Raw genomic sequence first — 72,089 nt, 5'->3', positions numbered from 1 at the left:
GCAGATTCTATTCAAGAAAAGGAACACGACACCGGGTGGAAAAATAGTAATGTGAAAATGGATGGCGTTTCCGAAAGACAGACAAGCATGCCTGACTTCACTGTGTCACCTGGCTCCTGCTGAAAGCTGATGCCGACCCTGATTTTCACAGGGATAAACCCAAACCACAGAACACAGCTGATGCAAGCAAGTTACAGTAAGTTTTGCCAAAGCCCAGCTTAGACAGATGGTCCATACAGTCCCTGCCCCACAAAAAAAAAAAAAAAAAAAAAAGAAAAAAAAAAAAAAAAAGAAAAGCAGAGATCACTTCAATATCTTCAATATCTTACACGCTCAAAAAAAAAAAAAAAAAAATAAAAGGAGTGGCTTGTTAGTCGGGACAAAAATTGGTTTGGGCCTCTCAGGAAACAGCATGATTCTCCTTTTTTCCCTGTGGTACTCAGTTCCTTCAGCACGTGCCCACAGGGGCTGTGAGATCTCAGCTGTGGGAATTCCTTCACCAGAGAAGCTCTCCTGGGCACAGGAAATTTTCCAATTCCCCTCAGTTCCTGGTGTTTGAGGTCTTTATTTGTCAAGCCCTTGCTTTTGAGCAGGAGAACAGCACAGTCTGTGGGAATGTTGTGGGATGCCCATCCTTGTGGACAGGACTAGGGAGGGAGGGTGGTTTTTTTTTTCCCCCAATGCCTTTCAGATGCCCTCATTGAATGAGGGGGTGGGGAGGGGGAACATCCTGGAGATGTCAGAAATGCCAACAGTGAAGGGAAGAAAAGAAAGAGGAAAAAGCACAGTCAACATCTGCAGCTGATTTAACCACATAAATAAATGGTAGGTTCCTCTGGCACTGCCAGCACAAATAATTAAATGGTACATTTATGTTCCAGGACACCAAAATACAGAGGGATATCTGAGAGAGAATGACATGTATGTATTTGTCCCAAATCACATGTTTATCTTTTTTCCCTCTAGGCAATTAAAAGTTCATTAATAACCACATGGCTAAAATAAAAGCAGGGCAGGCAGCAGGGTTGGACTGGGCCATGCATCAGGACTGCAGGCACAGGGGGAGCTGGGGGCTGCTGTGCCTGCAGTGAGACCAGGGCTCTGGTTTTATTTAGGGCCACGCCTCGGCAGTTTTAGGACAACACAATGCAATTACTCTGACCACAAAATGTTCTGCTACAGCCTGATGGTCCCCGATGCCACCAGGAAGGAAGATGCTGGGAGCAGGCCAGCCTTGCCAAAGCCTCTGGGATGGGGCTCTCAGCAGCCATCTCCCTCCTCAGGCAGCCCCTAGGGGTTAAGGTGAGCTTAACTCCATATATGGCCTGCCAGACCCAGGAGTTCATTTACTGTAACCACCTGCTTTTTTCCTCTGTAGGTGTACAGCTGAGGATGTGTGAGACGGATGCTGGAGCCCAGGGCTTGAAAAATGTTCTTTCCTCCTCGTTAAAAACCTTTGCCAGCGCGGGGAATCTGCTGCCTTTGTTCAGGTGAGGCTCCCGTGGCACTTTTTCTTGGAAACAATGAAGACATCAAGCCTTTTATGGGTCCCATTATTATTTTGTTTTATTGTGTTGTCATTTTATGAGGGACTTGTGGCCCACAGGGAGCGGGAAGGCGCTACCAACTGAACCAGGGTGGGGAGCAGAGGAGGCACGTCGAGGCTGCCTGGTATTGGGGGATGATTTCATCCAGAGCCCTATTGTGGCAGGGAAACAATTCCACTTTACCAACGGGCCCACTTATTGTGCTGCTGGTGCCAGAGGAAATCTGTGGCTGAGCAGGGTTGCACAATTGCCAGTGTGGTCCCTGCCAGAGCCCTTGGCTCCACGGAGCTGGGACAGCAGGCAGGGCTCAGCACGGAGTGTGGGTACCAACAGACCTTGGTGAGGCAGCCTGAGCCTGCCCACACAGCCACAGGCTGTTAGAATTTTGTTGTGACGATCAGAGGGCTGATCCATGCTGGTGCACCCCCTCCTACATGCTTCCTGTCTTGGTTTGGAAAGACAGGTGTCTGCTAGGGAAAAGCTGGAGCTCCCCTTGGAAGGGAGAATGTAAACCCTCCTCCCTCCAAATTATTATAATTTTGAAATCAAGGGGCTTTCAGGCAAAGAGATGGGAATAGGAATAACAGTTCTTTACTAGGAATATTAAAAATACAAATGTAGTAGTACAAAAAAGAAGCAAACAAACAAATGAAAACCCTAGAAACCCTGACAGAGTCAGAAATACGACCTGACACCCCATTGGTCAGGGTGTTGGGAGCAGTCCAATTAAGTCTTCCTGGAGTGACAGATGTGGTTCTCTTGGAGCAGAGATGATCCTGTAGAAGGGTCCAGTGGTGGTGAGATGGGTCTGGTCTTCCTCTGGGAATCCAGTGGAAAACAGGCTGCCTTGGTATTCTGAATGTCAGGTTTTATCCAGGTAGGAATGCTGGGCTCCTCCCCCTGGGTGGAGCATGTCCCAATGGGATGATGTAATTGTATCAGCCCTGCAGTGAGCCTCGATGGCCCATTTACAGCAGATATCCCCCGGAGGGAGGAGGGTGCTGGAAGAGATAAAGAAACAATGCCTCACCTGCAGTGTTACAACAGCTGAGCCATTAACAGAAGGACACCTGCACCCTCCCCCTGGAGTTATGAGATAAAGAAAAACACCTCTTCAACTGATTTCAACAGATTAGGAATAGAATACCTGCTTTTGGTTATATATTGCAACCCAAGACACTTCCCTGCCCTCTTACATCAATTTGGGGGGTCCTTGGGCCAACCAGATGTGTGAAAAAACAAGTGGTGTCACAGCTACTGTGTGGGGTCCAAGCATGGGAAGGGCGAGTCAAGTCATACAATTCTTTTATTATTTTTATAGCTGGGCTCCATGTAGGTAATGTCAATAGCAAACCAAACTGGGATTTGTGAGTTGACAAGTGGTGTTGAAGTGTTTCAATCTCCTTATCTCTTTCCCAGACTTCTTTATCCAGAATTTAGATCATCTAAATGCAAACCCCTGTGCCTCTGGCTTCCTCTTCTTTCAGTTAATTTGCTTTTAAAATGGACATTCAATTTTAACCTGTCGGGGAGGGATGGAGCAGCTTTGAATGGAGTGAAAGAGACACAATGCTAATCTGATTTGCACATCCAAATTCCTCTGAACTGAACCCTCAAAACCCTCCAAGCCAGAAACACTGGACAAGGAATCCACAGTAAGCCAGTATCCATGACTGGGCACAATGTCTCTGGTAGTCAGAGAAGTTTGGAGGGTCAAAAACTCCTTGGTGGCTCTCTAGACAGCACACTGCACAGTTACACATTGGCTGTGGGACCATGGCAGCTCCTGAGATGTCTAGGCTGGGTTTTAAAGGATAGGTCGGTCATAACTTTTAGTTTTGCAGTTTGTGTTCATGTTCACATGGCCATGGCTCAGGCAGGTACATGGGCTAATTTTCATGAAGTGTTTTGGGGGCTGCCAGCAATGCAGATTCTGCATAGGACAAGCCATGGCAGAGATCTGGGATTCATCTGCATCTCAGGAGGGTTTCACTGCATGTCCTGAGTTCCAACAGCTCTGTCTATCCAGGCTTGAAGCTACTGCAGGTATGTCACTGACTGTACAGCAGGAACATTCTCCAATTCCTGCAGCACAGAGATCTGGTTGGTTGTTATCCTCCACTCTTGGAACTCTGGGCACTGAGGATTTCAGATTTTCTGTGCTCACAGGCACTGACCCCCAAGCAAACACTGCATTGGACATGAGGCCTTGGAAAAGGCTTCCAAAATTGAGTGACAGCACTGGGATTATGGGTGTGGAGTTTGAATGGAAGTGTGTGATATCACAGGGTGGAAAACTTAAAGTTTAAGGTTTTAGAATATAGTAATATATATATAAAGCAAGACGGAGCTTTTAGGGTGGAGGCTGAGTCCTCCTTTTTCACCTTCTTCTCCATGGGTCTGGGTGGTATTTTGTAATTGGATAGAAAAGTCCACATTGAGGACCACGGGTGGTTGGTTATTGGGTTAAAAGTAAAAATAATTGAGGTGTCATTTCTTAATTGGACAATTTATCCTTAAAAGGCCTTGTAGAGAGAGAGATGGTGCTCCATTTTTTAGTTGTTAGCTAGAAGTGCTGCAGAACTCACAGTTTGTGAGACTGTAATGTAGATAACAATTAATAAACATCTGAGTCTGAACAAGAAACACCGTCTTGAGCATTTAATCCCAACTCTGGCAAAAAGAAGATAAAACACAACACTCCACTTTCTTCAACTACCCTCTGTCCTCTTGGGGGCGTCCCTTAGAGTTATGATGGCTGGTCCTACCCCAAAAGTCGGTGCTGGGAGATAAGGAATGACCTGATTTTTCACTTCTCCTTTGAAAACTTGGAAACTGAGCCGCACACAAACTCAGCTGGGCTGCGGCAATGCTAACCAACCCCTTAGGAGTTCTCTGCATGAGAAGAGACTGAAATCCTGAGAGAATGAAACAGTCAAAAAATGGTTTTAATTTATTTTCCTGTATGCTGTGTGTTCACCAAGCCGGGATTGGGAGCAGCCTCCAAGCCTAATTTTTGTTTCTCTGTAAGGGCATATAGAGTGGAGGGACACATACTCCTGTGGTGCCATGTCAGAATTTCTACCAAACCATGTAATTTGTGCACGTGTGCAACCTTGTATTCTGTTTTTTGGGTTGGATTTTTTTTCTCTTTTATTTTCTGTCATAGGTTGCTGGCAGATAAAGCACTACTCCCTCAGCCTGTTATGATTGCACATTGAGCCATTCCCAGCCAATTGGAGCTTTTCCATAAGATGGTACTTAGCCCGGTCTGTAATTGAAACAGGGCATGGATCCTCCTGGGGAAGGCAAACGTCAGCCAAAAAACCAGGCCGAGATAGTCAAAGATATTTAGTATACAAATAAGAAGATGTTTCATAAATATCTTATAAAAACTGTAATTTACTTCCCAATATTTCAGCAGATTATCTTAATGCAAACAGCAGATGTATTTCGGAACGAGACAAATGTTTAGCAAAATTAAAGTTATTCATGTGCAGTCACACAGGGAATATTTGCATGATATTTTACTAATTGCTCTAAAATCTGAGTTTTAGCAAATAAACAAACGGGGAAAAAATGAACCAGCAGAAAGATTGGCCCCAGGCCTCTCTTTTTAAGTTCTCTGAGTCTATCTTCAACATAACCTTTTTTCTCCGGAGTCCTATCAGGGCTGTTACCTTTTTGTTTACCTCCCCTGGTCTGCAGTTCTGCCTGCTCCTGCTTCTTATGGCTTAAACGGAGTAAACAAGACTAATTTCCAATGGTCAAATTTTCATCATTTTGGGGAAGAACTTTGCTGCTGTATCAAGCTCAGGGCTTGCTCCAAATAGGATTAGCCATAGAGAAAAAACCCAACAGAAAAGGAGTAGATGCTCTTAGAGTGGCCAGGAACCCAGACTTTGGTTACTTTAACCTTCTCTTACAAGTTTCAAGTTACAGCAGGAAGGATCGAGTTGTAGTTGCTGATTGTTATGACATTATTTTTTGTCAAGTCTATTTATTTGCTCTCCCGGAAATGACAATGTATTTCGGGACGTCAAAATATTTTGTTCGCCTTCATTTGATTGTAAGAGGAGCCTTAGGTGAGGCAAGGAAAATGTATGTTTATCAAAATGTTGATGCACAGTAGACGGTTACATGCTTGTATATGTTTCATTCACCCAAAGGAACGCTGAGGGTTCCAAAAAAAAAAAAAAAATCAAGTAGTAGGGATTTAGCAAAGGTCAGAATTAAAACTGCTGTGTCTCACAGAGAAGTCACAGTGACTGCAGGAGCAAGTGGGCTGCAGTGCTGGAAAAAGAAGTCCTTGGTTTCACACTACAGCTGTGTTTTACCCAAGGTGTTGGAGTTTCTTACAGCAGTGAGTGTCTCTTTTCAATCTTCTGTCCAGCCACGTAGGAAATGCACCTCTTACACATGACTTCTATGGCAAAGGGAATTTTTTTAGCATCTGAGTCTTTATGATGCAAAATCACTTTGTAAGCCATGTCCCTAACACTGAAAAATTCTCCCTGTTCCATTCTGGATTCTGGAGGAGAGTCTGGGAGTCTTGGAGAGAGTCCAGCCTGATGTGGGGTGGACATCCTCTCTTAGCTCACATAACAAGCATTTTCAGGATCCCGCTCTTCATGCTGTCCAGTATTTTCATTTTCACTTTAAGTATTTTTCATTTGTTTTCAGGTTGTGAGGTGCAGGTGGATGGGGATGTTGAGCTAAATGCACAGGTAGGTGCTAAGAAATAATATAAGTTGTACTTCTCAGTTAAGCCTCTAAGGTTTTGTTAAAGTACTTCTGTAGGGTCAGCTGGTAATTATTCCTGTAAACTGATTTTTTTTTGGAACAACAAAATTAATACAAAAGTTGGTGAGTATATTATCTGACTCAATAGGGGAAACAAAGGGGAGAACAGGGCATTACTGTCAGTATTCTTTTGTCTTTAAGGGAGGAGGTTTCTGTTCATGAAGTTTACACTTTGAGCTCATTAAAGCCTTTCTTTAGCCTCTCCCATCCGCAGGTCATCGCAGGAATATGTAAAACGGAAATGTTTTATTTTAACAGAGTCAAAGAAAGTACATGAAACCCACATTTGCCACTGCATAACATTCCTTAAGTTAAATCACAGAACTAAGCAGAAGCTTTTTGTTTTTTTTTTTTTCCTGCCTCCCTTTTTTACTTCATTGAAAAGAGCTCAAAGTATAATATTCTTTCAGGAAGCCTCAATTGTATTAGTGGAAGTAATAGCAATCTCCTAAGCAAAATCCCATGGGGCTCATGCCACTCTGCTTTCTGAAAAGCTGCATTGGAGCACATGCAGAGTTGCCTCTTTCCTGAGCACTGCTGTCCTGGTTGTGGCGCAGGGAGTTTTGGATGATGCCAAAGCAACTGGATATTTTTGCATTGGGGTCTTCCCGGTATTTCAGCCTTTATGGCAGTCCTGAGTCTTGGGAGAAGCTGTGAGAGCCCTGCCCAACCATCCTGACTTTGGTCCTGCTTTGCTCTTTTTAATGTGCGAGTGTGACTTCCATGGACGTAAATAAAAGTTATGTACATGCATAGAGAGGGAAATAGATGCATTTATCTTGGCTCAAGACAAGCAGCATCTCCCCAGGGAGCTACTTAGGAGGTTATTGAGGAGACAACAGCAAAGTGGAGTGGGTTGTACCTTTCTACATATGCGCTGTAGGAATTATTGGCGTGTTGCTGATGCTCATGGCGAACAAATAGTTTATTTCTGGGCTAAGAAACATTCCAATGTAAATACTCAACTGGCAGCTAGCTGGAAGTTTGCCACTTGAAGTTAAAAGGCCCGTGACCAATGGTGTCAGATTAACATTTCCAAGTTGGACAATGTACAAATGGTGTTCTTGGACTGAAATAGAAATAGATGAAAGTGGTCTACTGCAGTGCAAATAACAAACTGGCAGCCAGCTGGTCATTGGAAAGAGAATATACTATGGGAATATGCTTTCTGCAGAAATACTTTATTTTGGAGATAAGTATCAACAATAGGAAGATGAGGCTTGTTTAACAAGAACCATATGGTCTCATCATGCTTTTATTTCACTCAGTGGCAAAGCCCTGATTGCCTTTTGTAGGTGCAGAATGGGGATTACTGCTAATAAACAAGAAGTGCAATAAGCTGTTGATCCGTTGTTGCCCTTCAAGAGTTATAAACAGGTTATTTTTAATGCACATGCTGATATTTGAGGAGACAATAACTGAAAGGAAGCAGGATTGAAGGTGCTTGCTGAAAAACAACTTCTTCTGGCTAAATAAGCCAAGACAAAGAGCCATTCAAGACGAAGTTATCAAACTGTGTGAAACTGATACAGCAATATTTCCAAACTGATAAGTGGAGAAGTAGTAGATGGGTTCATTCAAAAGAAAAAGTAGTTTGAATTTTTTGAGGAGAGGAAACAATAGCCTGTAAAAAGTGACTTATGAGCAAATGGGGATAAGGCAGGGACTTTGCTGAGGTTTAAGTAACTACACAATTTAGTCTGTTAGCAATGCAGTTAAAGATAACAGAATTTAGCATTGCAGTTTTGGTATAGTCACAAAATTGGTGTGTGCTACATAAAGGAAAAAAAAAAAAAAGGAAAATAAAGGAAAGAAAGGAAAATGAAACCCAAAGGAATTGCAGCCTCAGTGGAAAATCCTGTTTTGGGAACTTTTCAAGGATGTAAAGCATCATCTAGAATTGTTTACTTTTATGGGTAGGAAGTAAAAAATAAGTCAAGTAAGAGTGGAAATGGCATTCTTAACATAGCTAGAAGGTCACAGTAAAATCAATAAAAGTCAGCATTGCAAACTCATTTTTTAAACTGGTTGTGTTTCGTTGCTGGGTTTTTTTTCTGGTTTTTTGCTTGTTTGTTTGGTTTTGGTTTTGGTTTTTTTTTACAGTGGCCAAGAATTTTTATTTTGGTCTCAAAAAGACAGCAAGTAGGAAACTACCAATTATCAAGAAAATATCAAGATTTGAACATGAAAAATGCGTATCATGCATGCAGAGGCTCACTTCTCCCTCTGGGTGTAAGTACTCAATCCCATTGATTTCCATGTGTCTGAACACAGCTTATAACAATCAGGGATATCAAAACTCTGTTATGCTACATATTGAAATACATCATGTTACTAACTCCGCTGGTTTTTCTCGCTTACTTCCTTTTTCTTCTCTTCTTGCTTTAAAGTAGAGCAAATAGTGGAAGCACAAGGATATAACACAGAACCTGAAGCATGTGAGGATTCAGACGTTTGGTTTGTCTGTCTTAGTTAATCTTCACTATCAACTTTGAACACCCCTTCCCTAGGACTCCCTTGTCTTTACACTGATGTCAAAACAGCCTTAAACCATTCCTGTGGGTTTTTGGGCTCTTATGCCCTTTTCAACCCCTCCATCTGAAAAATGTCCCCAGCACAAATTACTGTAATTTGAAAGTACTTTCAAGGAAGCCCAACGATGAGGGTGATCCCACAATGTGGGATGTTTGGGATGGAAGTACATGACAAGTGCTGTCCTCATCCAAAGCTCTTGAAAAGGCTGGGATGTTTCTTCTGCATGACTTGGCAAGTTCTGTACAGGTGGGCCCTGCTGGAACAGGACTTCAGAGGAAGTTTCAGGATTTCTGATCACTTTCAGGGTGCCATTTTTCCAAGTTACCCAGCGGTCCACTAATAAAAGAGAATGAAGCAGAATTTAGGTTCAGCATCCATTTGTAGGACCAGCAGCAATTTGGCAATGTTACCAACAAATAAACACCCACACCTCCCTAAAAGAGTGGGACTGCACCACCTTCACTGCCCCCAAAGCTGAGAAGGACCCTCTGATTTTATCTCTGCCTTTCTTCTCTTCTCCCTGGAGCAGCAGGGATAGCTGGAGGAGCCCATCATCATTTTGTTGCTGCTTCTAATAAACACATATGGTGATGCCTATAACGAGAACAACAAGGAGTTGCTATTGTTCAGCACAAGGCCATATGTGGGCTGTCCAGAGGCTCAGCAGCTGCATCGTGAGTGCTCAGGAATGTCCACGGCCCAGAGAGAAAGGAATGATTTTTTTTTTAAGGGCTCTGAGCCTCACAAATGGTGCCTCTGCTTTACACGCTGCTGTTGCTAAAACAGCTCCTGGCCACGCAGTACCAAAAGCTTAGACGTGGTGTTAGTCACTACAGAAAAGTTTGTAAGGTGATTAAATTGTTAGTAATTTGCAGTGCAGGCTGAGAAATCAGCTGGGAGTGTGTTGAAGGGAGCTTTGCAAAGCAAAAAGGCCCGAATAAATATTTATATAAATATTTTTAATGTATATGCATATATATTTATATACATGTGTATTTATGCAGATGTGTATTTATACACTTAGCACCTTTTTTTTTTTTTTTTTTACATCAGAAACTCAGGCACTTGCACATCTAGTACTTCACATCATAAAAACTTTGACCCCAGCATTAATCCATATTTCTTTTATCCCATTGTCCAAGGTTGAAAGGCATTCAATTTGCCAATAGGTTTTTTTTTCCTCCATTAGCTACATTTTCTCTGGCCTCATATGGCTCTGCTTAGAATGGATAATCAACACTTCAGTGGTGCAGAGGCAGCCCAAACATAATGGTTGGGATGCCTCACGTACAACTGTGTTTCTAACACTCCTCCTTTCCTGATGCCATATCTAAACAGCAGCATGACTGAAAATGAGCAGCCCATCTGCACATCTTCATTTTTTCCATCAGTGTGTTTGAGGTGAGAGAGACTGTAACCAAAAAAAAAAAAAAAAAAAAAAAAAAAAAAAAAAAAGAAATAAGGCTTGATAGAAGGCAACATTTTTTTTTCAAATTTGGACAAACATAATCAGGCAACCAGTGCTTTATTGAATCCCCTGAATAATTTATGTGCATGTGTGTATATGTGTGTGTGTGTGTGAGAGAGAGAGAGAGAGAGAGAGAGAGAAATGCTTAGTACCTACTGAATATAAGAACAGAGAGAGAGAGAAAATTGTAAAGGATCCAAAAATCAACTACTTGCATATGTCTCTAACCAGGGATTTAAAAAGTCTGATTTAAATATCACAGTGCAAATGGTTTTGGCCAGTATTTCTAACACATGGCAGGAAGTCTCATTCTTGTACTTCTTTTGCATATGTACACACCATCTTTGTGGCACACAAATTACCTGTATAATGGGACAGGATTTGAGTAACCCATAATGCCCCAGGAAGAATCACATCCAGGCATTCACAGAAACCATAGACCAACACAGACTGCCAAGTCCCACAACTCTTTCTGCCCAGCAAATGAAACCACAAACATTTGCATGCTTAGATACCCCCGACAAAAAGCAAATATTCTGGATGATGAACTTTTCAATATCACACACAGTGGCATGAAAAAAAAACCCAAAACCAGAGGGGGGAAAAAATTAACTTCTGTTTATCTTAAGGAGTCCTTTCCAATGGGTGAAGCTGAAATGCCCACACTGATTTCCCTTGAAATTACAGAGGGCCTTATTTTCCCCAGGCAGGTGAACGTGGCTCTCAGTTCCTCCCTGGAGTAGTGGCAGAACTTGAAAAAACCCTGAGCCAAGGCCAGATTTTCAGAGGTCCCCAGCATCCCCCAGTTCCTGCTCATTTGTAAGCAACATGCAGCTTGAGGTTTTGTTCATTCCTCAGCTGAGACTTTCAAAAACTCGTGATTTCTCAGCGTGAGTCAGTGTTTTATGTAACACCAGCTTGCGTCTCTCCAAACCCCTCCCGAGCTCTGAGTGCTCCGACAGCCAACCTCAAATTCTTCATCCCTGCAGCTGACAGCTTCAGCCCCCTGATGGTGGCACATCAGATCCCTCCATGCTGCTCCTGGGGGGTTTTGGGGCCTCAAAACTCCAAAACTGGGGCTCTCCTGGTGCTATGGGGACAGAGGCTGGGAGAAATTTGGGTTGGAGTACGGAGCTCTTCTCCCAAGTGGGAAAGACATTGAGATTGCCTGCAACAGAAATGCCCAGTCATGGGTTTGGTTAGCTGATTTTTTTATGTATTTTTTTTCTTCAGTTGCCTGAAACAACATGAGTTTCATCCATGGCCCTGCCAGAAGAGAAGCCAAAAGAAAAAATTCTCATGTAAGAGATTTTTAGAAGAGGAGAATGCACTGATTTGGTGGATCCCACTCGCTTTCTGCAGGTACCTTGGATGGTGACTTCAGTTCACACCCTGGTACACTGCTTCACCCTGAAGGCATCAGGTGCCTAAACAAGCTGGAGAGATGGCTTATCACACCATAAGCATTTTTTAACCATTATTTGTAGATACACTGAAATATATAAAACCAGACAAAAAGAGTGGGAGAAGGTGGGAAGCTAAATCCCATTTTTAATTCCTATTTTGATTTGATTTTCCCTTGAGAGGTAGAAAATATCAACACGTGATTCTTCCCCTGGCAGCTTCCCATGTCCATTTTTGGGGGGAACTCATTGCTGGTGGGATAAACCCTTCCCTACCTCAGTGTCAGCACAGCTCTCTCATCAATCAGGGCAGTCAGGAACCCTCCTGCCACTCACAGGAAGAGGGATGCCCATTTTGGCTGGTCAGCCCACCCCCACCAGAGCCAGACAGGAGTCAGTGAGAATGTTTTATGTTCCTGATTCAGAAATTCTTCCTCCTCAGTCTTGGAGGAGAAAAGTGATGCCTCTCAGTTTCAGCTTTCATGTTTTTCAGATTCTGTGCTGCCCAGGGGTGAAGTTCTGAGCCTCATAGGAAGTGTTACTCAGCTCTCTTCACAGAGTAGGGACACAAAACAAATCCTTTTCCTGCTGAAGACCAAGGACAACTTTCAGCCCCAAAAGCACAAACAAGGGTGGGCTAAAGGGAGGAACAAGAAGGATGGGACCTCACAACCTGAAGCTGGAATTGGAAACTTCAACCCCAATATGCAAATGGAACAAAACTTATAAAAATGTAAGACCTTGTGATCGGTCAGCCATTTTGTGGCCATTCTTAGTCCACCTTGGGTGTAGCCCTGGTCAGGCTCTTGTCCTGCCCAAGGTGGATCCTTAAACGCCTTTCAATCAATCCCTACTTTATTCTCTATCTCTGTCCAGTCTCTATTTCAGGTCAGCCTTCCCAAGGCATCAGAAGTGCCATATTCCATTTGGCAGACACCTACCTTCCCTCTCCCTAAACGCAGCAGAAAGCACAAAATGGAGTTTTTTTCCCCTACAAAAACAAACCCCCAGTTTAGTGGAGTGGGGGTTTGTGGACACTGAGCTGGAGACACTGCTTTATTGGAAATGTTGATGATGTGTCAGAGTGAAGTGTGAGGAAACCAGGCCACCCAATGCAGTAGAGTGGGAAGCAGGTGGAAGAGCTGAAGAAGCCATGGAGATGGCTTGGGCTCCCCCCAGGATTTGAAGAGGAGCCATTCATACATCAGCATGTCTCTGCTTGGCCTTTGAAATGCACCCAGTGCATTCAATTCAGTGGAACACGTAGCAGAGAAGCACATTTCGGTGTGCTTTCCCAGGTATTGCCGGCTTTTCTTTTTTGTGTAAAAGACTGGTTTGTATGTCATGTGACAGGAGAACCTCAAATTTAGGCCTTAGGGAAAAAAATATAAGAAAAAAGATTCTTTTAAAAAAATCAAAGCAAACAAACAACAGCAACAAAAACCCTGAACAATTTCCTACAATAACTGTTACTCTTTTGCCTTACCACGTTTAACCCTGTGAGTGTGAGTACAAATATTCACGGGCAAAAAAAAAAAACAAACTGTGACCATAAAATAGTCCCGCATAAGAAATTCTTTACAATATTGAGAGAAACCATGGAGAAATGTGAAGATCAGGAGAGGGGGAACACGTGCCAACTCGCTCCACTAACCTACTTAGATGCAGCTTGGTGACAGCAGAATAGCCAGCCATCTGATGCTTTGGATGCAGTCACCATGTGCTGGCACTGTGTAGTCGTCAGGTATTGAAACCCTCTCTAGGAAAAGAAAAAAAAAATTATGTGATATTTCTCATCCTTGTTATTGCAGAAAATTTTAAATACATGTCTGTAGGGCCATGGCCAAGTTTTGCAGTTGCGGTGATTGTAGAGCATGAGGAACACGTGCCACAATATTAGGATTTGCCTCTTATTCCTTGTTGACCCCCTAAACGAGCACCTTTCCAAAGATGAGAGTGTTGACACCTACATTCCTCCAGGAAAGGGCTTTATGCAAACAATTTTTCACCCAACTATGTTATTTTATCCCTTATAAAGCTTTTATTACCTCCCTACATGTGTGTCTGGTCATACCAATAGATGACATTCCAGTGCTACCTTGTGCCCAGGCAGCAACTAACAGGATCTATCCATAGATTTTCCTGGAAATTTTCGATAAAATCCTTTTGCAGCTTTCTATGCCTATGGCCTGCTTTTGCTTTTATTTTTTTTTTTTTCATTGCAGACCTCAAAAGCAATCCCCTTGGACATGGTTATATATATTTCACTGTAAGTGAAGGAGAACAAAACAAATAAAAACACAATGAGGCTCTTTCTCCGTGCTGGTACTTTCCTTAAACTTTCTGCTGAGGATTTCCAACAGCATTTGTCGTCACATGGTAAGGGCTCTGAATGAAATTATTGATGGTAGCTGGGGGAGAAAAAAAAAGGGAAAAAAATGAATGAAATCCCTTGAGACAAAAGGTATGTCATGAACTTCCCCAAGTTATTTGCAAATGTTTCTGCCAGTATCAATAAATCCCTCAAATTTCAGGATAGGCTACATTAATTACAGGATGGCATTATGCATCTAAAGGTTGCTGAAAGTTATATCTGTGATCAGTCATGTTTGAATTGCACGTTCACATGAAATATTTGCTTTTTAAACACAAGTAGGCACGCGGGCGAGCAGCAATGGCCTCCACGATGTTTTAATAGGCTTTTATTAGTTTGTACTCTCCTTGTTATCTTGTTTTACAGTATGTGCATCCGATGTGTTTGTGTCTGTGCTCTTCACGCACACGTCGCAGGATGCCAAAACATCCTTCTGCTTCCTTGTTTCCAACCACTTAGTCAGGCACTTGAACGCTTTCCAAACCTTGTTAAAAACCAGCAACAGCACTATCACTTCTCCTTGTCAGAGTGCGCAGAAAGGGTCTGATGGGGAAGGCAGTGGGAAGGTAAAGGAGGAGGCTGAACCCCCTTGAGGAACCCCCAGTGTTGGGGGTCTCCATGGATGAGCCCAGTAGACCCTCAGTGCCATGATGCCCAGACCTGATTTAGGGCTTCCCATTGGCTCACTGTGGGGTTTTGGTTCACTTGCTGGGTGGGAAAGCACTGCAAAATATGATCCTTGTATGTTGCTTCTGAATTTAAAAGTTTGCAAAGTAAAAATTCCCTGACTGAAAATCACTGAGTGTTTTTTTCTGTGCTGATAAAGATTAATTATATTTCTGTATTAAACGGTCTCTCTTTTCCTCCAGGAAAATTCAATGTAACATTCAAATAGAAGTGGGTTTTCTTCTGAGTAAAATAGATTTAAAAGTCAACTTTATTTTATTCACCAATTTTTCTGAAACTAAACTAACTAGACAGGCCCAAGCTAGATTCAATAAATGCTACAAATTTACACTTCTGGTGAGTTGAAAATTGCTCCTGAGACTGCTCAAAATGTTTCAGTCAGGTGTGGGCTTGCTGGGCAACACTGGGATCATGCAGTGCTGGTGGTCCTGATATGAACATTAATTTACTCTGTGCTCACAAGTGGAGGGAGCAAGGGATGGTAGGTTCCCTTGGATTGCTCTGGCAGATGTGGATTCTGTCATGTCTACAGACTGTTGAGTTCCATTTCCACGGGGGGAGGCAGGCGTGGTTGCCTTGGTTTCTTTTCTCCATGAGGGGGGAATATCTGACCATTTTGGCTGCAGTCACCTGATTAATTTAAATCTGTGTTGGTGCAGGTGTGCGCCCACACACCCGCGCACCCACGTGGATCGTGATGAGCACCCAGCTCCACCAACAGCCTCCAGAAACCCAGATAAAAATAGTGTAGCCTTAGGAAGCTTTTCTGTGTGTGAGTGGGGTGGCTGCAGGGCTCCCACTGCCTCCTGAGAGGGGCTGGGATTTCAGCTTCAGCCAAGGAACTTGCCAAGAAGTTGTGACACTGCCACTGCAGCCCACAGTTGCTCATGGTCAGCAAAAAAAAAAAAAGCTGGTCAAATAACATTTATCAGTGTTCACTTTGGCCTATGTCCCACATTCTGAATAAGTTATTTTACTGATTATTTTATTCCCATGACAACAGGCTAAATGCAGGGTTTATAATTCTCAGCAGCAATCCTTTGTCAGGTCTTGGGAGAAGGTTTAAAGCCAGGTGCCAGGTTTCTCAGCGGAGTGTCTGTGGTCCTAACCAGCCATGAACTGTGGGAACACACAACCAACCATGCGTCAAAACATCTGCTCATACAATCTCCTTGCAGACATGGGCTCCGTCATGTCAGGTAAGAGATATCCAAAGGCCTGAGCTCATGTGTTGGATCTTCTTGCTCCTCCAAAAGGAAAAAACGTGGGTGAGCCTCTCCTGTTAATCTACCTGTGCTTGGTGTAGGAGGGATGGAGGATAAGTCATGCAGGCTCACATAAAACTGCATTTTTTTGAATAAGTAGTGGCTTCTTTTCTTCAGAAGAATGGTAAGCCTGGCCACCTCAAGGCTGATGCACTTTTGGAAAGTGAAATATTTATGGTAATAGTGAAGGCAGAGAGAAGGAAATCTCTTCTGTAAGAAAACAAGGTGCACAAACACACAACATAGCTCAGGCCACGTCTTCATTTCACCCATAAGAAGTTCGTGCAAGTGCAGAAAAGCCCAGGTTTTTCTCCTGCCCTCCAAAGAAACATAACCCAGAGTTTATATCGGATGGTTTATGGGAGTTTATTGGAATATCCAACAGGGTTCATGTAATGTGTCATAAGGTAAAGCCTGTTCTTTGGTGATTTACAAGCAGTGTGTGCTGGTGTTACTGTAATTTATAGACCACAGATGGTCAGGGGGTGCCCCTGTTGACTTGTAGCTGAACAAGAAGCTGAGCCTTGTGTGTCATCTGCTGCAGGTACCTCCGGCTCACTTCCCCAAATTAGTGCCAGCCGAGATCTGCCTTCAAACCCAGAAGGTCCCAAGACCTTTGCCTTGCAAGCTGGGGCTATTTCATGAGGGGAGATGACACAAATAATTAAGGCTGGGGTGGGAAAAAAACCCTAAGCCCATCAGAATGACACCAAAGCAAAATAGCTTTTTGAAGTAATAACTTCCCTTTTCAAGGCTGGTACTTCGCTTGATGGGATATTGTCACCTGTTAGATGGAAAATGAAGAGTGTCAGTCTAAAGACAAACATCTCTCTCTGCAAAATTTTCTATATATTCATAAATCTCCCTCGTAATGAACCTTAGGATAGATGCTATCTTTGCTCTCATCATTCTTCCCTTTTAGGAAATTACTCTTCAGCTCTGTTTCACTATGACTTTCTTTCAAGTCTGCCTAAGTCTTTTCTTCTTTAAATCTTACCAAACAATTATCTGTTAAGAATTAATCCAATCCAATCAAATAATGATCTGTTTATTCTGGGCACTTCTTTCTGATTCCCCAGAACTTTTCTCCGGGTGAGGCAAGGGGAGGACAGGGCCGGCTCCACGTCTCACCCAAACCATCGGGAGATTTACTTCCTTTGGCCAGAGCGGGATTGGGCCCCTTTTCACTTTTAAATCAAAGCCCATCACGTCACCTCGTATTTCTCCTGGATGTGTTTTTGTCCTGCTGCGTGTGGCCCTGTCTCGCCCGCAGGAATCCCGTGGTGGTCCCGCCGGGATCCAGCAACCTTGGCAGGGACGTGCTGGATCCAGGGACTCCTGGTGCTTGGCAGCGAGGTCATGCATTTTAACAAGATCCCCTCTCTAAAGGGCATTGATTATGGGGGTTTTTTTGTGTGTTAAAATAGGCTTTGAACTCAGCTAACCCTGCCCCAATAGGACATTTCAGGTTTTTATTTTTTTCCTGCCTGGACCACACTTGACACCTGTTGGCAAACACAGCTGCTGAGAGAAACCTGCATCCGAGCTCAAAACTGAGTGTCTCAGTTTTGGTGTTTTTTTTTTTTTTTTTCCCCAATAGTGAAAACATGAGAGAATTTGGTGGCTTCTCTAGTTAATAAAGAGAGAAAAAAAAAAAAAAGAAAACCCACATTTGTTTTTCTTTATCAAGATGAGGGAAAAACGCACCCTATAGACAAAAGAAGCAGAAGGAAAGCTGTAATGGAAAGAAAATTGACAGCCTCTCAAAACTCAGGTGGCACTTTCCTTTTCCAGTTAATTACAGTTTTAATTACATGGCTTCTTGTGACTCCTTGATACCTAATAAACTAGACTCTGTGGGGCGGCAAAGTTGAGTTTTGCTTGAACTGCAGGTGTAAGGCTTAGTATGAAACATAAATCAACTTCTTAAACATGTTCCCATGGTGTGTTCTGGCTTTTTCTTCCCATTTGCATGTAAAAATCACATCTTTTCACCATTGTTGGGTTTAAAAAAAAGAAAAATACTGAAACTACAATGCAAAAACTATTACCTTTCTGTCTTTGGATATAAAATTGCCTCTTAGAAGTGGGGAAAAAAAGGGATATTTTATTTTTTTAACCCCAGATATGATAAATTTTAAAGAAGGCATGCATTACCCACATAGACCCTCTCTCATTACCCTTTTTTTTTTTGCAGGGGATGTGGGTGGGTAAGACAGAAAAATTCTTTGGCAGAACGAAGGCAAGGAGAGATTGGTATGTGGAAATAAAGAAATATTCAGCCCACAGGAGCTGCCTCTCCTGAAGGTTTGGAAAACAGAGAGTGCCTGTTTATTTTTTGTGTATTATGCCGTGGAAATGTGTTCTCCAGTCAGGGTCAAGCACATGCCATATATTTCCTCCGAGTGGGGTAACACACTGATGGCTCGTAGCAGCCAAAATCTGGAGACAAATATGGTCCAAAAATTCACATTTGTCTCAATCTCACGGGATATGATGGGTCACGAGTCTGTGGCAGGAAAATCTACTGTCAAGATGGTCAGTGGAGATTTCAGTGGAAGCTTGCCCATCTTCCCTCTTCCTCAAACCAAGCAAAATCGTTTTAAAGAAGCAGGGGAGGGGGGAAAGGGAGGGGAAAACAGTAGAGCTTCACATATGGCATTTGGATGGTGCAAAGCATGAGCAGCAAGGTTCATGTGTGGGACATGAGTGTATCAACAAGTCCTTCTTAACCTGTAAGACTGGAAAGGGCTGTTTGTTTTTAACTGTCTTATTAGTTTTAACTTCAGCTTGCTGTTTATCAGTTGGAGTACTGGCTTCAAATGAGTGCAAAGAAAGTGTATTTGTTATGAGTGAAGAAGGAAAGCTCAGTCAGAGGCAACTTCCTATATAAAAATGTCACGAGGCTTGGAAAAAGCAGGCAAATTTCAGCCTCCACTTCAATAGAAATCTTGGCTGAATGATCTACTCCTGCAGACTAGACTTACCTGGTATCACTTCACCTTGATGTCTTGGTGATGAGTATTCTTGGTTCCTTATCATTATTGTTGTTCTTGGTAAAGATCATAATTTTTTCCCCCCCACTGTCTGGCTACCTCCTCTTTTTTTGCAGCTGGATATGTTGCTTTACTTGGGCAACTCCACCTGCAAACAACAGGTTTCTCTCAGATCAATATTGTGTTAAATCCCTTGGGTGTAAATGCCTTGTACTCTTGTGGTCTGTTTGTGGGCAGAGTTTGGGCAGCCTGAAGCAAAAATGTGGGGAGCTGGACCATGGTTTGCAATTTCTTTATGTTATGTGGTGCAAGTGAAATCAAAACCCAACCCAACAGGAGCCAAGAGAAAATTTTCAAGATGAGAAAAAGAAGAATTCCTCCTACCTTCCTCCCAAATAAAGTGTTCCGTTGTCTTTTTCAGTTAGTCTTGGTTTTGTTTTTGAAACCCCACAAAAGCAAGTATGCTGTTTCATGTAGTTTCATATATGGTTTTTCAAAGTGGGAAAGGCAAGGTAAAATTAAGGGAGCTAGAGAACAGGGAGGAGATTGGGCAAGGAGAGGAACAGGAGTTCAAAAAATAAAGAAGTTTTTTCAAAAAAATTAACTCCAGAGGGGATTTATTCAGAGCTATGTCTCTCACATTGTACTGGGATGGGGTGAGTGAGGCATCAGAACAGCAGCAAGGGATACAAGCTCGTTTTGGGGAGAAATCTCACGTGCCTATGGCTCATGGACTAAGTGATGGAATGAAGCAGCAGCATCATGTCTGTCATCCTAACACTCCAAATGGTGTGGAATGTAAGAAAGAGAAGAAAAAAGTCAGATATGCTATAAGCCTTTTTAACTAAGAAATAAAACTTTTCCAGCTGAAGCATAAAACATTTTGTTTGCTCCTGAATGCTTCCAGTGGAAGTTTCTGAGTGAGGAAGAAAAAAACCAAACGTGAATGGGGTGGAGAGGAGGCGGCATGTTTTTGTGCATGTTACGTTGCCTCTACCTGGCTGATTGGGAGCACAAATGGTGCCAGTGGCTGGAGAAAGTGCAAAAGAGACTGGAGAAAGCTGCAGCACTGAGCTGGAGGGAGTGCAAAAAACATGTGAAGGGCCATCCTAAAGTGAATCCATCCCTGCGGGATGGCTGGCCCCATCAAGGAAGGGGAGGGTGGTGACGCAGGAGCAGCGGCAGCGTTGCGTGCATTAAACCATATGCCACCAATCCATATGGCAATGTGGTCTGAAGCCTTTCAAGGCAGCTCCAGCTTGGAAAAGTCCTGAGAAGTTTTCAGACGGCGTTTTTATGGCCGTTTTTTTATGGCATTTTTTCTGGAGCAAGGCGGGTGAGAGGCAGCCACCCTCAGACCCAGCCGCCCGGTTCCTGCTTCCGAGCTGGGCGAAGGAAGCGTCGCAGAGTGGGGAGTGTATTCCTTCCCAAATTGCTGGAAAGCTGTGCTTTAGTGACAGCAGAGCGGACAGTGCATGAAGGAATGTTAGCTGCAAAAATGATCCCTTGGGGAAGGAAGCCTGGGAGAGTGTTTTTCTGTCTAAGCTTGGAAGCCCAGTGCACACAAGTCCAAGCCTACCTGAGGATGGAAGAGTCCAGGTGCTAGAGATGTTACCCTCACTTGAGGCACCACCACTGGGGTGGGGTGGACTTAGCTAGGTGTGACAGTTCTGGTTTCTTTTTTCTCTGCCAAGGCCAGGATGAGTAACACGGGAAATGTAGGTTTGAGTTGAGACTTGGATGTTTATTATTTCTTATCTATGCACGGACTCACCAGCCGTGAGCTCTAACTAGCAAGATAGAGAAGTGAGGTCAAATGGAGCACCTCTAACTCTTTCCAAGATTATTTAAGCAATAATTACCCAATTACCTGTATTATTTATACTTTTGACACAATAATGGCCACCCAAGGCCTGCAATGTGGACCTTTCTCACCCAATTACAGAAAACCTCCCAAACCCATGAAGAAAAAGGAAGAAGAAGGTGAAGAAGGACTTAGACAACACCCAAAATCCTCCATCTTTACTCACACATATTACTGTATACTAAAACCTTAAATCAAAGGTTTTTCACCCTGTGAGATCACACGATACTATTCAAACTGCATACCCACAAGCGCTATCACTCAATCTCGGGAGCCTGTTCCAAGGCCTCAAGTCAAATGCAGTGCTTGCTTGATGGTCAGCACCTTCTAGCTCAGAAAGGCTGGAATTTTCAGCCTCCATGTTCCAACAGCTAGGAAATATTTTTTTTCCAGAGCTGGGAACCCCACACCACCCTGGGATGGAGTGCATGAGACATCAGCGCAGTAGCAAGGAATGCAGGCTCATGCTGGGGAGAAATCTTGTCCAGCCAGTAAGGCGAGGGAGGGAAGAGAGAAGCAGTGATGGAAGCAGAAGCAGCAGCATTCTCATGGTGGCTGCAAGAGCTGTTGTCCATGCCTCAGCATAAAAAGTCACCAGTACCTATAGCTGGTGCACTGGACTCCCAAGAACTGCAAGTCAGCTCTTCAGATCTAATTTTTTTCTGGTTAAACAAGTCTATCTATTGTTTTAACCATCTTAGCTTTTTTTTTTTTTTTTTTTTTTTTGAGCTGGTAAATTCAGTCCAAGCTTAGCTGAACAATCCTGGTTTTTTAACTTTTAGGAGGGACATGACTTATGATTTACTAGATAGCTGTGTCGAGCCTAATGTAATAAAAGTCCAGCCTACGTAATGCGTATGGGCTACTGTATTATAAATATTTAATAAGTTATCTGGAAAAAAAAGAACATATAGGGGTTACAGAAATCATATTAAAGCAACTAAGTAAATGTAAAGAAGGTTAAAGTGTCTAACTCTATATGGCATAAAGGCTAAAGCAAACCAGATCTGTTTTCTAGATACTTTTTCCATGTACAGCTGCAACTGGGCTGCATAGGAATAAAGCAAGTACTTTAAGACAGGCAAACTCAAAAAAAAAAAAAAAATAGGAGATCTAAAGCATTTGGTTGGCATTGATAGCAATCATTTCAAAAAGCCCTGGAACATTTAAAGAGAATTAGAAAGGATTTTGCTGGAATCAAAGGGAGAGCACTTTCCATGGCTGGATGTGTATTTGGGTATCTGCGAACTGATTAAATCAGAGTGAACAGAACTGCCTTGATCATCCAGGACTTTTGAAACAGAAGAAAGGGGTTTTCCTGTTTCGGCTCTTTTTTTCTCACTCACACATCTTACAGTTTTCATTCTTCTGCCTACTTGATGGTAAAGTAACATTTATTTTGGCACAGGGACTTGCAGAGAGCTTTGAAAGGCCCTGCAGGTCAAGCAGCTACAGAGTGCACCAAACCCACGGGGGTGAGCAAACCTGGAAATATTTAGGCTTAGGGGTCTTTTTTTTTTTCCCCCCCCATCCTAACCCACGTTTTTGTTCTTAAAGAAGAAGTGGATATCTTTACACTTCACTGCAATATCCATTGTGGGGCAGACAGGGCTCCTGCCTTGCCACCTCTCAACGTGCCATTCCTTTGGCAGTGCCAATTCCATAACCAGCTTTCCTGCTGCACAAGGCAGAAAAGGTTTTCACGAGGACTTTGCTATTGCTGGTGATATTCTTGGTATCAGCCAAGTGGAGAGAGGGGGATCAAGCCTCCCTAAATCCCTGGCTTGTCCTCTCTTCCTCCACACCAGTGGCGTTGGTGGTCTTGGCTCTTTGGTCTGGTGCCTCCCCATCATCTAGGAGGTAGCTGGGATAGAGCCTGGTGTAATCAAAATGTGAAAAGTGTGTATTTCTGTTCGTGAAAAGAGTACAGAGGGGAGTGAGGCAAAATATGAGAGTCAACTTTATAAGTCCCACTGATGCCAAAGTGTGCGTCTTCTCCCCAGCCTCCACCCTTCCCAGGTCCACTTGGGCACATGAAGTGTTCTGAAAACAATTCCCTTTCTTTTTTTTTTTTTTTCTTTCTTTCTTTCCTTTTTTTTAAATTTTTTTTTAGCCTCCTCCTGTCCTAGGCAATGTGTTTGGCAGGCAGGAAGCGTGGGAGGAGGGAAGAGGGGACTGTGGCAAAGGGGAGTGGGAGGGAGACCCTCCCCTCGTGCAAGGGCTCACATTGGTGGGGCTGTTCCCATCTCCCCACTCCTCCCACCCAGCCATGGATAGAGGAGAGCAAGACAGGGCACAGGGTGAAATCAACAGAATGATGAGAACTGGGTGTGGGGAGAGCTGGGGGTGCTGGGGTGACGTGTCTTCCCCTTAAGTCCCAACATGTATTTGATAGAAATTTTAAAGCTGGAAATTCAGGGGCAAGCATGGGATGGATGTACTGCAAATGCAATGCAAACACATGAAACAGGCAAAGTGAAAATGAAATTACATTCATCCCCTGCTTTTCTACCACGTCTGTGTTGTCAAATTCATTAAACAAGAGTACAGGGTGACCCAGCTCCTAACAGAGGTGACAAGAGCCTTCCCTTTCCATTTGATGGAAAACCTAAGCTGGATTTAGGTCGGGGAAGGAATCTTCTTACAACTTTCCCTAATGATATTTAGAAGTCATGGACAGGAATTCCTGAACACCCAGAAACTGTTAAACTTTAAAAGCCTTGTGTGGATTCCCACTGTGAGCTGTAGAAGAGGAAACAATCCCACATGGATTTCAGTGGGATGCTGTGCTACCCTGGAGCAGCGTTATCTGGGGTATCCAGGGCACTTGGCCACACAACTTCTTCCATGAGTGTGACTCAGCTCCAACCTGCCATCCAGCAGCCTGGCTTTATGGAAAATTAGGGGTGAGAAAACTCAGTTCACAATGCTGACAGTAAGAAAATCAGGGGTAAGAAAACTCGGTTCATGACGCTGCACCTTTTTCTCTGCAGATCCCCCTTTTTTTTCTGATTTTTGCAGTATTTTCCCTGCTACACCTAACTTCCTAAATAACCCTAACCCACCTCCCTGTTACCAACAGAAAGCCTTTACAGTGCTGTGGAGAACTATTTTGAAGGTACAGATCACTTGACCTAAAGACTCTCCCTGGAGTGTCAATGCTCTGTGCTACATTTTCACTCTGCCAAGCTCTTTATTTAGCACATGCTAAAGAACGTCTAACATTTAAAGATCCCCCCTCTGTACATTCTCTAAATGTCTCCATTCTTTGCTTGTAGATTAATATGTCTTCTGTGAAAATGAGATAATTGATTACAGGGCTGTATTATTTACAAATGAAGTGTTGTTCGTGTATTGACCTTTCATTTCTGTAGCTCAATACTGGTCCTTGTACAGCGTTTTCAATTAGTGAGATGGTTACAGAATTATAAGAAAAGCGCTCCTGTAGAGCTTTCAATAAAAAGAAACTTTGAGATGACTTGCACATTTAAAACTGCAAAACGTAATATTTGAACAGGTTCTACATCCCAAATCTCTGTTTTGTGAAGAGAAAGAAACCTCCTGGTTCCAAAGGCACCACAAGAGTAATGCAGACTGAACGGGATGATCAATAGACACAAGTGAGAGCTTGCCCTTCACCCTGCCCTGGTAGTTCTCCACCGCCAGGGGATTCATTTCATCCCAATCTTCTTGATGAGCAAACCCATCTGAGCATTTCAAGATGATAAAATCAGGGCACTTGGGTATATTCACAGGAGCAAAGCTCTCAAAATCAGCGGCTGTGGAGCACCAAATGCCATTGTCAAAGGTGCTAAAAATGCCAGAGGCAAAAGGTAGCAAATTCACCCTCCCGAAGCAGGAGAGGATCCCTGGCCATGGTGTTGAACTCAACAGCTGTGAGCTCAGATACATCCCAAATGTAGCTGACAGAGAGACAATGGGCAAGGAAGCAGGAAAAAATAATGAAATATTGCATAAATACAGTTCACAGAAGTTTGAGGTTTAGAAAGAAATATGTTCTGCTTGGGAAGGGGAGGATACCCTGTGAGAGACACCAACAGGCTTGGGAAAGCTTTGGATTTCAATAATAACCCAGGAAAAACCTCTTCAGACGTGAGTTTGACTTAGTCCTCGAATAAATGCTTTAGTCTGTTTATGTCTGGTTTAGTTTGGTCTCTTAAATGAGTACTGTTCCTAGTGAAGGAACGTTTCAGGTGGCTGATCAAAGGCAGAGATGCTCACAACACACAGGGAACATAAACCATTGCAATGCTTAATTTCTGCTAATAGAGTCAGACAAGCAACAAGAGCAAAAATTATCTAAATTTATCCGGACAATGTGCTTCTAATAAATCTCCAAACAGACAAAGCTCAGGTTGGTTCAACCATCCTTCCCCAGGAGGGTGAAGGAAGATTTCCCTCATGGACTTCAATGCGCTCAGGCTCATGAATAAAAATATATGAAACATAAAGCAAATCATTTAATTTCTCAGTAACAACGATGTTAGTTACAGCTATAAAACAAATCTTGTAGCTGCAGAAGAGGGATTTTTTAAAATCTTTTTATTAATTCAACAGAAGCATATTAAAGATGTCTGTCATCACAAGTCTGGAGAAAAGTATTAGGTTCAAATAAGGTCGTTGAGGAAGGATAAAGGAAAGAGAGGGAAGACTTTAAGTACTTTTTCAGCATCATGTGTACATGGACAAATAGCACAAATCCATCCTCAGAGGGTCTGTTTTGGGGAGCCTTCACCCTAACACACATGGCCACATGTGTAGCATCCACTGAACTGATGAGGAAAACCTCACATCACCATCTTCCAGCGCTGTTTGGGAAATATGAGCTTGCTGCTTTAGCAGCTGAATTGTTTGCAACCTGGACTTCATCTGAGGCATTTTGGGTCCCATTTTTTTGGTAAGGGACTGGTCATGTTCTAAGCATCATCATCTTCTGACCTAGTGATGATCCCCTGCTCTTACTGACCAGTCTCTCCTATTCAACGACATTACAAGAAACAAATTTAAGCATTTATTCAAAGCAGATGAAGCAATTCTGCTGTTCGTGGCCAGGTCTACCACACAAGGTAGATCACACATCTACAACATGGTGTAATTCTGCAGAAAGGTGGCAGCAGCCTTTGGGCAGCCCCAGTTTTGTGGCTGTCCTGACAGAAAAGTCCCTGAGCAGGGCCCATCCACCTCACATGATCACATTTTCAGCCTTCGTCACATCTGAAAATAGCAGGGTGGGGGTGTGCTGCTTCTTGAGCACAATATATCCCATACATCCAGCTTGCTGGGCTGAGCAGGATGCAGGGACCTCTCAGATGTGGAGCCAATAGGGAGCACTCTGGCTACCTGGGATTTTATAAATCTTTCAGCTATCAGTCTTTCAGAGCTCCAAATGCAAAATCCAGCAGCCCGGGATATCATGTGGATTTATGACTTGGGATTTATGAACTGGTCTGGATAAAATAAGAACTGCCTGACTTTTTCTTTTTTCCTTTTTTTATTTTTTTTCTTAGTTTGAGAAAAAGAAATCATAAAAAATGAAGACCTGATTCTTTCTCCCCCTTTTCAAAGCTTGTTGTTTATACAAATGTGGATGTCTTGTATATATTCAATTATTTTGATTTTTCTTCTTATCTGTGTGCTTTCTGGGGCTGGAAGCAGAACAGAGAACAAGAAATGCTGCTCTCGCAAGGTTTCCTGCCTGACAGGAATATCCTGAAGAATCATGGTTTTGGGGCACTCCCAGCCCTTCCCCTAAAGTTAGGAAAACTGCTGATAAATGTTTAAGGAGGTTTCTGGATGTTTCCAAGCAGTGGAATAGCTCCTAACCATACTGCTGCCCCAGCTCTCACCCACTTCCATCACTTTTTTTTTCTCCTTAAATAATTTTGCATGCAGCTCGTTTTATTTTTCACTTGATGCACGCTGAGTGTTTATTAGAGTTTTTATTTTATATGCATGCCCACATATATGTACACAATCACATGTCCATTTACAGCTGCATAAACATCACACACATATTTTTATGAGAGAGTATTGTGGATGGTTTGTGTGGAAGTTGGACTAGATGATCTTAGAGGTCTTTTCCAACCTCAATAATTATATAATTCCATGATTCTATTGATTCTTTTATTAAAAACTATCTGGGATTTTTTTGTTAAGAGTGAACTGTACATATTTTGAATGAGAGCCCATCCCAAAGGAATTTCTATTCTTTCTTACAACTTGTGACCTTCCTTTCAATATTTCTTATCTTACAAAAAAAAAGTATTTACCTTGCCCAGGAAGAAAACATGTCAGATATATATATATATATTTATCCTGTCTTCTGATTGACCCTTTCATACTTCTGTTCACAGTTTCTGAATAATTTTTTTACATCACTTTTGATGCCTGAATAACCTAATGTGGGGGGGTTTTATCACACCAAACCATCCAACCAAACCCTCCCAGCCCCTATCACGAGAGCCACGACATGGAAATGCAACAGATTCAGTCTAAGAAATGTCAGCAACTTACTTTTTTGTGGGTCTGAAGGAAAGTGTGCTGGTTTGTTTCTAATTACTGCAAATTCAGAGTGAATTATTTTTTTCAGCATAACTTGCAGCCCAGGAATAATTTGATTTGGAGATTTTTCTCCTTTTTTAATAAAATCAAGGAGCCCAAATCACGTCTCAGAGCTAGACAGAAATCGCTGCTTAAAAAAGAAATCCAAAATTATTTTGGGTTTTAATTATTCCATGTCAGTTTTCCAGTTGCCATCTCTTTTTAAGCTCAGGATGAGCTTGGTGACCAACGAGGTTTGATATGGGGAGGCCAGGAGACTTCTCCCTGCCTTAGCACCTCCCTAACCTCAGCTTTGGTTAAGAAAATCTGCTGAAAATTTCATGTGAATTAAGGAAATTTAATGAGCAGTGAGGTTGGTGGTGTTTGGGAAAATGTCTTTCCAGCTTTCACTCCACTGAGCATCTGTATCCCTGGTATCTCAGGTATCCGGTGCAGTTCCCATTCAGGCACTGGAGACGTTTTGGGGGCAGAGTGGGGGGAACTTGAAAAATAGTTTTGATCTTCTGCAGGCCTTTTTCTTCCCATTTATCACACCACTGGATGCTGGGGAAGAACTCTTGGCTCTCGTTGTGGCACTGGGGCCGTTGTACCCAAACCAGAGCAGCTGAGAGTAGGACTGGGGGGTGTAGAGGAGCACCGCTTGTCCCCTGGGGACACCCCAAACCTCTCACTCCTCTCCCTGCAGCACCCAACCCTAACAAAACCCACCACACACTCGTCGTGTGCCAACAGCATCTTCCCTTGGCTGCTTGGTCCCGGTTGGTACGTGACTCCTGCTCTCCCCCAGTCCTGGTACCATTTCTGGCGTGGTCCATTAAAAATTATCTCTCCATCAGAGAGGGAGGGAGAGGGGGCTGGGGGCAGGCTCTGGTGCAAGGCACAAAGTGCCTGGACCCTGCTAAGTTCAAAGGCAGCCTCCCTCCCACCCCGAGGAGAGATGTAGCTGGCCAGAGGATGGCTGGAGGCCACACAGACGGGGAAGGTATGTAACAATCCATTTATCACTTTGCAAATATTAGTGCTGCTCGCATTTGCTGCGGCAATATTTCTTCTTGGAAATTGGTGAAGTGAGTAATAACAATGTTATTTATTCTAAGACCTTGGGACTGAGAAGCAATAACAGGGGGACTGTTCCCTTGAAAGCTTCAGAGGTGCAGGAAATAAAATGGGGAGGGCAGGAGAGGGAGGAGGGGAAATAGACCAACAAAGATCTGGAGGGGAGAAAGCCATTGAAATCTCATGTTTAATTTCTTTGCCCCAAAGGTAATAAAATGCTTTTACGTAAGGATTTATATATAAACAAGGAGGGGCGGGAAGAAGAGTGAATATTTTGGGTTCATCCCTGGCTGGATCCATCCTGCAAGGTAGCAGGGAATGCAGCTTGGGTTTGGGGTCTGGCAAAGAACCTCCTTCACCACAGAGTCTCCTGGTTCTCTTCTTGCATTTTTTTTTTCTTTCCACCCCTCTCCCACCCCCTCCTTCCCCTTACATCCCTTATCTGAATATATAAGGCTGCCCTTTGCTCAGATTTATGGGTTGGGGCAGCACTGTGTGTATTTACAGTCTCCTGACCTGCAGACCTACAGCTGAACAAGAGCAGGAGGAAACCAGGGCCTGTTCCATAAACAGAGACAGATACGTGGGGGAGGCAGCAGGAATTGTGAGCAGCACTTAACATTTTTAACTATTTGGCCAAACCGAGGAATTAGTGATTAGATTAGAGGCAAAGAAAAATGAGAAGCGGGGTTAAAGATTTAAGGGAAGGTGGGGGAAAAGGACAGCAACAACCAAGAGAGGCCCCAGGTTTGGCATGGGGAGAAAATAGAAGTTATTGGGATGTTATAAAATGTTTTCCAGGGCAGAAGGGAAGAAATGAAAGCAAATCTCCAAAGTGTTTTAATCAAGTCGTGCTTTTCTTGGGTAGAACCAAACAGCCCTTTTCAAGTCTGATTACCTTTTGAGGAGGTAGATTACTTAGTCTGTGTTTATTCAGGAACTAATTGCCTCAGATTAAGGAAAAAAAACCCACCTTACTCAATGTCAATAAATATTTCTTAGGTCCGTATCTATCAGTTGGTTTGTCGACAGATATTCAGTGCAGAAGAGGAAAATATTTGAAAGGGGCCAGAGCATTTACCCAACTTCTCAGAGGCAAAGGCAGCAAAAGTGGCAACAACCTGGAAAATAAATATATGAAATGCAACGTACGTGAGGGTCACAATATAACATAAGTATATCAACATGATGAACAGCTTTGATGAAAATGGTAAACAAAACCACCCTCTCTTCCTGTGGCTTGTTTTACATTGCAATAAACCACTGACTCTATAACCTATCAGAACATGCTGAGATTTTATGCATCATTTCCAACTACTATTTGAACATTTGGTTTAGAGTAGTCATGAACCATAATTAATGGGATTTTTTTGTGTGTGTGTCCTGATAAAAAGCAAGCTTTAGTGTATTTTATTACCTGTTGGTCCAAAGCTCCATATAGATGATGTAAATTCATTGTAGGTTTTAGGCTGGGGAAATAGGGGAGATGGGGAGGGGGGTTGCACACGACTATGATGAATTAACATTTACAATTTCTAATCAAACCCAGAAGTTTAGCTTGAGATGCCCCGTCCAAATTCTCTTTTCTGAGTGAGTTGGCAGCGACGGGACACAGAGATTTTGGCCCAGCTCAGCCTTCACCAGGAGGAAAAGGGGGGAAAAAAACCCCCCAACAACCCAGGCACCACAAAGACCACGGAGATGAATGGCTCTATTTTATGAGCCATAAAAGTTTTATTCATCTTGACACCGAAACAGGTTTAGGCAGCGAGTTGACACGCCTTAAATAAATAAGTGGAATTAATTCCCCAGCTCTTGAAACAATAGCAGAGTGCCCGTAACGCTGAGAGCTGCCCCCTTGTTTCCCGTTGCTGCTCGATATTGATATTATTTGTGGGTTGTGTTTCTTTTTTTTTTTTTTTTTTTCCTCTGGGGCCTGGTTGCTCCACTTCAGATTCTTCCCCTGTTTTATTAGAGGTTGAAAAAGGTTCAAGACCTGGTTGTACCACTGCTCCCACCGACAGCTAAAGAACCAGTTTGGCGTCTGGTTTGTCTGTTGTTTTACTGCTGACCTTCAAATCAACTTTCCCCCCTGACCCCAGGAGGCATCTATCATGACAAGAGGCTGTTTAACACAAATGGTGCCCATTTATAGGGGAAGAGAGTCAGAAGATTTCCTTGGTTGTTGGGGTTATTTTTTTTTTGGTTTTGTTTTCTCTTTTTTTTTTTTTTTTAATGAAGAATTTGGGTTTTTTTCACCCCTCTTTTCTCAGTCACCACAGGTGAAATCCCTCCTAGCAGCTGGCTTATGAAATAATGTGAGGGGAGGCCTTAATGAGCTGAAAGCACCCTCAGCTGGAGATAAATATATGCAAATGAGATGCACAAACAAAGGAGCCCGGACAGAGAAATATCTGCAATTCCAGCAAAATGCTGCCTGCAGCTAGAAGATGAACAGCTTTGATAAAATGGTAACAAAAAGCACCTTTTTCTCCTCCAGCTTGTTTTACATTGCAATAGAGCATTGTTATTGTAACCCATTGGAGCATGCAGAGGTTTTCTGCCGCTTCAAAAAAAAAAAAAAAAAAAAAGAAAGAAAACCTGTTTAAACATTTGTTTTTAAGGCATTCATGGGCTATGAGCAATGTGATAGCTTGGAGGGTTTTTTTGGTGGCTTGGGGTGGGATTTTGGGGGGGTGTCGGTTTGGTCATGGTGGGTATTTTGGGTGTGCCTTTTTTTTAAGCTATTTTTTAATATATATATATATTAGTATATATATATTACCTGTTGGTCTCTCTCTGACTTGAGTTTCTGGTGATTTTGGTGGTGATATTTTGCAAGGGGTGAAGGCAGGGTGCGGGTGGATGTTGCTTGTCCAAAAAAAAAAAAATTTAAAAAAAAATCCAAGTTTTGCTTTCAAATTTGGAGGGAAAATCCATGTTGACAAGTAGCAAGAAGCAGCTCGGGGCCAGGGGGAGAAGAGGGGAAAGAAAAATCCAGACTTGAACATTTACCAAGCAGCACCCAAACAGGCAGCTTTAATGAAAGCAATCAAGCCTCGGAGCTAATTCAAAGACAGACATCTAACATGCTGATTTTAATAAGCTTTTAAAAGGCAATCTCTAACTTTTAAAAGTCGCTCTTTTTAATTTAATTGGGTTTTGGAGTTTTTTGGTTTTTGGTTTTTTTTTTTTTTTCCTTCGGTTTATATATTGCCAAAACAAACACAGTCACTAAAATATGTTTTCAATATGTATAAGTAGCATATCTAGAAAATGTTTTAAATTAACCCCGTATTTTGAGCGAGGGGGGGAAAGGATGGAGGAAGGAAAGAAAAAGGCTTACTTGGGATGATTCAAAGATATTTTCCAGGGGTCATCACGTCAAAATAATACCTTTATCTTCCCGTCCTTGCCTCCATGAGTCCTCCTTTGTGAAGGTGTGGATGCCTCTTTACCTATGGGCTCCTTCAGAAAACAACCCCGGATGATCCTCTCTCGGTGACAGGCAAACCTGCCTTCCCGAAAGGCAGGGGAGGAAAAGGCAGAGAAAACACAGTGCTGCTTAACTTTTAACCTTATGATAACATTAAATAGATCATTATGGATTTATAAACGGAGGGTAAACACTATAAAGTTTAGAGGGCCCTTTACTCCAAGGCATTAACCACGATTTTCATATCTGGCAAGAAAGAAGAAAAATAGACTTACCTTTAAGGGGGGGAAAAAAAAAAAAACCCTCTTTCTTTGGCACTTACAGATGTTAGAGCAGACAAGTGTCGGATTTCCCTATGTCAAGAAGATTTCCTAATTTTTCACAGCCTTCTCCTGTTGCATTTTTTTGGCCCGATGTGGGAATCATCAATTTAATTTGTGGGGCTGCACACTGAAAATCAAGATATACGTGTACACGTGCCTTAATGAACCCTAAAACCTGACAGGCAGCTCTCTGCTTGCCGTTGCCCCAAGCTCAGGATTTCAAAGAGTTAATAAAAAACTTGGTTCTATTAGGGAGGCTTTCTTTTTTGCAGCCCAGGTTTGTAGCAGCATAATTATGTTCAACTGCTGCTGCTTGAAAAGGGCAAACAGCATCTTAGGCACAGAACAATGAAATTACAGCTGAGATTTAGGTTAGCAAAAGCCGTCTTCTGCAGGCTTTTATGATTCATTATTTCCCATTAAATACAGTATTAGAAGTGTACACCAGATAGCTCATGGTTGCTGCGCTCAGAGCACATTATCTATATTACACAGGTCTGGGGAGCAGAATTAGAAAACTTTGGGGGAATGAGCAATATGTGTTTGCTGATAGAAGTACCATATGGCTCATCTTCCTCAATTGCTTTCATTGCGACTCTGATGCTGGAGAAATTAAAGTTTTATTTGATGTGGCACAGCTTAATGAACTGTCTTCTGTTAGGAAAATTGAATATGTTTCCTGTTATTTGAGCACAGAGCCCTCATGGTTTTGGCTGATGAGGGATGCATTATGTATTGTTTATTTAGCATTTTGAAAACAAAAGCAGATATTGGAGGTAAAATTGATTACTGCAGGATGTGTTATATAATCACATTTTTCCCTCTTTAAATTATGGCCTTGCCTATTGTTTTTATGGCAGCATTTTTTGAGGGGGGGGGAGGGCATCCCCTAATTAAAAAAAAAAAAAAAAAAAAAAAGGAGATGTTGTTGAGGCAAAGTATATAATCGCTGCTTTGTTTAAAAGCAGAGTTGGAGCTTTTTAAGTTTAGGGAAGGACATGGGAAAAAAAAATAAGTGCACTCACACATGTATTAACCTGCAGGCCCAGTGGCTGCCATGCTGCAGGTCTGGGGATGCTTGAGGAGTGTGTGTGCACTGGGCTGTGTCATTAGAAGAAGACTCATTTCTCCATCCTAGGTATGAGGACACACAGAGGGGAACATCCAGAATTCAGGAACAGAATAGTGGGATTTTCACATTTCTCAGTATGCCAGACAGAGCAAACAGCAAAATGTTAATGCCTGCAGGGGTGGGGGTGAATAGAGTTGGGGAGGATACAGAAAATTATTGGGAGGAGCAGAGCCCATGTCACCAGGCACTGCAATACCAGTCATTTATCCGGAGCAAGAAATAAGATATTGATGGAATGATGGATCAGATTAAAGAAAATGTGTGCCTCTGGCTTTGTTTTGTAGTGTGCACACACCAAGGATTGTACACCCTACCCATGTCATTGGGGGGGCTGGCAGCAATGAGCCCAGGGACAGAGAGGGCTGGTGGGTGCTAACCCTTCTTCTCTCCGAGGGAGCAAGCAACTATATTTCAGCTCTGAAACTCACAGGCAAAAAAAAATAATAATTTCTCTGAAGGATGTTATTCTTGTTCATTCCACTTCTACTTGTTGGAAATCCTGTCCCATGACACCCTCTCACTTTTGATGTTATTGATCTCCCAGGAGAGGGAGGTGGGGAGCAGGGAGCAGGGAGTGGAAGGTAAAAACTGCCCACGATAGCTCAGCGCTCCTCTCCTGCCTTCACACTGCTCTGACAAAAAGACAATTTGTCTTGTGTGCCCCCACGACGTTTGAGGACTCTGGAAAACGTGCCTGTTAAACAAGCCCCATCCCAGAATCTAAATACCATCCATTAAAAAGAGAAAGTCCCAACGTGTTTACAGCAGCGGGCCAAGGCGTTCAGCCCTCGCCCCGGAAAAACTCCCATTGACGTCAGCAGGGCTTGTGCTTATGCAAAGAGTGAGGGATGCTGCCCTGCACCTTTAGAAATGAAAAGGCAAAAAGAAAAAAAAAAAATAGAAAAAAAGAGAAGAAACTAGTGGTACTGGAAGGAGGATGTTGCTCTTGAAAACGTCTCGGAGCAAAGTGGTTAAGGCAAAGCCTGTATAAACAGCGGCTATAAATATTTTCCATTCTGTATCACTCTTTAAACAGTCCCCTGCCATAATTTCAGGTGAGTACAAAAAATAAATAAATTACGGCGCACAGGGGAAGAAGAAGAAACGAAAAAGAAAAGAGAAAGAAAATTTCAGTGCAGCCGTGGCCTTGAAACCACAAAAGCTTAATTCCTTTCGTCCAGACCCATTTCCCAGAGAAGAAACCGGTGGGTTTGTTTTTTTTTTTTTTTTTTATGAAAGGCTGCTCCATGACAGGAGCCTCCTTTGAGGAAGACCATTATGCATTGTTATCAGCATGGCGTAATTTGACTGTTGACAAAGTATCTGTGGCAGTGAGAATGAAAGCAGTTAGAAGTGTGTCGGGTTGTAATCAAGAAGATGCTTAGCTGTGCAACGCTGCATCTTGAGCAGATTTGAATCAACATTGCCTTGAGGGGACACACACACACAGAGACACAGGCACACACACACACACCAAAGAAAAAAAAAAAAAAAAAAAAAAAAAGTCCATTAATTTTTAGTGGGAAAATTAGAGTGGCACTTGATGAAGTGAAATTTGACATGCGTTAATTGCTCCGCAGCTCTCCTAATTAGAGATTTTCAAATTCTTTTACTGCTGTCAGCCTGATGCCACATTGTCTTGCTGGACAAATAGCAAAATTGCAAATTGGGTTGATCAAGAAGTTGGACTTGGAGATATTGGTCTTTAGCTTGTTGGCTGCTGATCATCATTTTCCTAAGAGACTTAGGGTGTTGTGGCCTATGAAGGGCATTTGGGGAGAGAAAAAGTGCAGTAAAATCCTTCTTCTTGATAAACAGAGGATCAATGATTTAACAGAGCTTGTTTAAAAAAGATTAAAGCATGCAAGAAGTGGACAATAAAGCAGTGGAGTTGTAAATAAACCTTTAATCTTTGCTAAATCCATGTCTTGCATGAGATTTCAAATATGATTCTGTTCTTAATAAAAGCACTAAATTCAGTTTATTTTTCCACGCATGTCATTCCCGGTGTGGCAGATGGAGGCAAGGGGTGGGGTTCAGGTTCCTGCATGCCTTTTGCCCTAACCTGAAAAGCAGCATAGCAAGACCATGTTTTATATCAAAAACTAGTTATAAGGTTGTATGAACACCTATTTGTGCCGATCCTGAAAGCATGGGTTTGTATCTTTTGTTTCCTTCCTTCCCCCCATTCTGGATCATGCCTCCCCTCCCTTAGCCTTTGAACCCCTCTTAATTCATTAACATATTGAATTTTTTCAATTTTCCATTTTCTTGCAATAACAATATTAATGCCAGGGCCAAGGCCTGATTGGAGCTAAATTACTTGTTACCTGCTGGCATTTATTTATATGGCATTGAATTATAAAGCTTTGCTATTGTCATGCCTTGGGCGAATTGTTTATGACACCAGTAATAGGAGTAATTGTTATTGTTGAAATTACCTGTCAGCTACCCATAGCAGTGGCCCTTGTCCCACTGACAAATAGTGACAGGGGAGAGGGATCCTCCACACGTCCTCCTGATGACTTCTCCTCTGATAATAAGGAGTGCAGGGCCTCTGATAATTTGCCTGTCACTGTTGAGTGCAGCTCAGAGAGAGTTGGCCAAATTGTTGTCATTCACTTTGACAAAGACAGCAAAACGCCGTGGAGCAGGAGGAGGATTATCAAAATAAATGAAAGCCCTCACACGTCCTTTGTTTTGGGTTTTTTGGGGGGGTTGGGGTTGGTTTGTTTTTTTTTTTCACTCCCCATTGCCACTCTCCTGCCTTTATGCCAGAGTTGTAAAAATGGGGGCACGTTCCTTAGCAGTGTAACTTAGGAGTCAGCCCAGGGTAAGGGGGAACGACACAAGGGCTTGTGCAATTTTTGTATTATTTGCCCGAAACATTGTGGTTTGTAAATATAAATTAAATTCTTTATGGATTTTTTTTTTTTTGGAGGGGGGGTTGTTTTGGGGTTTTTTTTAGCCTAAGGCTGTCCATGTTTTGGCAATTACCAACTGTCATTGGTAAGAGAAAGGCTGGTGTTTCTGTTGCACGGATTTGATTTTATTTGATTATTTATTCTGTTGCTTTTCACAGTCAGCAGCATTCCTTTCAGCTCTCCTCTTGTTCTCCTGTCTGGCCCTGTGAAACACGCCCAGTTCAAAAATCAGTGTTGCCCCCATGCCCAGGGCTGCTGGAAGCAACTCTGCTTCTGCTACAGCACCTGCAGCTTTTTGCCCTCCTAAGCTATTGCAATACCAACCAAATTATCGTCACCAAAAAATATTATCTCCTTCAGGAAAGGAGGTTCCGCCACTGATAAACCCAGCAGAGGTCTGTTTGCTGCTGCTGCTGCGAAGGAGCTCCGTGAAGAGGCGGCGTTATTTGTCAGAGCCTATCTATTTATAAAAAAAAAAAAAAAAAAAAAAAAAAAAAGAAAGAAAAAAAATAAATAAAATAAATTACCAAAAAAACTCCCCCTTCACGTCCTGTGACTGGTGCGCACGGGAGGACGCCCACACTCGGTGGAGACTTGCTGCCAATCACACCCCTGGAAAAGAAAAAAAGGGGGGAGATATTTTACACCATCACAGCATCCAGGGATGCTCAAAGTGCAGGTTTGGGATGAGCTCATTACAGATCCAGAGTCGTCCACCCCTCATCCTTCCCATCTCATCCTATAACAGCAATAACTCCCCCTTTATTGGTCTTTACACCCAGGTAATGACTACCTGGGGCACAAAGCACCTCAGGGGCTGCTTTAGGGCCCTTGGCCCCCCAGTAGCCAGTCCCTAATTGATCAGTAAAACCTCTCACCGAGTCACCGATGCATCATATTTGTTGTTAACTACGAGGCTTGGTCCACGTAAATACCTGTGGGCACCACCTCACCCCTCAGCTTGCTCCCTAAAGGAGGAGGAGGTCTGAATTCCTGCCGCCAAGAGTTTTTTTTCATCAGCGGCAAATAAATCTGCCGGATCCGACCCTTTCATTTGTAACCATTGGGCTCAAACGCATAATTTAGCCAAATTATCAGCTGCCTCCATCTTCCCAGGGAACGAGTGCAAACAACGTTTTAGGAACAGACATCTAAATTTAGTAGGGTCCTGAATAATTGATAGGCTGGTGTGACAGAAGATAGAAACTTATGTTTCTAATCATCCCAAAACCATTTCTCCTCCTTCCTGCCCCCCCCCCCCCAAAATGAAGTCGCTTTGTTTGCAGTTAAATACGGGGAAGAGATGTGTCCACTTAACAAGTATAAAATTGTGATAGCATTAAGAGGTTATCCGTGGTAATAAAAAGCGGGGAACATGCCTGAGAATGTGATCTGTTAGGCAGATAATTTTTAAAGATGGAACTTGTCCTTGCTTTGTCTGGGGAGAGGCACGTTAGTGATCCCACAAGGCGAGGGTGAAAAATATAACAGGCGTTTCCAACTGAAGATCTTTAAAATGTGCGATGTATTTCGGCACGTTACTGTAAGCTGCTGTTTGATGTTTTTTTCCTGTAAAGCTTAAATTAAGCATCGCAGATATGGCTGTGAATCTCCTGCTCCTGGCTGCATCAAAAAACAAAATACATTTTAAATGACTGTATTACAAATATCCCGATAGTCTTTAACACACAAGCAAAATCACCTTCCCTCTGTTTTCTCCCTCCACTCCTAAACACAGTCCCAGCATAAAAAAAAAAAAAAAACCACAAAAAACAAAAAACCCACCTTTACATTTCAAGCTCATTTGAAATGTAAACTTTTAGCAAATAAGCGATGGCGTGTGGAGCTGCATCGCCGCTGTGACTGGCAGCAAATTCCTTTTTCCTCCCTCCCCTCAGCGTAAGGGGTTTGAAATACCCATCAGTGTCAAAAGAAGCTGAGCAGATCACTGCTGCTCTAAATAAGGCAGAGCAATGTTGAGAAAAAAAAACAACCCTGCCCCCCCCACCATAGAAAACCCCCCAAAAAATCACTCAATGGATTAAAATGACATTTCTGTCCCGTGTCAGTCCGAATGACGAAGTATCATTTCAGAGAGATGTTCTTCAAACAAATTCAGCATATAAACAGGCAACGGGGCTTTTGTTTTAAACATTTCAGATCAAACGTTAAGGGGAGAACAATTAATATTGCCTATTAAAATCCCTGTTATTGTTAGAGATACATTTTGTGGTTTCTGACTGTAAATAAAAGCAAAGGAACAGAGCCACGGTTTCTCACCATTGCAGATAGAAAAAAGGCAATTTCCAGCTTTTTCTGTTTTGTTTTGCTTTTGTTTTTTTTTTCCCTCAAAGTTGCTCTTAAATGTGTTTGCTGAATAAACAGGATTAACTGTATTTAAAACAAGAGATAAAGAACAGCGTTTTATTACACCGAACAGTCTGCAGGGTTTCCAGGCTCCTCTGAATGCACTTCATGCCTGGAACAAAATGTTCATATTTTACCTCTTTTAATGACACCGTATAGAACAAGCTAAATATTTTTGTAATAAGATAAATATGGAATCGATGGGGAATGGTTAAAAAAAAGGAGCATTTTTTACCATTTCTGCTTGTAGCCGGTGTGGTGGTTTGGTTTTCTGTTGGTTTTTTTGTTTGTTTGTTTGTTTTTACTTTCTTTCTTTTTGCTTTTGTCTCTGTTTTTGTTTTTGTTTGTAGTTTTGCAGCAGGATGAGAAACCAGGGAGGAAAGTATTCCTGCTGCTGAAGGGGCTTTCCCTTTTCCTTTGGCTGCAAAAACTCACCGGGTGCTGTTAAAACAAAACTAATGGCGAGAGAGAAATCCGGAGAGCCAGCCTGCTATCTGCTGCATTTCAATGGAGGGTTTCTCAAAAAATAGGTACAAAGAAAAAAGAATTTAGACAAATTTGCCTCTTAACCTTTAAAGATTTCCTGCTTATTCCAGTATGTCCTTTATTACATTAATTTTTTATTTAAATTACACCATTAACTGGATATGAATTTATCAAGAATACATATATTGATTTATAAAACAGTATCATTAATTATTATAATAGCTAGATGTAGCTGATATTACAAAGCCATTTAAAGGTTTTTAATATAACTTGGACATACATAGATAGATAGACATTATGGACAAGACTACAATTTAAACTGGCTACCAGCAGTTAATGAAATCCTTGATTTATCTTCTCATTTAGAGATTGATTATGTTGTTGTTTTGTAAAACTATTTCTTTTATGCCATTTTTCAAAGGACGTCTCAATAAAAGTAAAAGATAAATAAAACATCCAGCTAAGTCTCAAAGCATATTTGGTGTTATATTTTCTGTTTTTAATGCTGCAGCTGTTAATGTATTACTAGTTTGGAGAGTTGGCACATTTACAGGGAATTGGCTTTCTTGATAGTAGCTATGTTTGCAAATGCACAATTTTCTATATTTGGATTAAAAAAAAGAGAAGAAAAAAAAAAAAAAAAAGAGGATGTCTTCCCAACAACATTGTGCTTATTTCCTAAACCAAGAGGCAGCAAAATGCCTTTTCTGGCATAGCTTTCTTAGGCATATTTTTTGTTTAAGCTGTGGAAAAATGGGACTTACCCTAGTGCTGCAAAGCAGTCAGTCATGGAGAACATTTTGATTTAAAATGCAATCTGAAGAGAAGAAAAAAAGAGAGGGAAGGAAAAAAAAAAAAAAAAGAAAAAGAAGGAATGATATAAACAAACAGTACACCACTTTCAAGTTCCTCCTAAAACGTTCCTAGCTTAACTAATACATTGGAAGTTTAAATCTTTACACATTGTTCTTGAGGGGCTATGTCTCTTGACTCTTTATTTATATCACTTATTCTTGTCTGGCAACATATGTTACCGATTTATTATAGTTTTTTTCTTTTTTTTTTTTTTACTGTTAGCCAGACAAATGTAAGGGCTAGCTGAGGAAGGGTAGTTGCATCTGATGAGTTTAACAATTGCAGGGCATCCTTTAGGGGTAGCCAATGGAGTCTTTTGAAGCTATAATACTCACCATTAACCATTTTCATGCTGACATAATTTTTATTGTCCAAGTTGGGGCTTTCCCTCATGTCAGCCTCCTTTGTATTCCGTGGCTCCACAGGCAAATCAAGCAGTGTGGCTGAGTGGTTCTTCAAGCCAAGGTGTTTGTAGGTGTCTCGAACCACTCACTCTTAATATCTAAATCTGCATGGCATGCCCCCCACTACTGAACAAAGAAAAAGACATGCAGAAAATAATAAGTTAAAAAAAAAAATGTAATTCTTTAATCCATGACAAACGCAAGCAAATCCTGAACGTAGACAGACAGATTTCTCAGTGCCATTACTGACACCAAAAGGTAACACAGAGGAAGGCTTTTCCCATCAAAGCCATCTCCTCCAAATTCTTTTTTTAAATGGATTGCTCCAGCATCAGAGGGAGAAGCTGCACGGACAGGTAGTAAGCTGGATGTCACACTTTGCACATGGTGTTTTTAGGCCACCCATTCTGGAGCAAAATCTTGAATTCTTCCCTCCCTTTTCCTTCCTACTCATTCTCTGTCCTAACTCCTTGTTCAACAGCAACATCTTCCTCCAGCTCCTCTGTAAACTGTGTCTTGTTCCACTGTTTTAGAGCCCCATCTTCAGCTTTCCTTGGGGCCAACAGGTTTATACAAGACATGGGGACGTAATTCCTAATATCTCCCACAATTTCCAGCCTTTTGGGGCCAGATCAGACCATTACACCTGTTATGTCTGGTGTAAATCTGCCTTACATGAGGCACCCAGTGTGGGATGCTTCAGAGCCCTCCAGCCCGAGGATCACAGAGCACACTCTGGAATTTCTGCTGCTTAGACTGCAGTCAGATTTTTGGGATTTTTTTGCTCCAAAAAGTTGGGCTGACTTTCCCTCGTGTCTTCAGGGAATGCAGGAAGAGGCTCTGTAAGCTCACGTGAGACCAAAAGACCTAAGTAGTGATGGTCTACAGGGGAAAAAGGTACAGCAGGATTTTGGGTGGGAAATGAGGTCTTCCAGGTAGAATAAATACAGAAACTTCAATTAAATTCGTTGGGCTCCCTTGACAGGAGAGATTGAAAGTGGATCAGGGCATGTCTCCTGATAGCATGAGGGGGTTTCTTGACAAACGCCACACACAATTATTTTAGCTGAGAGGAGAGCAAGTGCTCCCATGGGTTTTTTGTTTTATTGACAGTTCAGCGGTTGTGGGCTAATTTGTTTGATTTTTAAATTTTTAAAAATTATCAGATTTCCCCCTACGTATTGTAGGGGGTTTTGAGGACTTTCTAACTTAGGTCTGAGTTCAGCAGTAGGCACAAAACTTGCAGGGAAATAAAGACTTGCTTTTCATTTTTCTTTTAAGAAGCTAACCCAACTTTTACTTTGGGTTGGGCCTTTTTTTTTTTCCAAATTGCAATGCAATTAATACTTTTGATGCCCTCCTAAAACAATTTGCAACCCCCAAATGAACTTTTGGAGACAAGTCTCGTCCTCCTTAATGCCAAGGGCACAGTGAAAAAGGCTGCAGATGAAATGGTCGCACCAAAACTCCTAGATTTAAGGATTTGAAGTCTTGGCTTCTCCCATTTCTCCAGAAAGGTTTTACTTAGGCAGATGTCACCTGTGTCCTGGGCAAACGTTTGGTGACAATACCAAAGCTTGGAGCATATGGATAAATACTTACTTAATTTTTGTGTTTTCAGGACGTTGACAGCAACTTCATTATCAAGCTAACAGCCTCCCTTAAATTTGTTTATTCCACTCAAACCCATATTTTCTTGGCTGGGGAGGGAGGAACAGGAAGCGTGACTTGGTCCCTCAATCACTCTCTTTCTGTTTTGTCCATCACCTTGGTTTCTTTCCCCTGTTTTTGACCTGCACTTTTTCTGGATCAGACACTGGCAGGTTGAGAGGTAATAAGAACCAGATGGACATAGTGCAGAAATTGCCCAAATGGGTACGAGAATGTGGGGAGCTGTCAGGCATGGAGAGAAGCTGGAATTTTTCAGCAATAAAATGGGATTTATCGCCACTCTACCACAGTCATTGCCGACAACCGTTTACCTTGACAGAAACCCCATTCCAATAGGCCATACCAATGCAGATTTTTTTTTTACCTTCTCTTTTTTTTTTTTTTTTTTCCCCTAAGAGTGATGATTGGTATTTGTTCTAAGGCTCAAATGGCCTGCACTAAAGGTGAAGCATTAGGCCAAAGTCCTGTATTCCCTACTGAGGCAAATGAACCTGCTAAAATAAGTTCCTTCCACAATAGCTGTGTAATTGAAACCAGAAAGTGAGAGAATTTGATAAATTGCTTGACCCTGAAGGAATGTTAAGGTCATAAATTTTCATTGCTTTTTTTTTTCCCCCCCTTCTTTTTTAGGAAAAAAAAAAAATCTCTTTTATATATATATAGGTAGATAGATATATTATGTTTAGTGTTTGTCTCTGAATTCCAGCTAACTTCCAGATCATTAGCTGTTACTTTGCCATCCTCTCCCCAAAGGAAACCATGAGCAGGTTTAGAGCATTCCTACCTACAACCTCCTGGGAGGGCTGAAGGACACAAAATACTCACAAATGGCAGCACTGTGAAGGAGTCGGCCACATAAAGAATAAACAACCCAAAATTGGGAGGTTAGCAAGTGCAATCCCTTTAGAAAGACAAAATAAACAACATGAAAAACACAAGCATACTGTACTTGAAGAGTGCTGGAGTAAAAAAGTCTGTAAATCATTTACAGGCTATCAAACATTTATTGCTCCTTTTAGGTTTTTTTGTGTTTTGTTGCTGGTTTTTTTAATTTAAAAGTGGTATTACCTTTTACATGAAAAAGAATGATCAGTGTTTTCTGGAATAATATGTACAGTATTGAATTATATGTCTATAATAAGATGTCCCTTCAAGCTCAAAAAGACACAAGCAAACCCCAGATCCCACGGTATCTTATTGTGGAAACACACATCTTGAGAATAAGTAAAAGACAAGAAATTAAAAAAAAAAAAAATAGAATATTAAGGCAAACAAAGAGAAAGGATGAGAATAAGTAGGAGAATAACCAGCAAGGTAAAACATTCAGCCCGGGTCCCTGTCCTGTGCTTGCACCCATCAATAAATACATACTAGAACAGCTTCTAAGAGGAAGCAGAGAGAAAACTCAGAAGTTTTGTGTATGGTTGCTTGGGTTTTTGGTTTTTTTTTCCTGCAGTAGTAAAATTTACTTCTGTAACTGTAGCAGGTCCTGCTTCACAATTGCTTGAAATTTGCCATCATAGAGTAACTGTTTTTTTATAATCTGGCTGCTTTCCTCCCCCTGCTTTGAATATAACATTTCAGAGGCAAAATTGCCTCACTTCAATAAGGAGCTGCTCTTTACATAGCCATACACACTTAACCCTACATGAAGCAAGTTAAATAATCATTAGCACAGTAACCCATTGCTATCAAAAACTTATTGGTCCTCTAAATTTTAAATTAATGGCCTGTCTCCCTTGTTCTGTGTGTCTCTGTGTATCTGGTTTTCAGACACTTCAGTGGAAAGTCATAGACATTTTATCAGCACATATTAGATGATTTGCATTATTGATATTTCAATTTAAAAGTAAAATAATTTTTAAAAAAGTGCTGGGAAAAATAGTTTTGCTGAGTTGATTCATCCCTAGACCCCTGATTCTTCAGTAATCCTTCAGAGTGTGAATTAGCAGCCAATATTTGACAAACTGGTAAAGAAATGCACTCTGTTCTTCTCTGTCCAGGTTGCTCTAGCTCAGATAAGTTTCCTTAAGAAAGCATGAAAAAGAGAAGCTAAAGGGAAAAAAAGGATTAAAAAAAAAAAAAAACCCTTAAACAATGTCCCCATAAAATCATAGCAAAAAAACCCCGTCAATAATTTATACTCACTTTTTCTTTTTTGGAGACGTTAAATAAAACTATGGTGGAATGGGGTTTTCTTGCTTTGTGAGGGATGGGGTTTTTTTCCCCCATAAACTTTCTGGCCAAAATCCCTTCTTTCCTTTTTATTTCTTTGAGTCCCAAAGTAACTGCTAGTCATTTTGAGACAGTTACTTATCCGGAGAATGAAGGAGTATCGTCTGCGTTTCAATTAGAGGAGGGAAAAAAAAAAAAAAAAGAAAAGATAAAGACTTGGAACGCAATCGAAAAATGCAAAAAGAGACATATTAGGATGAGAATTTTCATCTGTTGCTGTATAAATATTTTAATAAAAGTTCTAAAATAATGTGTCTGCCTCCTGCTTTATGAAAGAGAGGGAGATTATGAAGTGCAAATGATGCAGCTTAGATGTATAGACCCGACTGGGATTTTTCACCATTTAAGAGCCTCTTCGTGCTTCTCCTCCAGAAGTTTGTTATAGAGTCGTCTCAGACCCCAAGAAGTATAAATTTCATAAGCATAAATAAAAGATGACCAGGAAGCGGCTTCAATCACTAATATTTTTTTTTTTTTTTGCAAACTAATGTTCAGCTGATGCAACTCGATTTTGTTTTGCATCACATTAGTGTCACGGCGGCAATGACTGGCTTTTATTCACCAACCTTTTGAGTCAGCACTTCAGGACATCTTTCAAATTAGGTCATACTGCAAATTTGCTGCTGATACAAAGGTTGATTAAGAGAGCTCCATGATTTTAAAGGGATGTCTAGTGAGGAGAATTAAGGTCTGGTTGATAGTTCCAGGAAACGTGAGGCCCCGTAACTACATGAAAATAATGTATAGGCTCTACGGGGAAAGAACATATTTCCTCGGAGCGCTTGAAGAAACACTCATTTACAATTTAACCAAGTCCTCCTCCCCATACTCTGCCCCCCCCCCCCCCTCCCCATCCTGTTAAGGGAGAAATTGTGTGATGGGTCTTGAAAATAAGCCTTGAATTATAGCCCAGAGGCAGCGAGATGAGCCCTGTGCTTGCCGAAAATCAGTCCCCTCCTCTTGCCTCCTTTGATCTTCCTTTGGAAAGACCTATTTCTCCCCCACCCCACCCCCCACTCCCACCGAAGCATCTTGGTTTCTGCTTTCCCCCATAAAACAATCCAGCGTCGCGAGGGGACCCTTCACCCCTAATGTAGCAACTCCATGCTGCAGCTGAATTGCTGTGTAAACCTCCCCTGAAGATCTGGAGGGGATGATGAGAAGTGACAAGCAGTCATGGCAGCCGGGGCTGGGGTTGTAAATTACTCCTAAGCCCAATTTAGGCATCTTAATGAGGTGGCCAAAATTTTTCCCCTCTGCAGCACGGAAGGGACAGTAGCTCTTCTTGCTCCAGGGTCTGAGCATGAAGGAGAAAAAATCTCAAAGGGTTCTGGAAATTGGGCCACTTTGTTCTTGACGGCTAAGTGGGAAGCGAGATGAACAATCTCTTTGAAGGGAATCAGATCCAAATCCAACATTTCTGTGGCACTCGGGGATTTTAGATTTTCCAAACACTCTCTCTTTTCAGGGAATAAGAACACATGAAGAGTCGAGGCTTCCCCTAATTTGATGTAAATGGATAAAAGTCAACTGCCAGCTTTGGTTTTGGTTTGACCCTTTGGCCCACCTGGCGAGGAAAGAAGCTGCTGTTAATGTTGGATTTGCCTAACGAATCAGTGCTCAGGATGGGAGGACAAAAAGGCAGGATTTGGGCTGCAGCTACATTGAAAGCAGTGTTTAATTCTCCTGTCACTGAGACTAGAGTCCTCCAAGTTATCTTTTCTGTGCCCAGGAATATTACCACGATTTAAGGCTATAGCATCAGTGATAAAAAAAACCACAAACAATTTCAAACCAGAGCCCAAGGAGAGGTTTCTCGCCATATGAATAGCCACGAAAGCCAGAAAAATGTTTCTCATTCCCACTTGTATTTTCCTTAATTTCTTTGCAGCAGAGTCCCTGAACTTGCATTTCTACCACGGCAGCTGACTTCATTTCGTGTTTTTGATGTTACGATCACCCACAGACCTTTCCATTCTCCATATGTTTCTGGATTCAGTCACTTCACCCACAGCCCTCCCCTACAGTATAACACCTCAAATCCCCCCTCATGGCAAAGTCTATTTTATTCCCAGTCACTTTCAATTTGCCTCCCGTGTTTCTCTGAAGGGTTTAGTTGAATGTGATTTCTAGCACCAAAAGGAGAGGAGGGGGAAAGTGGCAGGCTACAAATGAGAAGGTGGCCTGTGCCACAGCCCGGAGTCACTGGAAGTGAGAGTTTTGAAAAGAACTGAAATAAGACCACCACAAGATTGATTTTAATATTTCGAGCTACATTTACGCTTCAGGTTCCTTTGACCCTCTTCCACCAGGTTAGATGAAAATGGATATAAACCCCGGAAATATAAGTAATAATGAGATTTAAAGACAGGAACAGAAGCAGCAAAAGGTGTATGTCTACCCTATTAGCTCCAAACTCTCCTGCAGACCTCATTTGGTAGTGTCACCCCACCTCCAGCCCTGTGGAGGTAGCTACTGCTGCTTCTGCTACTGCTGCCCTTCTCCAGTCTCCATGAATCAGGCAAGAAAGGATATGAACTCATGCCAGAGTGACTTAAACTAATCGTGGGAAAACAAACTGGGGGTTCCTTTAAAAAAAAAAAATGAAAAATAAAATTCATACTGCCTTTTGAGTCTTTGTGAAGACACTGAGAACATGCTTCCAAGCTCTTTTGTTCTGCCCTAAGGGATGGAAGGCTGCTCTTAATACAAGAAAACAAAGCCTTCCATTGCCACTACCAACAAAAAAAAAAAAAAAAAAACCAAAAAATGGAAAGAAAGAAAAAAGCAAGCTGAAATGCTTATGAACACTTTGCTCCAGGCTCTGTGGCAGTAAGGAAAAATCATTGCAACCATCACAAGACTTGGCAACACCAGGGCCATGCCAGCAGAGTGCTCTTCCCCATTACTGTAAATCACAGGCTGAGCCCAGTTTATTGTGAAACATCCAATTGTGGCTCCTTGAATACGATAAATAAAACCACCGTCCCTCGGTGCACTTGACTAGTGTTTGTGGAAGAGAGGGGAAAATTCACACTTCTGCCTAGGGACAGGACACAGGCAGCTGATGCTTCAGCTTAGCTCGGTGGAGACAAATCACAAAAGAGAAGCTGCAATTAAATATGAGACTTTCTGTGCCTCTATCTTCTTTTTCACCCTCGCCAAGAAAATCACTTTAGGCATTGCAGCACCAAGTATTTTGAGAGGCCAGGCTTGGGCTCATTTTTAGTTGGGTTTGGGTCCACGCTTGGATTAAAACTGAACACTCACGATGAAATAAAAGCTGAAATGGTCCCTGGGAATAAGGCAAATGGGAGGGGGGAAAATTCACCTTTAGCCAAGGAGCCACGAGCCCATATTACAGCTACCAGCCCTCGAACGCGTGCCATCAGTGCTGCAGGGCCCTGCTTCAGCCCGGAGAGGATGGTATTACTCAAGCCGTTCCTCTGGGAATATGTCAACAGGCACATTTAAAACTCAGCTTCTGCAAGCTATCAGCCACTGGCCCTCATGCCAGGAAAACACACAGGCACTAATGGAAACAGTGCACGACCAGGGAGCAGAGCTGCACGGGGTTACATCAAACCATGCCCGTATTTCATAGGATTGCTCCTGCCCCACCACTGCTTTACTACTATTTTCCACCACGCACGGACCCAACAGAAGGATGTTGTGATGGAACCAGAGGCAGAGCAGCTCTGTAAATAAGCCCAGCTCTGAAAGCTGCCAAACCATCCCCAGATACAACAGGCAGCACCACCGCAGGACCCATTCCCTACAGGACAGAAAATATCCCAAAATAACAGACCCAAACCCCTCTCCTCGCTCAGAGCTCGAGCTTTTTGTGCATCCTGAATATTTATAGCAGGGAGTGGAGGTCAGGCTGTTTCCCTCGCTGCCCCCTTGCCCAGCTTCAGCACAGCCAAGCCGCCAGCTGGCGGGCAGCACCTCTCCCTGCTGCTCTCCCTCTCCTCCGCCGAGCGCCAGCTGGCTCTCAGGGACACCTGAGGGTGGTGACAGACCTACAGCAAACCAGCTTGCCCCAGCCTCTGAAATCAGAACAGGCCCTCACACGGTGATGTTTAAGGCAGAGCTTTATTTTGAGCTGGATGAAACTTAATTTCAGTGCTTTTCTTTATCCCCATCTTTTTTTTTTTTTTTTTTTTCTCCTCCCCAGCAGCTTCACAGCTCGAAGTCCTCCTTGGTATGATTGCCCACCAAGCTGTTTAAACCCTGCATCTTCATCAGTAGATGTCTGCTAGAAATCAGCCTGAGCTTCAGGATGTGAAAGAGTCCAAGTGCTTAGGGGCAGCCGGTTTGCTCCACCAGCTCCATTGAGCAGATGAGAGAAAGCACCTAATTAGCCAAATTTATTAATATGCTTCCTTTTTTTTTTTCTTCAGAGAGGATACAGCTACATTATAGAGGTGAAACATGACTTTTGATGATCAAGCAAGCAGTGATTAAATAAGGTTAATCCTCATTTTATATGCTAATAGGATATTTATAATCTCAACTGCATATCCAATTTAGCTATTTTATTTTCTGTTGTTAAGAAAGTATTTCTTATTAGCGAAAGAGAATACCCCTACGTTCACTGCAGATGCTATTTTAATTGGGCTCGAGTGCATTGTGTGTAATTAGTCCACTTCTCTAATATTTCATCTATAATTACACCATGAACAATGTGTTAAATTTCAGAAGGGCCGCCAGTTTAAATTTTTTTTTTTTTTAACTAAAACTGCTAATTAATTGGTGACCCTTCCCACAGACAAATGACTCGCATCGTAGCCTGGCCCCAGAGCTCTCAAAGGATTGTCTTTTCAGAAGTTTGAACACCTTGTTTTGACATGATGCCTCCGATCTGAAAAACAGAAAGGCATCCATTGCCATCCACCTGGTTTCACCAGGATCGCCAAACTCCAAACTTCCTCCCGAGGCACAGCAGCATGGGCATGACTTTAGCAGCAATTTTAGACAATGCTGGCTATTGAGAATGACCAAAGAAAATAACTGGGTGTCGTTCATCTCATTCACCTCATAAATTGTCTCAACAATTTAAGGGAAGAATATAATTTTAGTTATATGGCAGACAGGGGAGGGCTCCCGTTTATCCGCCACAGTGGCCCAGCTCTGTAGTGGAGAAAAAAAGAAAGAAACAGCCCCAGAAATGGTGATGGTGAATATGCTGTGATCCTGTCAGCAGGACTGAAAGGTCAGCTCTTAAATACATCTTAGAAATGTCAGGACAAGGTACTGCTGGTGATCAAACTGAGCTGTCTCAGAGGAAAGCCACATAATGTGTAAGATGCTGCATGGGGTAAATATTTCCCTCTGTAAAACACCTGCATTAATTCCACTGGCTGCACACTGTGCTACCAAGCCTGGTGTCTTTTGTGGAGGATCAGAGGATACACCACTAAGGGCACAGTGGTGGTCCTGAAAGTAGAACCTCTTAAGCCCTGTTGCACTTTTCCTTCCCCTAAACGGCAGCAAACCAGTGGGCCACAAACACCGGTGTGCATATTCATAGATATATCATTGTATATTTAGATATATTTAAAGATATTTTATATATATTTTTATATATATAAAATATATATTTTAAATATTTCATATTTTTAATTTATAAAAATATATTTTTATACTTAAATAAATAAACATATATTTATATTTATATTTATATTTATATTTATATTTATATTTATATTTATATTTATATTTATATTTATATTTATATTTATATTTATATTTATATTTATATTTATATTTATATTTATATTTATATATGGTCTTGTTACTCCCACTGTCTAAGGATTTGTGACAACCATATCAAGAGTCATGGAAGAAACAGAGGACTCACACAATGAACCTTCCTTGTTTTGCCCCCCTGAAAACACCCTCAGTTTAGGCAAAAAAGTAAAACTTTCAATCACACAGGATACCCTTCCCCAAGAGGACGTAACCCTGCCTCATCCTTCGTGGTTCCCATCCCAGAAGTGAGCGGGCAGGGGAAGAGATAACTCAGCTGGCAGGATGGGCAGGATAAGGGCAGTGGTCCTTGCCCTTCCAAAAGCCTTTCAGCACGAGGATGATGGACCAACATGTGTCCGGCAGAAGACAGGGATGAGGAGGAGACAAAGTCACATTCCCTGGAGATGGAGAATGAGATGCCCTTTTGGGGCACACTGCAGGGCTGCTACCACATCCTCTTCCCAAAGCACCCCTGTAAAGAGGTTACACCACTTTGGTGTCAGGCTTTTCTTCTCCCTGAAGAAGAAGTGTGAAATCCTAGGTGCTATTTCAGAAAGGGTGACTTCCCCCTGTCCACCCACAACCCCCAAAACTCCAAAACCAAAACCCCTATCTCTTCCCATCTACTGGGGACAGCCAAATCGCCACCAGTCTGGCTCTGATGTGAGCTAGCTCTCTCTGCCCAGGAGTTTATTTTTCAAAACAAGTGTGCCTGCAAAACAGTGTTTATTTAAAGCACAGTATGAATGCCAGTAAACCCACCGTGTGCAGGGAACAGCACCCGGAGGTCTCCCGCTTAGTGTTTGAGAGCTATTAAGTAAATCAGGGGAAAATTCCTCAGGAAATGATGGGGTTAGGCCTGATGGGCATCCCTGTGTGATTAAATGCAACTTAATGAGGTCACGGGTGACAGATTTGGGCGCAGAAAGTGTTTAAACAGCACGAAAAAAAAAAAGAAAAAAAAAAAGAAAAGAAAAGAGAGCCTTCATAGCACACAGGGGATAGGATTTGGGGCTGGTTGTGTTATCCTGTGGAGTAAAAACACGGGGGAAAAGGGTGGCCTTCTAGCACACACGGGTTTTTCACGGCCTTCCTTAACAACTTATGCCATTGAGCAAACATTGCAGAGCTCTCAGTTACGAAATGGTCTGGCCAGTGTCATGAGTCAAGGATGGCCAGCATCACTTTGATTTCCTAGGGGTTAGAGAGGAGGATTTAGGTCACAAGGCTTTATTTCCAGCCCACCTCCCCAACACCTCTAATAGAAAATGGTTGTCTTGATCGAGGGAGCTAAATTCTGCTGTCATTCTGCAGGACTGCAGGATAATTACATTGACTTCATCTGAGCACTTTGGGTTCTGCTGATACATCTGTCAAGGACAGGAGGGGATTCTCAGTGTCTCACAGTCCCCAGAGCTTCTGTTCAAGTAACCCTCCAACATTCACACAAGAGGGTCATCTCAAACCACCCATGATTTAGTTAGGAGACTCCTGGCTGACATCCCACCAGCAGTGGGGCATCTTGGTGGAGAGATAAAACGAAATTTTTGGGTTTTTTCAGCCTTAAGGCCAAAAAAGATTTTTTTTTTTTTAAATCCATTGGGTTCTGTTGGCTTGGAGCAAATGACTCTTCCTTTCAAAATAATAAATGGATACCTACAGGTTTTCATGTGTGGTCAACCATGATGCAATATATCCTTCCAGCTGGCCACACCTCCTCTTCTTTCTTTAGCATACCAGTTCACCTGGTAGACTGACTTGCACTCACATGTGAACAATGAAGATTTTACCAGTTGACTACAAAAAAACACCCCAAATAAGCCCAAAAACCAACAAAACCTAGAACCCTGATTAGGTGGAAAGTAAAAGGCCAAAAGGGAAATTATTGCTCGTTTAGACAGCAGCATAAATTTTCTTCCTATTTTTAACCTAGCTTTTAATTTAATAAATTTTATGACCCTTATATTAAGTACATATGTTTTACACGACATTGTGTCCCTTGAGTCACCCTGAATTTACTCTATTATAGCAGAGTTAAATGAATGAATACTGTGTTTCTGATTTCAGCTTACCCCTTATTTGATCCTTATATAGTCAATAAACCTTCATAGAAGCATGAAGCAACTGAATCAAGCGGGGTGCCAAAGCCGTGTTTGGGAACTCTGTTAGCCTTTAAAAGGGAATTAGTAAATTGCCATTCTCTTATTCAGATCCTGCTACACCACTGCCAGGTTTCCCATGCTGTTCACACGGAATAAATAGTGACATCGATAAGACTCTTGAATTTATAACATTACCAATTTAACTTTCATATGAAAATTTAAATGGAAGATCAAGTTTTCCCTTTTGCCTCCTAGACACTTCCAAGCCTCCTAGCATCCTAAACTTTTTCTCTTTTTTTTTTTCTTCCTAATGCTCTCTGGAAATCTGGAAGAGCAAAAAGAATTTAAACCAACCCTGTACAGGTTATGGATTATTCCAAGACAATGCAGTTTTGGGAGGAAGATGGGAGATCTTTTAGAAATATTTGAACAAAAGCCAACTCTGCTTTTCCAGTATAAGTAATTCTTTCCCTCAATTTGGTGTGTATAAGCTAGTAGGTGACAGCAGAATAATAATTAAAAAAAAAATAAAAAAGAAATGCCAGCTACAAATTGAGAATAAACAAATTGGAAGATGAATCTAATTACCTGGAGTAGATCCCTTTACAAAACTAAGATGCTCTGACACTCAGTGCCTGCAGAGAAAATAAGCATGTACAGAGATTATTCTTGTTTGGGTGCATTTACATTGTTTATTTAAGTAATACATGAGGGCAGCTTCTCACAACGGATTTGCAATGGTGGCAAAACACAAAGATTAGAAAGGGATAGTTGATATTTGCTGCACAGTGGGAAGCATGAGTTATTGATTGGCTTGGTATCAACCTAGAGTTCCTTTTTAATATAATAAGATTAGTTTAGAAGGGTGTTTTATAAATCGGGTGGCTCTTATTTGATTTGAGCACCGACTCTTAGTGACTTGCCAAAGTTCAGTAAATATGCAGAGCATAGTATATGCACTTTATCTTTGTGTATTAGCTATGACATAAACACAGAGGGGAAAAGTCAAATTTTATACATCAGAAAATGGGTTTGTTGCCAGACATTCTAACGCGGCGTATTTAATTTCACTGATGTATGTTAAAGTGGGAAACCAAATTCAATGAGCTGTTTGTTTCTTTCTGCAAACAGGCTTACATCAATGACCCCTGAGGACACGACCTCAAAATGTAACTAGATGTTTAAAAGAACCTGGAAGATCTATATTAGACATTAACATTTGTGTCAGAGGGCAGTATACAAGCGTGTATATACTCAGCTGTCTATATGTCGACTGCTATATTTTTATTGTTACAGGAAACCAGCCAAAGTCCCAAACAGGAAAATTATCAGCTCCCCCTTTTTTTTTTCTTCTTTCTTGGCACGGTCCTGTTTAAGACTAAAGGCATGACCTTAAGTTAGAACGTGTTTTAGCCTTGTTCAGTAACCATTTTGTCACCTTCTGTGTGGGGTTTTAAACGCTGTCCTGTCATGGAGGTGTGCAGCCCTGAGTGTGAGGATTCACAGGAGACTCCTAAAAAAATAAGAAATTACCATTTTAGCTGGGCATGGGGAACTCCTGGCCACCTCTCCAGGGACAAACCGATGTCAAGTTCTGCTGTCTGTCAGGATTAAGTGCCTGTTTGCTTTCTCACTAACATGTGGTTTGAGAACAAAGCAGCTCAAATCTCCTCCACTCTTAACAAAGCATCTCAAATTGCTGAGTAAAATTCCTTAATCCTCCCATCTTAATCTGAAAACATCAACGCCACATGGTAACACTGAGGTCTCTTTTTGTCCACTTTGGAGCACCATTGACATCACTGTTTGATTCGAAGCTGGCTTTTCCTGGAGTCACCCATCATCAGAGGGAAACCTCAGGTGCTTTGTTCTCAGGGCAGGTTTGCCCAAGTAGTTGCTCTTTCCTAAAGTCTCCACTGGCAGTGAGAAACTAAATGCAAACAAGAAGGGAATAAGTGGCATGGCTTCTCATCTCCATAAACACGTGTGGTAAAATGTTACATGAGCTTTTCCATCACGAGGACCATGAGGAAGGATGCAGCAGGACTGCTTGCCTGAGTGGTCCAGAGGTCAGGCTAGAAGATTCAACCTTCCACATTCCCATCAGTCCAAGCAAGAAAACTCAGTCTAGAGAGTGAGAACGCAAAACACCTGATATGGGGAGGGTTGGGCAGTTGTAACGTGGCACAATTAAGTCTAAACACCAGATGATTTGATCTCAATGCCCATGCAGAGTCGTTGCTCTGACACAAAACCCAGCTGTCACCTTAACCAGGATTTTCCTGCAACCATTTATCCAATAGCAACAAAAATCAATTCCCAATTTCTGCTCGAAAAGTCATAGAAATCACTGCTTGCTCATTCTGCAAGCATTCCTCCTACTATTACTACTGCTCTCTACGACTTCTGTCCTGTGTTAGTTTCACTTGCCCTGTCCCAGCTTCAGTCAGTGGTAAAAACCTACTCTAATCTGTATGTGCTAAAAATCATTTTCTATATCATTCTTCTCCATTTCTGACCTCAGCAATGTGCATGCCTTGGTTCAAGCTTTGCTTCCCCCTCTAATCAGGGCCAGGTCAGCCCCAGAGTCAGGACTTTTATCATAAAAGCCATAAGGGCTCCATAAGGAGAAGCAAGTGAACTCCCTGCGAGAAAACTTCTAACGTGTTTCGTTCCTCTCATCATCAAGTAAGACACCAAGAGCAGCTTCAGAAGGCCTGGCCATGAAAAATCACTCCAGGTTTATAAGCGGCAACAGTCAGCTGGAGCACATAACTCAGTGCTGAGCTGTTCATGCACAGCTGGAGCAGACTGATGTGGAACAGAGTGTGCGGGGCAGGTGGGCACAAGGATGAACAACATTCAGTTATCCATACCCTGCTGGTTGGCTGCAGAAAGGTTCATCAGGATCAAACCCTTCAAGATGCCAAGGCCAGACGTTGAAATATATCAAAACCAGCACTGTCTGGGCTATAGTATTTAGGGGGGGGGGGAAAAAAAAAAAAAAAAAAAAAAACCCACCAGGTAGAACTTCACAGCCCCATGCTGCAAAGCTTTGTCGTGCAAAGGTTTTCTAAGCATAGGAGATGGTTCTTGAGACTAGATATCCAAAAGCTGCAGAAGGTTTTCTTTATCTGTCATATCACTAAAAAAATATTGCTTGAACTATCTCAAGAAGCTTCCAGCTCCTTGCTGGAGATAGAAAGCTGGAAAAAATAGATACCTGTGTCCAGAAAGGAAGCTAGAAAGTTCCCTGCAGCTTTCTTGGTAAGGATAAAGCTTTGAAAATCTGATTTTTTGAATTAAATTATAACAGTGAATTTGCAAGCATATAAAGATTCTGGGACAGGCTTTTTCCACAGAAAGCTCACAAACGGGGAGTTATAGAGTAGCAACATCTCTGAGGCTACCCTGAACAGATAAAGCTTTAAGGTTAAAAAGTAGGGAGCATGGACGAGCTCAGGGACTGGAACTGTTGGGAGCCAACAGAGCCTGGGGAGGACCAAAGACCCTTTAATGCAGACAGGGATGACTGATCTCACACAGACTGAGCACAGGTCAAAGTCTTGAAAAAAACCCCCAGATTATTAGGAAACAGAATCCTTTAGAAATTTTTCCACATTACTCCTGCGGGCAGCGAGACGGCGCATTTGAACTATGAGCCAACAGCAGGGGCTTTAATCAAACCATTCCCACAGAAATGCTAAGGCACTTGAGACACAACTCATTGGCCAAAATTCCTCCACACCAAGGTGACAAATGAGCCTTGAAAGACATGCCCACAAAGCAGGCATTTCTCAGCTGATGACAAACAGGCAGCCATCACTTCTGCATGCTGCTCTTAACCCAAGTGGTAATAGCTACTGCCCCCGAGAACTAGTTAGCTCTCATTTATATCACTGGAAAGCAGTGTCTCCACTGAAGTCAATATAGTTTCACTGGGCTAAGTGTGATCAAATTAGGCTTGATGTCCACAGACCTGAGTGTATTGCTTGCCTCAGGGCAGGGGAGCAAAGAACAAAGGGCTCATATATTGGTATCTGTGTTTGGTTTGTAAAGGATTGCTCTCTCCTGCCCACCACATCTTTCAGCAGTGGGCTGTGTGGAGTCATACAATTAAAAAGTCATTTATGTCCAAGATTCCCACATCTCTGACGTATGCCTTGTCACAGCACAGGAGTTTATCTCTACTTCAGAGAGATTTGAGCATCATGAAAAGCTGGCTGCCAGCAAAAATTGTTCTGAGAGGAAATAGGAGAGGAACAAAGAAAGAGACACACACAGAGCAACCTGGAGATGTTGCAGGACTCCATTAGAGCTGGCTCTGGGTACAAGCAAAGCAGGCAGCTACACAAAAGAGCTTTTTCCTTGATGTCCTTCCTCCTGCATGGCAGCAGAGCCTAAATGATGGCCCTGTTGGTGGCAACTGGAATCCGGGATAGGAAGAGTCAACCTTCAAGGATTCGTGCTGAAAACCACAAACATCAAACATTTATTTGCAGTGCTCCGATATGAAGTCTAAAACCTCCCAGGTTGCGCTGGTGCTGGAGGCAAAGCCTTGGGAAGCTGCTGGTGACCCTGAAAGAGGAACAAAACCACTCCTCACTTGGTACATGACCCTGGGAAAAGCTCACCTGCCACTGGAGCCACGTGGTTACCCAGTTTTCTTTTCCCACATCCTGCCTTGGGCAGGGTTATCACCACAGTCTCCCCACCAGCTCTGGGGCAAAGCACACAGGTGAACTTGCAACCAGAAAAACACACACACGTCCAAACCTGCACCCCTTTTGTCAGCCAGAGTATTTTACAGCCCATGGGGGAGTAATAGGCATGGGCTCGGTGTCTGCCTCGTGCTATGGTGTAACTTTCAATCATGTTAATTAAATTAATATGGGCCATGCTAATGAAAACCACAAAATACTATTTTGGTGTCTATGAGCACATACATTTTGATAATATCGACTTGCCACGCTGATGTTCCTTTCTACACCAAATACCGGCAGTGTAAACATCTAACAACACTTTCATCATAACAAAGGAAATTCTGCATCAGCACCAGACTGAACACAGACAGACAGCAAGCACCAGAAATATTCAGACATACTAGGGCTCACCAAGTGCTCCACAAACGCTCCTCCTATCTAATCTTTTAATCTACTTTTGAGGTATATTTTTGGCTCGTGTTTTGTTTTAGGTTTTAGGGGGGTTTTTTATTATTATTATTCTTTCCCTGCATGATTAGCCATCCAGGAAATGTTTAAATTACAAAATCATAAGGTTTAAAAGATTTATAGATCAAATTATATTAACCTAATGCAATAGGCCAGCCATACGGAAATTAGAAGTCTTTATATTTTATTTTGGTTATTAAATTGCTCCCTTTATACTGTTTAGTTTGTTTGTAACAGCAAGGTTTTGCTGTCTGATGTTAAAACTCGCAGAGTAACCAAGCAAAAACAAATGACTTAGTCCTTGGTTCAAAGAAATAATAGGTTACTAGCATAATTAATTTTATGTTTAATTACTGCAGAATGAAACAATTCAACAATATCCAATCAATCCTCAGAATGACAGAACAGAAGGTCAGCAGTTGCTAAGTCAATTGTTTTGAAAGAGAAATTTATGTCAGGTTCCCTTTTATGTGCTAGAGAAAGAAATTGGATAAAAGTGGTCAAGCAAATGTTAATTAATTGTATAAATGTAATCTTGTTGTCATGCAAAAAATCACAGAGACTCCAGGCACAGCGTGCAAAACACTGGATGTGCATCAGTCAAGAACATCTAGAAATGACATCTTTGACTTAAAACAATAACAATGAAAGGAAGGAGAGCAAGCAGGAATGTTTGAAAGGCTGGTGCCCAGAAGCACATTTGTACAAGCTGACTGGTTCAGCCTGGTGGCCACAGGAGCAGGTCCACACCATCATGAAGTCTGACCCTGCTTTGCTCCTTCGCAGCAAATCTCACAGGTGGCTGCTTTTGCCCTCCCTGTCTTTCCTCAGATTAGGAAGTTAATTGGGTTCAAAATTTCCAACTCCTATGATTATTTTTTTCACCTGACCCTCCTGGTATTCGGTGAGGTGTTGTTTTCCTCCAACACTAGCCTTTAGTTACATGACCACACCTTGTCTCAAAATAGTTGTTCCTGCTTCCACGCTCTCAGGAAAATTTGGCATTTTAAGAGTCCTCAGCTGCAATTTCCAACAGTTTCCATCATTTCCCAAGGTTATTGATGAGGTGTTTCCAAGACACCTCTAGTAGCTCAGCCATCCTCTGGCCTAAAGGTTCATTTTTTTCTTCACTACTCCTCTGTTTGAGCCTTGCTCATGTCACCAGTGCCCAATCTCTATCACCAGCTGCTTCTTCCTTTAAAAACATCTTGTGAAAAAACTTAAACCAGCCTATTCTCTTATTTTATGCTCTCACCATCACCTTCAGCTGGAGGCTGATGAGGAAAGACCTGGTGGCCCAATCACCAGGGCCACAACTGGACCTGGCAATGAGGTCCACAAAAATTCACTGTGTTGGCTCTGAAGTCTTGTGGAGACAAGGACAAGCACTGGGTGTTCCTCACCTCAGCTGTTGCTGCTTGGATGGTATGATCCCAGACTTTTGAAAATTAGGGCAACAGAAGCATTAGAAACTATTGATCTAATGATCACAATGCCAGCCTCTTTTAATCCATTTTTGTACAAAAACCAGCTCGTAATTGACTGCATGCGGAGCACAGGCACGCCAGGATCTCTGACTGTAGAAGACTTCCTTCAGCCCAGGATAAGTTACCTCTGGCAGCCAGGGAAGGATAGTCCTTTATCATGGAGTGGGAAAATTGAGATGCAATTTTGCCTGTAAACCAAACTAAGCTGCGTTATGAACCAATTTTGTAACAGGCGGTGACCCCAGGGAATGCTAGACAGACCAGCCTTGATCTCTCCAGAACACAAAAAACATTCAAACGTCCAAGAAAGGCATTGTGAAGATGAGCCTTGCTGCAGCTCTGCCATTCCTTAAGACCTTCTCTCTGAGCCACCTGGCTGGTACCAAAAAGGAGGCACAGCAAATGACAATTCAACGCTTGGTTCTGATACCTTGGGAAGGCTGACCTGAAACAGAGACTGGACAGAGCTAGAGAAAAAAGTAGGGATTTATTCAAAGGCCTTTAGGGTACACCTTGGGCAGGACAGGGCCTGACCTGGGCTACACCCAAGATGGACTTAGAATGGTCATAAAATGGACACCTGGTCACAGGGTCTTATATTTTTATAAGTTTTGGTCCATTTGCAAATTGGGGTTAAATTGTACAATTACATCTTGAGGTTGTGAGGTCCCATCCTTCTTGTTCCTCCCTCCAGCCCACCCTTGTTTGTGTTTTTGGTGCTGAAAGTTGTCCTTGATTTTCAGCAGGAAAAGGATTTGTTTTGTTTACCTGTTCTGTGAAAAGAGCTTACTTGCACTTACCGTGGGGCTCAAAACTGCACCCCTGGGCAGCACAGAATCTGAAAAACATGACAGCTAAAATTTAAGGCATCATTTCCACAGCTCAGCCCATTCAATGATGGGAAACTAGGCAGATAGGGAAAGGGGAGTGAATGATGAACTCCACTGCACTGGCATTCCTAAGACTCAGGCAGGGTTCTGCTCCTATTTTTCCGTGGGACATGCCAAAACATTTGCAGATCAAGCAAATACACAGCTGTATACTTGTTTTAAATGTATATGTTATTGGAGGATCCAAAAGGTGGCAGCAAGTGGGAAGAGTACACCATCCAAGAGCCCTGGCATGGACCCTTGTGATGTTGCTATGGTTATGCGTGGTAAACAACACCATGGAAAAAGTTGCTGAGCTTGAGCAGGGACTGATTTTTAAATCTTAGTTGGGCACCCAGTTTAAACTTGAGATACAAATGTTTTAATGGTGTCATGAAAAATATGAGGGCCTACACAATTTCCTTCTTTTAACTAGAACTTTAGAACAGGAGCTGAATGCCACTGAAGGATGCTTAACACAAAAGGCAAAGGCACTGAAAGAAATTGTTGCAAAACACGGTCCTAGAGAGGTTATTTCATGGGTTTGCTATTCTTGAGTCTGGGCCGATGATGCCAGCATTACTAATCCTTGAAATGAGGGGGTTTACATTGGGAGTGTTGACATAACCTCAGCTGCAGCAAGAAGAAAGGGTAGGAGAAGATGGAAATGTATATTTTTGGAAATAGATTTCGTTCTGACAACCCTATAACAAACAAGTGAAATTTTAATACTGCGCCTCGATGAAAAATGAGCTGCTGAATAAACACCCGACTAATTCATAAAGAGCGAACTCAGCCTGTTTAATATTTCTTGAACTGTCCCAAAAATTCCATTGATCACTAGTGATGCTGTAAATAGAAAATTCCTGCCATTTTCAAAGGAGCCAGGAGAATCTCACTGGGGTTTGCCTATCAAAATTTTAGACACTTTTGAAGCTCCCAGGCTAAAACATAATAAATCAAATATGAAATTGTATAGTGTTGGACTGAGCTGGAACCAAGGATTTTGCGGTCTATTCCTGGGATTGTTTTAATTTTTTTTGTGAAGTATTTGGTTTCTACTTAATTACTGTGTCCTCCACAAAAAAGTCAAACATCCTTCCCTTGATCAGTCAGCTATTCAGTTAGTAATGCACAAATACATCAAATATTACCTATTAGAACCTTTTGCAGTTTAATACTGATGCATGATAGTGCATTTTCTTCCTGGAAAACTAAATCCGTGTCATGCCCAATATTAAAATAAAATCTCACAATCTTGGGGTTGGATCCTCCATCCCTGTCCCCTGCTATTCTTTTCAGGGCAGTGTTACAAAAACACCAAGGTATCAAATATACTGCATTAAATAAATGCTAAGGTTTAAGATCAAATGGATATTCAACAAGAATTTATGTAAGCCTGGAAGTTGAGAATCTTTCATTGTATTTTTTCTAATTTTGGGGGTTTCTTTAGTCAAAGAATTCCCTCATCCTTGAACATTTTCAAGGTGGTAATTTTTTGCCTGTTCTCCCAAGTGTCAACCCTATTCCCTTCCTAGACAAGGAGTTCTGAGGCTGCTCAGAATGTCATCCTCCAACAAAAAAAAAAAAAATAAAAAAATAAATTAAAAAAAAAATTAGTATAAAAGCAAGAGCTCTTTGGGCTAAGCACCAACACTGAGCAGCACGTCGGCTATTTTAAATAAAAGTGTCTTTATTTGTTATGCCCAGCAACCCTGGCCCTACACCCAAATTTGCTGTCCCAGGACACCAGGAGGTCTTGGACCTGCAGCTTACTGCTCAGGGTACTGGCACCTCGAATCCAAGCTGGTGGGGAAGTTTGGGATAATTTCATGTTAGGCAGAGATAAAACCCAGGCTTGTCCAGTTGCAGAGCTATTTTAACCCAAACCAGCATCTTTCCCACACTCCTCCCTCACAGCACAGACTGACAAGCTCTCCCTTGCTACAGCTTTTTATTCCTGTCCTTTCATTTGTCCTGCTTTTCCCAGAAAACACTCTGGGACATAACATCTGCCCTTTTCGGTCCCCCCCACCCCCTTTTTTTTTTTTTTTTTTAAGGGAAAAATATATCATTTTCAAGCTTCCCAGAAGCTGATGTTCTTTGCTTATGTCCATTCCTCCCCCTACTCGCACACTCAAATACTAAAAGCATCCTTTTACAGCTTTGTAAAATGAAGAAAGAAAGGAGTGGATGACACAGCTGTCTGAACCAGGCTTGCACACAAAAACAGTACACTTGCCGTGCTACTTTGAGTCAACTTTTTTGCACTGAGGAAAAAACAAAGCTGTGACTTCGCCTGCTGCAGCCCAGGTTTTCTCATTTTCAAACATAGCCCATTGGAAGCATTCAGAACTTTTGCTTCCTTCTCCATAGGCAAATAAGGATGAATCTCTTAATATAAACATAAAAACGATTTGGATATTTACAGTTCAGAGCTGTTCTGTTGATTCTTTTCAAATGCATGTATAGAAAGACCCCCTCACATGCTCCCAAAGCCAGCCAGGCTGTGCTGCCTATCCAACAGCCTTGCCCTGAACCCCTGAAAGAGCTGATGTAAGTGTGATTTATACTACTTCAGGGCTGGATCTCTGTGCTCAGGACCATGTAGATCAAATTCTCTCACTCTCCTACTGCACAATCCAAAGTTTTGCATAGGTCAGGGCACGAATCTTTTTGTTAAGAACACTTTTAATCTATATATTCACGTAGCAGAGAACTAAATAAATGTGTGTATATACACACATGAATGTCAGTTTCACAGATGCATAACACAGCTCATGCAGAAGTTTTTTTCCCCTCTTTTTCCTTTAAAAGAATGAGGAAAATTTGCTTTAACACAGGTCTCTGGTCTTCGGCACCACTTAAGAGAGAGTGATCGGTCTGCATGCCTCAGTTTAAGTTTATGAACTGCCAGCCCACATTCAATGACAAAAGAGAATGTAACCTAGGCTGGTTTTCAACCACTGATTGTCAGATCCCATGTTCAATATGTCATGTGAAGTACACTTCATTAAGGACTGAATTACTCTACTGGTAACATGAGCTAAATTAAAGTCAACGTTGGGCTGCATAAATCACCGATGAAAATGCATCACTAAGTGAAACAGTCATCATCGCCCTGTGCCCTAAAACAACCCAAAATATCTGGGCTTCGTGTCTGTATATTGTAGAGGAGGACAAAGAGGAGGTTTTTTGGGGGGTTTTTTTGGGGTTTTTTTTTGTTCTTTGCTAGGACTCACAAGTTTACTGTCAGAAACTGCTGGGCTTTTAAGGAATAGCAATGGCCCTGTGACACCTTTCATCAGACAACATATTTCATGGTGCCATGAGTTCTCTGCTCACAAGGAGCAGACCCAGGCCATCCATCAGGCTGCCACAGGAGCCCTTCATTATACTGACAGAGTGGAAATTTGGTATCCATCCTGTGTGAGTGAGGGTATGGGAAGGGATAATCCTGGGAACACTTGAACAGTGACCAGGGCAGTCCCCCTTGGGTAAGCCCCTGGATGACAAGACTCAAGTTCTGCGGGGTATCACAGGATTCAGACAGACAGTTTCCCACAAATATATTTTTTCTGTTATAAGAGGTGGGGAAAGCGATATGAAATGGAAATAACTGGTAAAAAAAAAAAAAAAAAAAAAGAGAAAAAAAAATACACCAGTGCCTCATCTGTGAAAAGACAGGACATAACTATTTACTCTTGCAGAAGTTTCATTCCAGTGCAGTCCTGTTGGGTAAGGAATCACTATTGCTCTACACAGAGCTGAGAACAGAGTTAAAGTCTCCTAGATCCACTGAAATTTTAGGGAAGGCACTGGTTGGCCAGAGCTGTGAAAGATGCCTCCAGATGACAATGGGTGGCAGAAATAATTAGCATGAAGGACCAATTCTTTATGCCCATTGCCCAAGTCAGAAAAGCGCCTCTGACGTCCAAGAAAATCAGTGTAAGACTGGTGAACAAAGAAAAGAATTAGAGTCTAAATTGCTTCTTCATATTTATTCCAGCTGTTTGAACAGTGTACTAACTTCTGTTAAATATGTAAACTAAATTTACTTATTAAAAAGTAAATAAGACTTGTCTGTTCTTTTCAATAGATCTTTCATGTGTTTTTAACTTGAGAGGAAGATGAGAAGTGAAATAGTAAAGAGGCCCTTTTATTTTGCTGGTCTGCTTGCCATCTGGATCTCTCTAGGCCCTGGCATCTGCAGGAGAGGAAGGAAAAAATCAAAGTATTCCTGGAAGGAAGAAGAGCTGCTACCTAGTAGACGAATGGGAGAGAGAAACCCGGAACTGAAGGGAAGGAAGAAGGGGAAATATGAAACTCATTTATTTAGCCTCCCAGTGCAGATTTCTTAGCATGCCCCTTAACTTTCTGATCTCTTTGTTTTCTTGAGTATGATGATTTTCATGCCTTCTATTCTTTTTTTCCTCACATTTTAGTTTGATGTTCTTTCTCCACAAGCTTCCTGCGTATGTCAGCATGAAACAATAGGCTCTCATTACACTTGGCTTCTTTCATCTCCTTCAGACACTGACCTACATTTGTTCTGTTTTTGTCAGTGTGGAAACATTTTCCCCTATCAGTTCCATAAGAAAAATAAATCACGTGTTCCGTATTACCAGCCACGTTCTGTTGCCCAGAGTATTTCTTCTGGATGGTCTTGAAAATTAATTTCAATTTAACTGAGAAGTCCTGTACTCAGATACCTGGTTGAAGTGGTATCATACCTCGGTGAACATCAATTCATGAGCTGACATTGCAGGATTAGCCCAAAAAAAAAGTGCATCAGTAGGGAAATGGGAGCAGGACCTCACCACCAGTGTGTTATAACCAAGCCTGTGAGAAGCTACAGGAAAAACCTCTTCCACTCCATTCCACTCCCTTATTCACTCCTTTCACACTGATGGATTTTTTTATGTGTTGGTCTGGTAACACCACCACTTGGGTCAATTCTTACTTTTCCTGCAGGAAACTTGGGCAACTTTCCTAAAGGGATTGGTGATGGTTTGGCTCCAGTCTGCCAAGCCCAGAGTAGGAGTAAGGCAAGAAATGTGGAAACAGTGTTAAGACGGTGGTAGATATTCTCTGCCAACAACATGGGGAAGTCTAAGCAACGTTGGTGCATATTCTAAATTCAGCTCCATTTGTTCAGTCCCATTAGGAACCACTACTTCCAGAGCACACTGCAGAAGCTGCTGAATAAGTAGGGATCATTTCTGTCTGCATTTATAAAAGAATTTTCTCAACTCAACTACTCCCAACTTCTTGTGCATCTGCTCCAGCATGGAAATCTTAAGGGTCCACAGCACCTGTGATTTAACTGTTGACTTTGAAGCATTGATCCCACCCATGCAGCATCAAAAACAGAGCCAGGATCAAGGCGTCTTTTCCACAAGGCACTCATGGACACCTACACAAATATGGCAAGCCTCTTTTGCTGAGAAAAGTGTATAAAACTCAACAAAATGAAAACAAAACATGAGGAGCTGCACAAAAGCCATCATCCAATCATACCAACCACATATTTTTATTACACTCAACATGCAAAACAGCAGAGGCAGCAGGTTTCATTCTGGGACTTTTAAACAACGACCTAAATAAATACTGTGCTGATGCACAAAGAACGAGAATTTTGGTAACATGGTTTGGCAAAGCAATCCTGACAATCCCTCATCTGGGAACATGTCACGTTTGACCTTTGCCTCATAAACCAAGGCCTTCTTCAACCCCTCTTAGTTTGTGGGAATGCCTATGCCTAAGTATTGCACAGCCCTCCTGAAGACAATAATTTTTAAAATACTTTTTTTTTTTTTCGCTTGTTGGTGCAAGGAAAGAAGTACAATGAATATTTATAGACTGGCAAAGCCAGAGTAACTACAGCGTGAGCACTCAGACTGCCTCAATTCGTGGGTAGACAACTTAAAAATGCCAAACCGACATCATTTTCTCAAATACATGGTATCAGGACCACACACTTGGGAATGTGAGTCAAGCTCCTGCATCTCCAAGACTTTGGCAGAGCTGTGCTGTCGGTGGTAGCCAGCGTGAAAGGTGGCACCACTTGGGTGCAGCCATTCTTGGTGTTCAACCTGACACGTCACCAAAATAGGGCCCCCAACACACATCTCGTGGTGGTTTTGCAAAGAGGGCCCTGGACTGAAAGGTGAATTTTGGGGTTTTTGTCTTCCTTCCTGCCAGAGCTGGGATTAAATGCTTGAGACGGTATTTCGTGTTCAGACTCAGATGTCTATTAATTCTTATCTATATTACAGTCTCACAAACTATGGGTTCTACAGCACTTCTAGCTAACAAACTAAAGATGGGGCCCCCTCTCTTTCTCTCTACAAGGTCTTTTAAGGATAAACTGTCCAATTAAGAAATGACACCTAGATTATTTTTACTTTTAACCCAATAACCAACCACTCGTGGCCCGCGATGTTAACTTTTCTATCCAGTTACAAAATGCCACGCAAACCCATGAAGAAGAAGGTGAAAATGAAGGATTGGTCTATGCTCTAAAACCTCCATCTTGCTTTATTTATATTACTATATTCTAAAACCTTAAACTCTATGTTTTCCACCATGTGCAATTTCACACTTCTATTCAAACTCCACACCCACAATCCCAGTGCTGTCACTCAGTTTTGGAAGCCTTTTCCAAGGCCTCAGGTCAAATGCAGTGTTTTCTTGGGGGTCAGTGCCTGTCAGCACAGAAAGTCTGAAATCCTCAGTGCCCAGGGTTCCAACAGGGGACGACAGCTAAACAAACCCTGCCAGCCCATAGCTCCCAAGAACACAAAGACAGGGAATAAAAATAAATTAAAAAAAAATAATAATAAAGCAGTAGAAAGGAGCTGCAAGTCACAGATGACCTCCTGGGTCTGAACCACAGCATGGAACACCATGTTCCGAAGGTCAAGGCTGCTGCTGGCCCCAAGGGGCACTGGCTATGGAGACACTAAGGGACCAGGCACTGTCCCCTGCTGCCTGGCACACTCTCTGCCATGAGGCATTTGCAGTCCCACCATCTCACGTGGACTTCTGAGCTCCGTCAGGACAGGACATAGTCACACTGCACATAAACTTCTATCACTCTGAGCTGGAAAGAGATTACTCAGTTAATGAATCATCACAGCAACTGGGCATTTAGGAGAAAGTGTTATGTTCCCCTTTGATTACAGAATGCACCTCAGGAGCCACATTCTGGTATTTCCTGATCTAATCTCATGTTAAAAGCTGCCTGAAAAGTGACCATGTAAGCTTCCCAGCCCCAGTCAAAAGTATATTCTTTGGAGACACTTCAACTTCTTTTCCATTTAAGCTCACAGGAAGATGACATACTTGCTCATGAGTGATGGTTGGCCAAAGGGCTCTTTAAAGTCCTAAATCACCAGACATAACAAATTAAGTTTTAATACTAACTTAGGTGGAGTGTGGAAGATAGAGTGGCTTGTTCCTCACTCTGAAAGCTCTGCACCACCAGCCAAGAGCCATGAAGCAACTTCAACAGGCAAGGTCAGGATTTACCTCACATGGGAAGACCTCAGCCAACATGGGAAGACTGCCTTTGGAAAAACACATAACACCCCCAATATCCCTTCTGCAGCCTTATGAATGCCAAGTCACACATGCCATTGAACTCACATAAGAGGTGGCACGCAGGGAGCCTTCCGGCATACTGTAGGAGACAGGTATTTTGGAAAACACTCACAAAACTGTCCTCAAAAACAGTAGACTTCTTACACATGCTCTTCCCTTTATAACAGCAATAAACCCGAAATACCAGTTATCTGAGGACTTAATGTTCTTTCAAATTCAAATCCCCACTCCTTTACCCCGAACATAGGAAAGATTGTGTCCCAGTGAGGACTTTCTTACTCTGGCTTGTCTCCATGTGCAACAGATTTAGTGCCTCAGCCAGAAACCACAACTCTCAATGCTATTGCCCCACACTGCACTCCTGACAGGTACTGTGGACTTTTTATAACTGATTAGGAGATTATTTTGGCTGGCCTTGCACTTGCATAGGTGATTTTTAATGAATGCACAGTGCTTTGGTATATGATGCCAGCTACAAGCTCTTTATTAACATTTATTGGTATTAGGTAACATTTTGAATTGACGGAACAAATCATTCCTAACCCCAAAAGACCCTTGCAAGCTTTGTGAAATATTTATGTAGACGGAGGACTGCTCTGAAGTCCAAAATAACGTCTTTCCATGCCCTAAGCAGGTGAAAGGCAGCAGGCAGACACCTCAGCACATACACATCCTATGTAAAAATGATTTGCAAAAACAAGCTGAGGTGAGTAATGACAACTTGATGGGCTTCGTGGAGGAAACGACATAGAAATGTGCAGTGAGGTCAGAGGACTGTCTCAGCCACATCAGGGTGGTGGCCACAAGGAGGGGGTTTCCTGCATATGAGCAAGGGCCAGATGCAAATGCAAATGGCAGTGAGGAGAAGCATCATCAGCACCAGGGAATTGCTCAGCCTCCGAGGCCAAGCTGGCCCAAAGACAATCACAAACCAGCCCACAGCTAGCACAAACTGATACTTGCTTTATGAGCAGCTCTGCTAGAACAACCATCCCAAGCTTTTGGGAGATTGCATTACCAAGAGGCGCTTTACAACTCCAAAGCTCCAGAGGATGGCAAGCAATTTTTGCAGAGCATCCTGCCATCTCTGCTGCTGGTACTCAGCCATATATCACTGCCTGCAGATATTAAGAGATGTGCCAACCCGGCCACCTGAGGGGAAGAAAACAAGAAGCATGCCTGTCAGTGCAGCTCTGCTCCAGACAAGGATATACAGATGATCAGATTCTATTGAATCCCTCAGCAGCAACTGAGATGTAAACCTCAATTCCTATTAATAGTCACTCTAGGTCTGTCTCTTCTATCTTCCATTTTCTCCCCTCTTAACCTCCTGCCTAATAAAGGGCAAGCTTGTTCAGCCATGGAAAAATCCTCTCTTGCAAGTCCTTGATGGGAGGCAAGCGAAGACAGCAGCCCAGGCAGAGAGTGGTTCAATGGAGCAGGATATACACGTGCTGAGCATTTGGTCTCATTCCTTTAAAGCCCACAAAGAGCAGAAATATCACCCACTGATTTTGCAGCAAGTGACCTGTAAGCATCAGAAACTGAGTTTTCTTGTCTTTCAGTTTTTATTTTCCCTCTTCTCTTGCTTTCCCTATTTGTGTATATTTATATTTTTATTCCTTTGGCCTAAACAACAAACAGGATTTGACTTTAACAAAAAAGCTTCAGTGCTGCTACTTAGAATCAGCTCTTTCTTTCACAGAAAGGTCATTTAGAATCATCTGAGAAAGTGACAAGCAGCATATTTTCTTTTTTTCCTCCTCTTTTAAAGGATTCTACAGCTAAAGCAGAATAAAGAAAAAAGAACCAAAGCAAAGATGCAGTTCAGTATTAACACCTGAACTGCAGTGTTCTTTCCTCTGGTTGTGTTAAAGATAAACCCTAATGTGCTGGGTATTCAGGTACACAAAAATTTTGCAAGGATTTTTACACTTTGTTCAGTTGGATCACAGAAATCTTAAGGCTTGGAAAGCTCAGGACTTCACTGCACCCTGGAACAGAGAAGCCCATTTCCAAGATGCTTCCAAGAGGGAATGAAACACGAGTGCTGCACCAATACCATGCTGGGACATCAGAGGGGCAGAGTACTTCCCAACTTCAGCACTCCCAACTTGGGGATTTCATACCCATCAAGAAAATTTTGTACAAATCAGTGAAGAGCATCCTGCCAGCCCAAGATCACCGCCTGGAGTCCTAAAGCCGCCACATGTGTTTTGCTTCTTGTTCGTTCTGTAGCTGCACCCTTGGCCCATCTCAGCAAGGACCACCAGACGTGTGCTGCTAGAGCCTCAACTCACCACCTCATCATCCCTTTCCTGGCTGGAGGTGTAATAGGGTGGATGGCGCCCATTTCCATAAGTGGAAACATCTTAGCCAGAGCCACTATGGAAATACACACTCTTCCCAGAAGGTGCTGTTCCATCTCAAACTGAATTCAAAGCAGCCAAGAACTTCCATTTCTACACTATTATCCAAAAAGTTGGTGGTTGTTTGTTTTTTTTTTTTTTTAATGACACAGAAAGAACAGGCCAGCCCAGACCTCAGGGGCCAGTCCCTCAGCTGGTGTGAATTAGTCAAGCTCCTTCAATACAATTAGAGTCACTTACTCGCACTGAAAAACTACTTTAGAAAAAATGGAAGGCTAAAAAGCCAGTATCAGGGTACAGATTTCAAATCCTCTGCCCAGCCAGACTTCCAGATGGCATCAATCTGCCTGGACAACCCAGAAAGACTAACCAGATCACTCAAGACTCCCATTTCAATGCTTCGGATGGTGGTGCAGCACAGGGAAGATCCTGACCCTCTCTAGCTGTAATCAGGTGGAGAAGAAAATAAAAGAGGCCAAGGCATTTTTCTCTTGCCATGGTTTTCAAGACAGTGACCAAGATTAAAACAGCATCTAATTTTAATTAATGGGTTCCTGTCATCAGCCCTTTCTTCTCTCCTCCTCTGTGATAGTGGCGTCAGAAGAAAATTGCCAAATCTGGTGCAAAGGCTGACAACCTCCACAGAAAGGTCTTTGTACCCAAAGCTCTAAGAGGAAGCACAACTCAGAACTCACCAAAAAAAAGGGGGAAAAAAAAAAAAAAAAGACATCTGCATGTTTTTCCAAGTGTTTAGCTTGGTCTGAAGGGGTTTATTTTTCCTGCAGGGCTGTGAGTGTGGTGCTGACTGTCTCGCAGCGAGAGCCCAGCTAAGGCAACTGCCAGCATGTCAAAGAAATCAGGTAACAGGGGGAATGGGTCCATGGAGCAGGAGAGCTCATCCATCTTCAGCTGAAAACTCCCTGAAAAAAAGACCAGGCCTTTCAGTGACTCCCAGCTACTTAACTTATCCAAATGCCCTTTCTTCTCAACAGACAAGACCACACAGGGTCTAACCTGTTGTCTTTGCAGAGGCCAGCACCAGATATTTTGGAAGATAATGCAGACCAACAAACAGGAAAAACCCTATGATGGAAAGATAAGGAATAATCTAATCTCTCCCAAACAGTTCTTCACCTTAACCCCAAAGTTCACCTCCAGTTTTAAAAGCTGGCTTACTCCAGGTCAGTGGTTTTTTTCTCAAGAAAAACAACGGTGTAGACATCATGCAAAAACAGCAGTAACAACCTCGAAGAGACAGAAGCGCTTTTGAGATGCTCGATGCTTAACTTCACCAGCACTGTTCTAAAGTCATCTGCACCAGTTTTAAAAATGTGTTGAATTTCTACCATCGAGTGAAGAGATTTAATCAGCCAAGAATCTTCTTTGGTCTCCTCCTTTAGTAAACCTGTAATTCCTTTTGAACACCTGCTGTTTCCAGTCCTAAGAACTCGAGACAGTAGCCACCACATTCACTCTCAGACTCCCAGAAGCCAAGTGGATCAAAGTTACAGCGCACAGCCACCAGCCCTAATATTAAGCCACACAAAATGTTAGTCACTGCATCTCTTCCACGCAAGCCTCTTTAGACAAACCACACAAGCAACGCTTCATCACAGAGCACAAACCGATTTACATATTTTAAAGCACGTTGGGAGGTCGTTTCCTGACAAAACAAAGACATTTTAAGGCATATTTACTGTCTGTGTTTCCACATGTGAGGAAGAAATTTTGATTACAAGCGGTGATTAATTGATCACATACAGCGCGCGTGCTTTGGAATTGCTGTGAATGGAATTGCATTGAAAACATCCTAACAAGGACATCCCCAAATATTTGAAAACAGGCAGAGCTGCAAAATGAATGAATGCTGAACGTCATTCAAAGCTGATAATAACCATCAGTCAGTGCCAGTAAACAAACAAACAAAACCTTTCGGGTTAACAACTATTGAAAGACTCTTAAATTGCTGATTACTATTGTAATATCTGAGATGGAGAACAGCTGAATTTCTGCATGCTAAGAAGAGCTTGCTCAAGTAGCAAGGATCATTTTGCATATGAGCATTTCTCCCTGCTTTGTGGTGCATTAGTACATATACCTAACGAAGAAATCAAAACTACATGCCCATATCTAATAGGAAACATAAAAGCAAAGGACTATCAGTGCTGGCAACTTTTTTTCCCGGTAGTTGAGGAAATAAGCCCATGTTTCTCGATGTCATTTTTCTAAAATGCTGATATTCCAGTCCATATTAACTTAACAGAAAATTCCCAAAGGTAAGTGGAAATGAACTCTCTCTGAAACAAACTAAAAACCAAA

The 72,089-nt window shown here is 42.2% G+C and overlaps 1 long non-coding RNA gene across 9 annotated transcripts; it reads right to left on the bottom strand.

The window, feature by feature from the left end:
• Positions 1-13,430: 13,430 nt before the first annotated feature.
• LOC136286313 (uncharacterized) lies at positions 13,431-44,503 on the bottom strand. Of its 9 annotated transcripts, none has more exons than XR_010719837.1 (10): positions 44,327-44,503; positions 43,004-43,079; positions 40,439-40,630; positions 40,013-40,065; positions 38,676-38,786; positions 37,775-38,018; positions 36,923-37,007; positions 31,927-32,094; positions 29,554-29,701; positions 13,431-13,515 (listed from the first exon to the last, which is right to left on the bottom strand). It is a non-coding gene; the product is annotated as an uncharacterized lncRNA (long non-coding RNA). The 9 variants fall into 9 exon arrangements; XR_010719838.1 differs by lacking the exon at positions 13,431-13,515 and adding an exon at positions 14,128-14,167; XR_010719841.1 differs by lacking the exon at positions 13,431-13,515 and adding an exon at positions 29,998-31,451 and having other exon boundaries at positions 29,003-29,701; positions 31,977-32,094.
• Between the last annotated feature and the right edge of the window lie 27,586 nt (positions 44,504-72,089).

This window comes from Chamaea fasciata, unplaced genomic scaffold, assembly GCF_029207755.1.
Source record: "Chamaea fasciata isolate MVZ Bird 193981 ecotype frontalis unplaced genomic scaffold, bChaFas1.0.hap1 SCAF_3, whole genome shotgun sequence".
Lineage (NCBI taxonomy): Eukaryota > Metazoa > Chordata > Aves > Passeriformes > Sylviidae > Chamaea > Chamaea fasciata.
Note: the sequence above shows the minus strand (reverse complement) of the source record. Positions and strands in the feature narration are given on the sequence as shown.